Below are 72,089 nucleotides of genomic sequence, written 5' to 3'. Positions count from 1 at the left end.
ATGCAAGATCTGGGTAGTTGTCAAAACTGACATGCAAACTTCTACAACCACCAAATTCACCAAGAACTAACATGAAAATGATTAGAAGTAGCATGCAACCATAAATTTTGACATGCAGCTGATTAGAAGCAACATGCAACCATAAATTATGACATGCAAGATTTGGGTAGTTCTCAAAACTGAAATGCAAGATCTGGGTAGTTGTCAAAATTGACATGCAAACTTCTACAACCACCAAATTCACCAAGAACTAACATGAAAATGATTAGAAGTAGCATGCAACCATAAATTTTGACATGCAGCTGATTAGAAGCAACATGCAACCATAAATTATGACATGCAAGGATTTGGGTAGTTCTCAAAACTGAAATGCAAGATCTGGGTAGTTGTCAAAACTGACATGCAAACTTCTACAAACCCTCAAGCTAGCAAGATCATGGCTCTAATACCACTGAAATGTCCCTTTATTGTTTTTGTATGATATTTCACGCCTCTAATCAGATCTTTAAGATCAAACAACTAATATCACAAAAATCCACCAAATTTCCCAAGAAACCCCAAATCGAGTATGCTGAAAATAGTGCCAAAAGCTTCACAACTTCACAAATTATTAATAAATCTAAAAATGGACATTTTTACAGAAATTTCAGTAGCATAACAGCCTACAAAATGACATTTCCAGATCCGTATAGTCTTTACACAACAATTCACAAATGTAGGACAAAAACTATGCTCATCGAGCTCCCGAAATTAACACAAAAATGCCCGGAAACACCACAAAACACTAATAATCTATCTTAGAAGTTTAATCACGTCCAAATACATATATTCAGCTCTATTTTAACACCTTAAAGTCTGAAATACAGCAGCAACCCAAACTGATATGAAATACTCAACTAAAAACACCAAACTCATACAAAAAACACACCTGAAACCCACAAATCTGCACTGTTCAGCACAAAGGCAAACTCTGTATGAGCATGCACATGGAATGGCTTCAAAATCCCATCCTTAGCCTTCCTAAAAACTTGCAAAATCCCATTCTTGGGTCTCCCTAGAAACTTGCAAACTCCCGTTCTTGGGTCTCCTTCTCCACAGGTTTGGCAACCTCTGAAGAATAACAAAGAATGAGTAAAATCAAGTTCTGGAATCAGCCCAAAATGCCTCCAAACCCCTTAAAAGAGGGTATAACTGTAACTCACATCCAAGAGAGGTTAATGAAACATATTTTAATAATAATTTTCATTTATTAGTCCAACGGTTTCCAAAGATTAACTCCCTTTTTCCGAAACTTCACTTTCTTGGGCCTGCCTGCTTTAGCAAAGATTATTATTTTTTAATTATTTGAAAAGGGGACATGACACAGCTAAATACAACTTTGACAAATTATTTTAGAAATTTTGGTAACCCAACTTCAGAAGGTCATAACTATCAAACCGTTGCTCTAATTGGCTATTATAACCACTTTTCGAAAACACCAACTCCTGCTCTACAATCTTAAAATTGTGCTAGCACCCTTCCATCAAGTTTTCAGATCTCATCCGGGCACTCTAAGGCCTCTAACGGTGAGCCTGAAGATTTTTATGCAAATTTTTTTCCACTAAAAATTTGCAATAACTTCTCTAATACTTAACTTGAAGCAATGAGATTTTTATGGTAGGCTTATAATTCCAAAATGAACCTTCATGTAGAAAATGAGAACATTCCAAGCTCGTATGACAAACTTACCAAAAATACCAAGTTCCCATAAATGGTAACCACCTTGTCTACTAGGTCTTATTAAAATAGAAAAAGATTGAAATGAAAATATTTTTGGATAATGTAAGATTGTTGTTACACCCACTCTTGCATCATATATGCATTATTATATCATGCATTTTATCCTCTCCCTTTTTTCTTTTTCCTCTTCAGTTTCTAGGAATTCTAGATAGTTCTTAGAGGCTTGGTCTCTTTTTCAATCTCTCTCTAACATATGATAGTTTGGGAGGCCTAGTCCTTATTTTTCACCCTTCTTTTGACTACTAACAATATGGGAAGATCAATCTTGATCCCATAAGGATGCACATCCTTATGCCTAGATCACCTTTTAATTCTTCTTTTTGGGACATGGAATTCCCTTGAAGTTGAATCCCTCAATGGACTAATTAGTATGCCACACACACTTGCTAGACTATTCCACACCATCCCCTTTTTCAAAGACCTTTTCCCCTACTTATTTCCTTGTTCCTTTTTCCTTGTGTGGTTCACAATAAGGTACACAAACCTTATTGGGCAAGCAACTACACCCCTTTGTTTCATAGCACTTATCTCTCTTATTTTCACTCTAGATGTGACAAGACTCAAGTTTGTTAGGGGCTTGATGATTTCTTTCCTCTTTAGTCATAATAAGATTCTCTCTTTTTCTCTTGATCTACTTTACTGTGAGTTTAAGGAAACTCATACTCCTACTATAGTGGGGGCTTAATGTACTATCTTAAAATGGATGCACTTACCTTTTAAGTATGTTAAGCTCCCTCATCTTGATGATTCCCTCTTCAGATCGTGGATATGCTCATGCTCACTCTTCTTTTCCTCATTTTCCTCTTCTCTCTTCCATATTTCCACCTTATCTCTCTGGCACCTACCCTAACTCTTTATGGCACCTAGCACCTATACTCCTAGGCTAGATCAGCTCAGGTTAACCTAGTATGGACTAGATCAACCTAGTCCACTTAGGTCAACATAGTCTTGGACTAGGTCGACCCAATTTGACCTAGTCCCTAATAGCTTTATATCTCAAGGGTTGAAATTCCTCAAGGGTTTAATTACTTAATGATCATTATCCAATCGACTTATATTATTTTCCTACATAAAAACTCATATATAAGGAGACTTGGAGGCTTCATTTTCATATCATGCACAAAAATGCATCCTTATGCCTGAATCACCTTTCAATTCTTCTTTTAGGGACATGGAGTTACCTTGAAGTTGAATCCCTCAATGGACTAACTAGCATGCCACACACACTTGCTAGACTATTCCACACCATCCCCTTTTGTAGAGACCTTTTCCCCTAGTTCTTTCCTTGTTCCTTTTTCCTTGTGTGGTTCACAATAAGGTACACAAACCTTATAGGGAAAGCAACTACACCCCTTTGTTTTGTAGCACTTATCTCTCTTATTTTGACTCTATATGTGATAAGACTCAAGTCTATTAGGGGCTTGATGATTTCTTTCCTCTTTAGTCATAATAAGATTCACTCTTTTTCTCTTGATCTACTTTATCGTGAGTTTGCAAAAACTCATACTCTCGCTACAATGGGGTTTCAATGTACTATCTTAAAATGGACACACTTACCTTTTAAGTCTATTAAGCTCCCTCATCTTCATGATTCCCTCTTCAGACCATGGATATGCTCATGCTAGCTCTTCTTTTTCTCCTTTCCTCTTCTTTCTTCCATAATTCCACCTTATCTCTCTCGCATCTACCCTAACTCTCTATGGCAACTAGGACCTATCTTCCTAGACTAGGTTGACTCAAGTCGACCTACCAAGGACTAGATCAACTCAAGTCAACCTAGGATGAACTATATCAACCTAGTCCTCTTAGGTCAACATAGTCTTGGACTAGGTCAACCTAGTTTGACCTAGTCCTCGATAGGTTTATATCTTGGGTTGTGAAATTCCTCTAGGGTTTAATTACTTAATGATCATTATCCATTCATCCTATATTATTTTCCTGGACAAAAACACATATATAAGGAGACTTGGAGGCTTAATTTTCATATCATATACATTCAAGATCATTCATTCATCTGATCTCTTATCTCTAGGGAAAATTTCAGCCTTTGAAATTCAAAGAGTTCAAGCATTCAAGCATTTCAAGCAAGGAGATTCCTATCTAGCATTGGAGAATTCTTTGTGAGCATTTCCTCTTCAATATCGAGCATATTATTGGCCATCAAGGGAGGAGATCCACATTGAAGCAATCATCCTCTGCATTGATGCATATCCATATCCATGGCACCATGACAGAGTTATATAGATTCATTACAAAGTGTGGAGATATCTTACATTCCTAATTCAAGATCTACATTACATACACATAAGAAAGGTGAATCCTAACATTTATCTTGTTCTTTATAGTCCTTTACATTTACATTTCTCCTTTACAGTTAATTCCTTAACCTAGGGCTTGACCAAGGCAAGCCCTCATCAAATCCCAACCCTCAAACCTTTCTTTTCTATGTTGATTTACAAGTTGGGAGCAAAAAGAATTATAGATATGGAACCTACAGTTTGTAAGCTTTCTAGAGTTGTTAGTTGTGGACAACATCAACCTAGTTGTAAGATGTCCTTCCATGTCGACCTAGTCCTTCAATCTTGGATTCTAGGGATTTTTTTGGGTTTTGTTCCTTTCATTGTTTCATTCCAAGATCTGCAAACAAAAGTTCAAAAAAAAAAATTAGATCCAAAATTTATTGAGTAAAAATACATCTTCCTCTACCCATTTCAAGGTGAGTCTTTTACATCTCATTTCATTTTATATCTTTACCCTAGATTTGCATCTTAATTGGAATAATTGTACTCACATAGAATCTAGATTTATGTTTCCTAAGAAATTAGTTCAATTTTGCATTCACATTATCCTATTAGGGGCCTAAGAGAGAGCATTTCTTGGTATTGCATTCCTCTTTACAACCTGGATTAAGTATCAGAACCCTTCTTCCTTTGGGTTCTAGCTAATCTAATTTGGATCATAAGTGAAATCGTACTTGGAAATCCCCCTCTATCCCTCACACACACATATTTGAATGACTTAGTGCCCTATAAAGTGGAGGCCTACATCTTATTAAAGTGCTTCCATTTTACCTCTAAATAGACCAAAACTCTATTGTGTACATCTACTTGTACATCCTTAGCCATCACCTATTTTTTGGTTGATAGATTTGCAGATATGCTAGAAATTATTTACAATAAATCCTACTCAAATGGGTTATCTACTAGTCTTACCAAATGATCTTTTAGACCTAACTTAGATGATGGAAACCAAAAAAGTAAATTGCCTTTGTATTATGCTCAGGGTTCCTACATTCCCTGTTACCAAAGCCACTATCTAGGAACAAAGTAGCTCCACAACTTCTTGTATCCTTATTTTGGCAGGACTCTTCCATCATTAATGTGGCATCTATTATCTATTTTAGGCACATCTACCATTCTAGTTGTTTCATCATACATTTTAACTCACTAACTATAAGAAACAAAATTTGAAAGGAAAAATCAACTATTCCATCTTTATTATATCTGAAGATAAATTATAGCTAAATCTATTGCAACCTCACTTTCTAGACCTTTTCCTTTATTTGAGTAAATTACAATTTAAATAAGTTCTAGATTCCTTTTGAACACTAACATCCACAACAATACTTTGTTTCTAGATCCCTTCTCCTAAATGAAGTTCAATGATGTTTGGAATAGGGTGTGAGCTTTGACATTTTATTAAAATCCTAGTGTAGACTGGCATATCCTTTTGATCGATAACTTCCTCATGTCTCATGTATCCACCCATTTTATCTCCAATGATTTTCAATGTTGCTTGATCTATATATTCTAGAGGTATATCATGTAACCTAACCCACGCCAAGTTTTCATCAACTTTAGTTGTTCATGAATTCAAGTTAGACAACTAGTCTAGAACATTAAGACAACTTCCTTTAACCAAATAGGAGTCACTATTTAGTTTCCATTCCTTGTCTATAGTTGTTGCACATACAACAAAGTAAAATCTATTTGGTAGAGGTTTAAGTTGACAACCTTGCCCTAGGTTTTTGGTACACCAATCTTTGAGAATGTGATACATCGACCACAAACCACCCATTCAATGGAGAAAGCATAGTCTTTGGGATAGCTTATTGATTCAATTCATTCCCTATTTTTAATGGCTATGAGAGATATAAAAGATTGATTAATATGTGGGCTTATCAGTGACTTCTCTTATTGAGTTTTTGTTGGAAGATTGGAGAGATTGTTGGAAGATTGGTTGGAAGCATGAATGTTGATGATATGTTACATTCGTGACTGAGTTTGTCATTGATTTCAACATAGCATGTTTGATGTCTTCTATGGTATCTAACAGAAGAACAATGGAAAGATCAAGTTGGTACAGATAGCTGGTTGGGCATGATAATGACCCAAGGTTATGGGGGATACTTTTGAATATCTAGTATATGCAATTAACATTAGAAGCAAAAAGGATAAGCCTAGAAGAAGTTATGTAAGCTTTGGTAATGTCTGTTTTGAGATAGATTTTATAAAGGCATGTTCTGGTAAACTTGTTATATTTCTTAGAAAAGTTGATATCTTGAGGATCGAGGTTGAGGACATGAAGAAGATATGTTGAGGATGATGTGGCTAAGCTCACTTGTCATAATATAACGTGTACAAAAGTTATTCAACTTGCAAGGCAGAAGATTAAGGTTATCACTAAGTGTAACATGTTCTTAATGTAGTCCTATAATAATTAATTGAGAAGGACTAACAGTCAACTCAGGGAATTATTTTATGGACTTGGTATAAAGGAAGGATACTTTCCTTTATCATGAAGTGTGAATAAATAATTGAATGATCGATGATAAGAAACAAAGAGTGCAAAATGCGAAGTTGAGCAGAGTAGTATGGAAGTGAAGGAAACTTCATTGTCGAGGTTTTGTTGAGTCATCCAAGGTTTGGTATTTGGATCTGAGGTTCATGACCTAGTCTACAAGGTCTGACAATGATTGGTCTAGTTGATAAGACAGAGGAAAAAAGAAGATACTAGTAAATTACTTGTTTGAGTAGTGAGCTCTTCAGTAGTTGAAATTGAATGTTTGGGCAGTGGGCTCTTCTTGCATACATTATACCACAACTCCTAACAGGGTTGGCACAACTCCTATTAGGGTTTGAATCTCCTAATAGGGATTCAAAGTTTCCTAACAAGGACTAGTTGTATTAAATTTTGTAATAGACTCCTAATAGGGTCCATCCTCTAACAAGGAATATTTATATTAGTACATCATCTTGTGGCCATCATTCTCATCAGGGTTTTCCCTCTAATCAAGGGTTTCCCTAGTCAACATATCTAGTGTAATTATCCATGTGCGTCTTTTTGTGGTTGTTGTTTACTTTGGTTGAATAGTTAAGTTTGTTTAAAGAAGATAAGTGTTTTAATTGTTGGATAACTAATACACCCCCCCCAAAGTTATCTTGGTGGACTGTTGTTTTTAACAATTGGTGTCAGAGCATCAAGTCCTTAAAGAAGAAGTTTAACAACTTTGGGAGATCCATGGTGAACATGTTCATGAAATATAGTCCAAATTTTGATGGAACAAATTATGACAACTAAAAGGAAAAGATGAAGACACATTTGTTGTGTATGGATCCGAGATATTGGATCTTGACAAAATCAGAAAAGAAAATCGTTGAAGAAAAGGATTTGGAAATTTGTATCAAGGAAAAAAGAGATCTTTTCATGTGTGACATGAGAGCTAGAGAAGCACTATTGAATGCACTTCCTAAGATTGAGTACAATCAGGTAAAATCACTTGCTACTTCACATTTGATTTGGAAAGCTTTGGAAAATAGTTTTGAAGGTGATGCACATTCTAAGAAGTTGAGGCTACAAAGTTGGATTTGTGTGTTTCAAGATGCTAAAATGATAACAGATGAATTTGTAAGAACATATATAGGTAGGATATCATAAATTACTACAGGAATTAAAGCTAGAGGACGAAAAAAAGAAGATGATGAGGTTATATGGAAGATATTGAAGATTATAACACCACCATTCAAACCAACAATTCAGATGATATAGTTGTTGATATCATGTACCAAAGATTTTGCAACGGAGACTTTTCTTGGAAGACTTGAAGCAGTTGAGAATGAACTTAGACAGTCCGAAGAATTGACTAGAATAGAGACAACTTTTAGTGCCTTGAATATTAAACTCAACTTATCAAGGAGCACGAGTGCTTGAGGAGATTTTTCTAGCAGCAATAGATCTGAAGAAAACATAAAAATTGATGAAGTAGTAGCCCTTTTGGTAAGAAGAGAAAAAGGAGGTAAGAAAATCGTTAAATGTTGGACTTGTGATGAGTATGGTCATTATGCATCTAAGTATCCTAAAAGGGAGAATAAGTATAAGGGAAATCATAAGCCTTGAAAAGATAGAGGTTCTTTGTATGCAAATGAAGATTATGATTCTGATGAACAAGCATTACATGCAAGTGATGATGAAATTAGATTTGTGGCAATTAAGAAAGAAATTCCAGAGAAGGTATCTTTAGTATCACAGGTTGAGAAGAAATCTAATTGGATAATTAATAGTGGTTGTTCACATCATTTGACTGGTGACATGAACAAGTTTGTTGAATTCAAAAGTTAGGATGGAGGAATTGTCAAAGTTGGAAACAATGCAGCATGCCAAGTAAAAGGTATTGGATGTATAACTCTTGATGGTAAAACTAATACTAAGGATGTATAATTTTTTGATGGTTTAAAGCACAATCTTTTGAGTGTTAGACAACTAGTAGACAAAGCTTATCAGTTGTAGTTCACAAAAAAGACATGCATGATTAGAGATAAAGATGGAAAGGTAATTGGAACACAAACTAGATCTAGAGGTAATGTATTTCAATTGAATCCTACTGAAATGACATGTTTGGTTGCAACGATAGATGACAGTTGGTTATGACATAAGATATTTTGTCATATAAACTTTGATACTATTGCGAGGACTAGTAAAATGTTTGTTGTTAGAGATTTGTCGAAGATTGTAAAGCTTACTAATACAATGTGTAAGGAATGTGTTTTGGCAAAGCATAGCAGAACTTCTTTTCCCAACAAGAAGTTTACTACTACAACGAAGCTAGAAATTGTACACACAGATCTTAGTGTTCCTACAAAGACTAGAGGATTCTATGGTGAAAGGTATTTTATGATTCTAGTTGATGATTTTTCTAGAATGATGTGGGTTGCATCTCTTAGAGAGAAATCTAAGGCATTTGACAAGTTTAAGATATTAAAGAATAGAGTTGAGAATGAATTTGGTATGAAGATTAAATGTTTAAGATTAGATAGAGGAGTAGAATTTACTTTAAATGAGTTTAACATGTTTTGTGAAGAAAATGAAATTAAAAGATAACTATCAGCTCCGAGAACCCCTGAACAAAATGGCATTGTAGAAAGAAGGAACAAGTCTATTACAGAAGTTGCAAGAGCTATGTTAGCAGAGAATAATATATCCAAGACATTTTGGAGAGAAGCTATGAATACAACTGTTTACACCATGAACAGAGTGCAAGTTAAGAAGGACACAAATAAGACACCTAATGAACTGTGGTTTGGTCACTCACCTACAATTAAGTATTTCAGAATATTTGGAAGTAAGTGTTACATAAAGAGAGATGATGACATTGGTAAGTTTGATACTAGAAGTGATGAAGGTATGTTTCTTGGTTATTCATTGAAAAGAAAAGCTTATAGATGTTATAATTAGAGAACTAAGCCTATTATGGAAAGTGCAAATGTGAGAATTGATGAGAAGTTTAGAATAAAAGAGAGAATAGTTGATTACAATTCAGATGATGATGTTGTTACTAAGACAAGAAACGATGAGATATTTCTCGAGACTAACAATAATTTGCAGAATGAAGGAGAGCCAAGGTAGGAACAAAGCTCAGAACCTTCAATTGAGCCAAGAGTTGAGATAGCAACTCCTACTTCAACAAAGAATATGATAAAGAATCACCCATTCGAACAAATCATTGGAAGCAAATACAAAGGTTTGATGACAAGGAGTAGAGTGAATGAAGAACTATGCTTGATATTTAAAGTTGAGCCTAAGAATGCAGATGAAGCATGTAAAGATGATTACTCAAAACAAGCTATGAAAGAGGAATTGGACCAGATAGTAAAGAATGAGACATGGGAATCGATCCCTAGACAACAGATAAGAATGTAGTAGGAACCAAATGGGCATTTAGGAATAAAATGAATGAGCAAGAAGAAGTTGTAAGAAACAAAGCAAGACTAGTATGTAAAGGTTATCATAGAAAGAAGGAATAGACTATGACGAGACTTATGCTCTAGTGGCTAGAGTAGAAGCTGTAAGATTATTCTTAGCCTATGTAGCATAGAAGAAATTCAAAGTATATCAAATGAATATCAAGTCAACATTTTTGAATGAAGAACTTGAAGAAGAGGTATACATTGAATAGCCTAAACGATGTCCTTTGATAGATGACAAGGACATAGTATGCAATATGAGGAAAGCATTGCATGGATTGAAGCAAGCACCCAGAACCTAGTATGCAAGGTTGGACAAGCATTTGACAAAGCTCGGCTATAGAAAAGGTATGGCAGATAGTAATCTATATTGGAAAGAAAGTGGTGATGGTTTGATGATTTTGGTAATATTTGTTGATGACATTATATCTGGAGGAAATGATGAAGAAAGTAAGAAATTTGTAGAAGAGATGAAGAAAGAATTTTAAATGAGTATGATAGGAGAGATGAAATATTTCTTAGGATTGCAAATTGTATAGAATAAAGAAGGAATATTTATTTCTTAGACTAAGGTACTTAAAGGACTTACTGAAAAGGTTTGGTTTGGAAACATGGAAACCCATTGGAACACCTATGGTAACTAGACACAAGTTATCTACAAAGGACGAGACACCTACTATTGAGCAGAAGAAGTACAGATCTATGATTGGAGGATTGCAATATCTAACTCACACAAGGACAGATATAGCAAATGTAGTTGGAATTGTTGCAAGATTCTAGGCTGATCCTAGAGAAGTACATTATGCAACAATGAAAAGGATATTTAGATATCTAAAAGGAACATCTAGGTTTAGATTATGGTATGAAAAATCTAATGATTTTACTCTAAGTGCTTATACTGATGCAGATTGGGCAGGCAGTATGGATGATAGAAAGAGCACTAGTGGAGGAGCTTTCTTTCTTGAAGGCAGATTCATTTCTTGGTTAAGCAAGAAGCGAGATTGTACATCTCAAAGTACAGCAAAAGCAGAGTATGTTACAGTAGCAAATAATTGCAATCAAGTTATTTGGATGAAGCAGTTGCTAAAGGATATAAGGATAGAAATCAATGAACCTATTGTTATACATTATGACAACACAAGCACGATAATTATGTCTAAGAATCTAGTATTGCATTCAAGGGCTAAGCACATTTCTATTAAGTATCATACGTTGAGAGAAAAAGTTGCAGAAAAAGAAATCAGATTGGAGTATGTGAGCACAAAAGAGTAGATTGTAGATATATTCACTAAACCTCTTCCCAAAGAGACTTTTGAGTATTTGTGAGGTATATTTGGGGTTATGCCCCTTCCTACATCAGAGTAGAAGATGTAAGAGTGCATCAGTCCAGGGTAATAGAGCACCATTGTTTGTCTGGATTGGATGTTGATGCTTCCTGTATGAGGGAATATCTGTGATGGACAGATTCATTTAGGACTCTTATTGATATTGTTTTGAATAGTGTCTTTTGACACTCGAGCTAGTAAGTTGTTGCACAATTTGATACAGAAATGTTGGTTGTAGAAACCTTTGACATTGATGTCAATGGGGGAGAAGTTTAGCATGAAAAACTTTATACTAAATGGGGGAGAAGTATTGGATGAAAAAGAGGAGAAGTTTGGCATGAATTTGTAATAATAGTTTGGTATAGAGCACATTGAGGTATATCAATGGGGGAGTATGATTGATGAAGAGGATTTGAAGACTTACAATGTTTTATTGGTATTCTTGGAACTAGATGTTTTTCATCTATGTTGCCATCAATGTCAAAGGGGGAGATTGTTGGAAGATTGGAGAGATTATTACAGGAAGATTGGTTGGAAGCATGAATGTTGATCATATGTTACATTCATGACTGAGTTTGTTATTGATGTCAACATAGCATGTTTGATGTCTTATGTGGTATCTGACAAAAGAATAGCAGAAAGATCAAGTTGGTACAGATGACTAGTTGAGCATGATAATAACCTGAGGTTATGGGAGATACTTCTAAGTATCTAGTATATGTAGTTAATGTCAGAAGTAGAAAGGTTAAGTCTAAAACAAGTTATGCAAGTTTTGGTTATGTCTGTTCTAAGATAGAGTTTATAGAGGCATGTTCTGGTAAACTTGTTATATCTCTTAGCAGAGTTGATATCTTGAGGATTAAGGTTGAGGACATGAAGAAGACATGTTGAGGATGATGTGGCTAAGTTTACTCGTCATAATATTGTGTGTACATAAAGTTATTCAAGTTGCAAGGTAGGAGATTAAGGTTATCGCTAAGTGTAACATGTTCTTAATGTGGTCCTATAATAATTAATTGAAAAGGACTAACAACCGACTCATGGAATTTTTTTATGGACTAGGTATAAAGGAAGGATATTTTTCTTTATCATAAAGTGTGAATGAATAACTGAATGATCGATGATAAGCAACAAAGAGTGCAAAATGCGAAGTTGAGCAGAGTAGTGCCGAAGTGAAGGAAACTTCATTGTCGGGGTTTTGCTAAGTGATCTAAGGTTTGGTATTTGGATCTGAGGTTCATGACCTAGTCTATAAGGTCTAATAGTAATTGGTCTAGTTGACAAGACAAAGGAAAGAAGATGATACCAATAAATTACTTGTTTGAGTAGTGAGCTCTTCTTGTAATTGAAATTGCATGTTTGGGCAGTGGGCTCTTCTTGCATACATTATACCACAACTCCTAATAGGGTTGGAATCTCCTAACAAGGACTCAAAGTCTCCTAACAGGGACTCATTGTACTAAATGTTGTAATAGACTCCTAACAAGGTTCATCCTCTAACAAGAAATATTTATATTAGTACATCATCTTGTGGGCATCATTCCCACAGGGGTTTTCCCTCTGATCAAGGGTTTCCCTAGTCAATATATCTAGTGTAATTATCTATGTGCATCTTTGTGTGGTTGTTGTTTACTTTGGTTGAATGGTTAATTTTTTTAAAAGAAGATATAATTGTTGGATAATTGATTCACCACCCCCCCCCCCCCCTCAACTCTCAATTATCTTGGTGGATTATTGTTTCTAACAATTTTTTCATTCTACTTTGAGCATCAAAAAATTATTTTCTATCTTCCTAAACTCAAACTTGTCTATAATTTGTAACCCACTTTAACTAGCATGCTCAAATCTATGATTTCCATGCTTGTTAGCTCTATGACTCCAAAAAGGGTTTTGAGGACCATTTTTGTTTGACTAACTCCCGTGTTCTAGAGGAAAAAAAACTCCTCCCAAATTTGTTTGGTTACACCCAAGGCTTTTGTTGCATTCTCTTGTTATGAGGCCAATACATACTAACATTGCCATTGTAGTGAAACTCCATGTGATTTCAAAACCCTAGGGACTTCCTTCACTACACTTGGTCTGCCAAATTTTTACAAGATTATTATTTCTTTTGATTTCCTAACTTTCAAGTTGTTCTCAATCTCTACAAATCACCCAAGACATCTTAAACCTTGTAAACTATTAATGATTTCCAGATTTATTAAGGCCAATTGTGGTGTTGCTACTCTAAAGCCCAATGATATGAGATGGGGGTAAATTAAGTAATCCATAATTTAGATTTTGAAAAAGGGCATCCATGCATGGAACTTATTGGTTATGAATCCCCTAGCTTTTGTTGTGTTTCTACTGGAAATTTATTGGTGCATTTAATAACAAAATTTTGTACCTATGAAAGGACAAAGAAGACATCCCTTGAATTTAATAATGTGGTGATTATATTAATTACTATCTATTATCATTCATATGAGAAATTAGTGATTACAAATACACTATAATTAAATGTAACATATTCTAAATAATACAAATTAAATTATACATGTATAATTATATTTGTTATCAAATATGATACAATTATAGTAATGTATATAATTATAATTAAAAATATTAATTTATTATAATTGATAATGGTGAATAGTATATTTTATTTTAATATAACTATTTTATTAAATCCTAAATCATGAATTTTGATAATAATTTAAAATATTAGACAATGCACTTAAAGTTTTAAGTGTTTAGAATTTATTATAATATTTTGAAATATAATTCCATAGTATAGTATAGCATAGTATAAATGCAGTTTATATTTTATACTATTTTTAAATTATTTATAGTATTATTCAATTAGAGTTTTGAACTACATTATAGCTTTTACATTTTTATACTTAAAATAAATTACATAGTTAAACTATGCTAATAAGAATGGATAAAACATAATTAAACCATCACCGCATAGCAATGGTTACAATTATTATATTTGTCTTCGTGTTTATAACATTCAAATTAGTACTTAAATTTTTAATAAAGCTTTAGAGATAGTATTAGTATTAGGATAGGGTTAGTATTATGGATAAAATTAATGCATCCTGCATTATGTGTAGGATGTAAGGTTTTGGATCTAACACCAATCCTGACCATGATCATAATCTCAACCCTAAGCTTAACCATGTACTCAATCCCCTAACCTAATTCAAACATTAAACCGAACACTTGTTACCTATTTGGTGAGATTAGCGTTGTGCTTAGTTTTAGTGCAGCACTTCATTATCAAGGATCCCACTAGATTCTCTTGATGTGTACTATTCTTGTAAGTATCTATTTGGTTGGTGAGAGATCAATTACTTTTGTATAAACAAAATATTATAACAACCAAAGCCACCATCATTTGTGACAAGGTATGTTAATTGCCTAAAACATTAGATTAAGTGATGAATTGAGCAAACCATTAATGCGAAAATTTATTGGAGTCTTCTATTTTTTCTTATTTAATTTATATATATTTGTAATGCTCATTTATAATACACACACACACACACACATGTACACACACACACACACACACACACACACACATCTATATACATACATACATATAAATATAAATACACATATACATACATACATACATATGTATGTATGTATATTTACATGCATATATAGTTGATAGATAAACAACCTAAGTCTTGATACATGATAAAGTACATCGATACATTCAAATAATAAGATTTTGGTCCCAAGTTATATTTATCATCCTTCCTTTTAGGTTCTCCCTCATCCTTCCTTTCTTCTTTTGTTTGTGATCAGGATGTGTATATAATCCAAGCACTACATCTTGTACTTATGTTTAGGATAAAGCTCTAAAAAGTCACAAAACATGAATACATAAAGGACATAGAAACAAAATGTAAAGTGATAATATCATTTCCTTAAACAAAAATAAAATCTACATCTAAATCATTAGAAAAACATCTAATATAGTGAAGTAGTCATTCCCTACCTAAGGAAACATATTTTAAGCACTATGATTATTAGTTTGTTATAATGAAGGGTGTTTTGCCAATTTAGAAGCATACAAATACATAGTTAAACCTATATTACTCTATTGGTGTAAAATGGGGGTAAAAAGGCTCCCTGTCTTTTTGAATGTCCAACGAGTCCAAACTGGAAGATTCCCTAACCTCCAAATTCACCTCAAACTCATTTTCATGGGCTCAAACACCATTTTCCATAATGAATCTATCTATAAAACATATTGTCTTGGGATACAAGATGTAGGTAGTGGGTAAAAGCTATAGAAAGACCCTTGAATATTCCCTGAGATAATGAGATGTAAGCTATGGTTGAAATTCTTAAAAATCTAAGCCATCCCTAATTCAAATCGAGTCCCTATATTAAAGTTTTGACTTCTTATGTATGACCTTCTTCTGTACCTATATTTCCTAATTCATCGACTCTTTGATTTCCCTCCCCATGTATATGATTGATTGTGATCTTGTCAAAGGTTTTATATAATAAGATGGCTCTAGATAAAATTGAGTCTAGTCTCCAATTAATGAGGGATATTTTCCTTATATTATTTATTATAATTGCATAATATCCTTTAATCTCTACATTATTGAAAATAAGAGTTTTACACAGTTCTAGTCCTTCAACTAAAGCCATTAATTTTGTCCAATTATTAGTTTATATTCTTATTTAGCTTCTTAACTTTGGTATCTTTGTGCTTTCTGAGTTATGGATACTACAACCAATGCCTCCTCTCCCTAGATTCCCTCTTGAAGCTCCATCAAAATTGAGTTTAAACTAACCCTCCTTGGGTGGTTACTATTTTCACATCTCTCATTTTCTTTTTGAAGTTTATCCCCCTATTCCTATAAAGTGGGTTTTTTAGTGCTATCCATTTGCCTCTCATTTTCTCATCCCAATGAAACATTATAACCTCCTTTTGTTTATTCAAAACCTGACTATTGGTAAGTTCAATGATCTAAGCCTCAATTTTAATTAGAAGTTATTGTACATTCATATTCTTATCCTGAAAAATTCTTTGATTGCATTCCTTCCATATTTCCCATAGGACTATGGAATGTGTAGGTATCCATAAAGAGCTATAAATACTTTCCTTTCGAAAGAAGGGACAAGCATGAAGCATATCCTTTATAGTTCTTGGAAATGTTGATACCCACCCCAATTGTGAATATTGACTTGAACAAGGACAATGTAAAATAAGGTGGTTAATGGACTATTCCTTATTTTCACATAAAAGACATCTACTTGGGCCTTGGTACCCAATTTTCTTAAATCTTTTTGAGGTAAGGATCTCCCTATTTAAAACTAACCGTGTAAAAACTCCTAGATCTTAGGTAGACACAATTTATTTCAACACAATGTTGCAGGGAGGAAGTCCTTTTTGTTCTCATCTAGATAGACCTGAAAAATCTACACCCCTCCTTCAAGTTGTATTCCTCACTCTTGCTTCTTTCCTACATAAATTTTTCATTGCCAAAATTGAAAGTTACTTTCCTACTTGATAAGATTATTTTTAGATCTTCTACTTCCTTAGGTGGGAGATTCGTGTCCTTAAAATCCTTTCATTTCCAACCTTTTCCTTAATCTTCAAAGGTCATATAACCAATAACTATTTTCCCCCATCTAGCTTCAAGTGTCAACCTTAATTGGATAGTTTACCATCCTTCTCCAAAGTACCATATCCTCCCAAAGAATCTTCCTAGAAGAGAGATTCTTATCCCATCCCCATGTTCCATGATAGTCTGTCCTAGATGGAGGATTTATAATCCATCACGAGGTTCCAAATTCTTGATCCTCTAAGTGGTGGTTTCTTCCTGAACATGTTGATTGGATTGTTATTGCTTAGATATTCCTCTATTAGGATATTTTCCCACTTGAAGTGTGGATTCCTTTACATTTTCCATACTAGTTTAGCTCCTAAAGCTTTACCTTGGATTTTGATGTCCCTGATCCCTACACCTCCCTCATCTTTTGGTTTGGATACCTTGTCCCAAGCTAATAGGGAATTTTTTTCTTATCTCTTGTTCCCCACCAAAAGAAAGTCCTAAGAAGTCTATTGATTTCTTCCCTATTTTTTCAAATGAGATTAATACAAGATAATTAATAAATACTCAAAGAAGTGAAGCATCAAGACTTCTCGAGAGGTCACCCAACCCAGTACTACTCTAGTTTGAGTGCACTTAACTAAAGAGTTTCCTCTATGGTTAAACCTACTCTGCTTGTTGATGGAGGAATTGTCATTGATGTCAAAGGATGAACATATCATTAAGAGGTATGGATATAGAGTTGATAAAAAAGAATATAAGTATTTATGAGATTGTTTAAATTAAAGATTTTAACAATGATATTAAGAAGAAATGAGCAAAATGATATCATGCTTTAAAACAACAATCATTAGAGGCAAAAATCAAAAAACAAAGATCTAGACAAACTGTCATTTTGATATATTAATTGGACTCAAAGATAAAAGAGTCTTAACACTATCAATAACGAAGATTCAAACAATATTACCAAGGATGAAAAGTGAAGTCTTTAGTGAGTAACACAACAACATTCAAATGGAGTAAAGCTACAATAAGAAGATTAAAGAAAATGTGTTTATCATCAATACTATTGGATTGTGATAAGAGAGAATAAAACAATGTAGCTGATAAAATGATATGGATGTATCTATATGTGATGAACAAATTATAGTCACATGTTAGCAGTGATAAATTGGAAATGCATCAAGGATAGATGGAGAATCATGATGGTAAATTAGATTACATACTATACACGCAAATGGAAGACATGTTGTAGAAAAAGGGGCATTCCACACGCAATGAACAAGAATTTTTTTACTATGACCAATAACCTCTAATATGGATGTTTTTGTGATATTTTGGTATTGTTTATTATTAGAGAATTTTATATTTACAGACTTTCATTCATTTCCACATTTGAAGTTATTGTTTGGATAATAATTTTTAAATTGACAAAATTCTTATTATACGGATTCAGCCCCCTCCCCCGCCTGCTCTTAGTATAATCATGTGCTCTTCACTCACAGTCCCATTTGAAAAACCTTTGCCAAGTGTTGTGCCTTATGGGCCATTCATTAGAAAGCCCCTTAAGCCCATCAATTGACAAGTGGGATATTATGATGGGTATTAAAGAAGAAGATTTCTAACATTTCAGGGTTAATCCTTTGACCTAATGCAATGGTTTATTGATTTAAAATTATTTGATAGATTTTTTCGTCCTCTATGGTACTTTGTCCATAAAGCATAAGGTCATCAAAAAAATGTTGGTGGGTCATTCGATCCAAGTCCCTAGTGATCCTTATTCCTCTAGTAGTCTTCTCATATCTAGCTTTGTTTATTGATCTTCCTAATGCTTATGTCATTGAGATAAAAAGCAAAGGGGATATCGAACCCACTATTTAAGTCCCCTGCTAATTCCAAAAATGCCTTTAGGTGATTCATTTATGAGTATTGATAACTTAAGGTGATGCATTCAAAGATCAAATCTACCGATAATTTTGTGAACCCAAACGCTTCGAGGCATTTCCTCAAAAAGCTCCAATCCACTCTATCATTTGCCCTTTTAATATCTAGTTTAATCAACATATTAGGCTCTTTGTTGTTTTGAATGGTATGAATGACCTCTTTATTATTTACTAGTCTTAGTAAGTAATTTATAGAGAGCATTAAAAAGAGTTATGGGACAATAATCGTTAACAATCTCTTATTTTTTCTTTTCCAAGATAAGTGTGATAAAGGTATTATTCACATATTTGAGGAGTTTTCCTGAATTTCATACTCATTCTAAATCCTCAGTAACCTCCATCCTTGTGAAGTCCCAACATTTTTGAAAGAAACATACCAGAAACCCATATGGCCATAGAGATTTATCTAGATTCATTTACTTAAGGCCATACTTACTTCCTCGAAGGTAAATTTTTCCAAGAATGATTTATTTTTCTCTTTGAATATAAGCTTTGGAATGTTCTTATTAGGTTGATCAAGTATTTCCTTATTAATAAAATCATTTTGATTTAATTATTAAGTCATTCATTATCTCTAGTTTAATTAAGCTAAACTTTAGGCATTTAATAATTATTATTTTTATTAATTATTATTATGCAATAGAGGTTTTACCTTTTAGGGTTTTTGATCTCCTTTTATAAGGATGATCTCTCTTTGTAATCTTATTCACTCAATATATTTTTGTTCAATTCAATTGTAATGTATGCTTTATGGATTTGGGAATTCCAAACTTCATAGCTTTTGCTTCTCTTACTATGACACGTGTTTGTATGTTGGTGATTCTTGGGAGTTGTAGGGTTGAACTTTCATCAACTTCAACATTGTATCCGAGATCTGGATCTTCATGCTCTTGTTATGTTTGTAAGAGGTTCAACTTGGTTTTCAAATCAGTATTTTTTTCTTTTAGAGGGTTTCCATTTTTAGAAAAGTTTTGTATTGGATCTAGGGGGAACTATTTTTTAGAGAACTTTGAGCCCAAACAAACATCATCATTGAGATCATAGCACTTCAAAACCCCCATATCCATATAAAATTTGTTCAATTTGGACATAATTGTAGTATGAGACAAAAAACAATTTGCCCCCATATAGGGCACACAAAATGAGGCGATGAAGTTATTTATTTCTTTTTATTAAAAAAAAAATCAAAAAAATTGAAAATCAATAAAAATGCAATTGGCCATGGAGGTACGATTTTAGGAGAAAGGATGAAAGCTTTTAAAATAAAGCAAGTGCTTGATTTTTTAAAGGCTAAAAAGTGCTTTTTGAAAAAGTTGAAAAGTGCATGACCATTTCTGCACCTTGACAACACATTTCCTTTTCTACATCACTTGTCTTTCTTTTGATAAGGCATGTCCCTTTTTGGCCACACATGATATGCAACCTTTGCCAAGTTGGCACCATAAGACAAGAAGACCCTGTGCCACATCATCACTGCACATGTCAACACATAGTCACCTTGGGTCCACATGCCACATCATCAGGTTGTTCTTTTCTTTTAACATACATATGACCATCAAATTTAGTGCAGGGATGTGCTAATGTCATCACTGCATGAGCACTTTCATGCCCTATTGCTACTTTTTGACCTACTTGTGGTTTTTTGGTCGTAACTTACTCATATAGACTCTATTTTTCGCAAATGAGATATCCCTGAAAATATCTTTTTGAGACCGTCGTGATGGTGTAGGTTATTTGAACCTTTGATGTTGTTTATTTGCCCATTTATGCAGTCAAAGTTAGGTATTTTATTTTGCACTCCAGGAGACATATCTTGAGCATCCGATCTCTGATTCGAGAATTTTTTAATATCACTAGAAAGGTATTTCAAAGATCTTTCCAACTATGCTATTTATTTTTCTAGATTCTTCTCTAGGCACATTCTATTATTTTTTTGTATTTTTGCATTCTAGTGGATATCTTGGTTGTTTCAGGTTCGTAGATCAATTTTATTGTTTCAAATGATTCATCATGGGTTGTCTTACCTATTGTATTAGCCTTATGTCTCCTCTGGTCTTTGTAGACATCATTTGTATGCATTATTGAAAACACGCTAAGATGAAGTGCCATATTTTATCTATATTTTCATTTCAATTATTTTTCTTTGTTTTGCCTTCTAATTCAAGTAGGGTCATCTGAGGACACTAGCGTAGATTATTGTATTTTTGGAATTCATTATATATTGTGCCTTATTGTACATTACCTGATTTGATTAAAGTGCTATGGGGGATCAATGTTTTTCCTTATGTTGCTATCTTCCTTTGTCAGTGAATTTTCCTTCCATGATATTAGCCTCATGACATGTTTGAGATTGATCACCTTGGTACACACGTATGTATTCTTTTGTTCGTCTTGATTGAGGTTCCTTGACATGCAATTCTTTTGGTTCACTTTTCCACTTGCCTATCACCTCACACTTGTATGCATTGGGGGGGGTTCTCATATCAATTCTTATGCTTCCTTGGTTTGATGGAGTGAGCTATGTATTCATTATTTATTCCTATGTACTAGGTTGATGCAATGGTTGGGTGCCTATGCATTTGGGGGAGATGGATCATTTACCATATAGACACTCTTCTTTTCGCTCCTACTTTGGGTGCAAACTTCCATGTTTGATTGATCTGCTCTTTAGGATTTGGTGTTTTATGCCATCTATATCTCTGAGTTTAGTTGTTTGCCTTTGTGTGCCTCTTGATTCATGTAGTGTCTTCTAAGAGCACTCGTGTAGATTATTGTCTTCTCTACTTGGTCAAGTTCTATTTCAGTGGAGATTCTTCAAATTAGCAATTTCTTTTTGACATATCTTTACAACTTCTACATGCTTCAATGGTGTTCTTCATGATCATCTTTTGTTCTTATCTTCTGGGACATTCTTTAGTTTGGAGGCTTCTTCATTCCTTCAGTAGTTATTTCAACATTCTTTCCATCTCTTTTTGGAGTATGGATTTTCCCATGTGGTTTTCTCTATTTCTTCTCTTTATATAGATTTGGTTTTGCTTGGGTACCACATCTGGCTTTTGATGTTGGGACCCAAATCTACTTTCAGTAGTAGTTTCTAGGTTTTTAGCTACTCTGTAAGTTTATCTTAAGGAGGTGTGTTAGAGTAATAAAGTATTTCCCAATTAATTAAACCATTTTGATATTTAAATATTAAGTCATTCATTATCTCTAGTTTACTTAAGCTAAACTTTACACATCTAATAATTATTTCTTTTATTAATTATTACGACGCAACCTATATTTTACATTTTAGAGTTTTGGATCTCATTTTATAAGGGTGATCTCTCTTTTTAATCTTATTCACTCAATACATTGTTCTTTGATTCAATTGTAAAGTCTCCTCTATGGATTGAGGAATTCTAGCCTCCATAGCTTTTGCTTCTCTTTCTGTGACAGGTGTTTGCATGTAGGTGATTCTTGGGAGCTATGGGATTAAGCTTTCATTGACTTAAACAATTCTTAATGATGCTTTCTTGTGCCCCTAGGCTCTATTTAGCATTATTATTGAATATTTCTTTAAAGTAATTTATTGCCTCTTTTTGCAATATCATCGGGGTCCTCCATTTTTTCCCCATCCTTATTTTGAATGTAAGTGATTCTATTAGCTATTTTGTGTTTATTTGTACTATTGTAATCATAAATTTGTGTTTCTATCCCCTACATCTAGCCATGTTTCTCTTGATTTTTTTATCCAAAATAATTACTCTTTGGTTAAGATGCCTTCATAATCCTTCATTAGGCACTTCTCTCTTTCATATAAGGCCAAATTAATTATTTTCTCTATAGCCTCCTTGTTTAGGTTCTCCAATTCTTCCTTGTTTTCAAAGGTGTTCCCAAAGTGACTAGAATTCCATACCTTAAGCCTTTGTTTAATAATTTTTAGTTTGTTAACCACTTGGTAAAGTTTAGACCTAGATAACACAATTTCATTCCACCATTTTTCTATCATATTTATAAAGCCCTCGTCATAAAACCATATTTGTTCAAATTTGAAATGACAATTTTTTGGCTTTTTATCCTTTATGATGCATAATTCAGTTGGGTAGTGATCCAAACTTGAGATAAAGGGAAGTTCTACTATATCCCCATTTAAAAGAAATTTGTCCAGTTTCTCCATAATAATGTTGAATCCTTTTCTTCTATTGTTCCAAGTGTAGTTGCCTCTAGAAGTTACAATGTCTATTGGTCCATTTTTGTTAATTCATTCGTTAAAATCTACTACTGCTTTAGGGAGTTTCCGAGTCCCGCCCTATTGGAATACTTTAGAATAATGGGTGAATCAGTTATCCAAGGTCTAGATATATAAATAAAACTTATCACAGCTTAGTGAACCCATAAAACATTTATCATCATGCATGCATCCATTATATTATGCAATCACTTAATCTTGTAGGTTACTGTTAAATCAACTTGTAGAACTGTAAACATGAAACAAAATAGATTTAGCAACATACTTGACATAATGATTTACATGGAAACCCAATTTGGGAAAAACCACCAGTAACATGCTACTCTTTTTCACTCTTGTGAAGTGATGCCCTGTGAAAGGCCAACCCTGTTAGAGGTTACAATACACACAGTTAAATATGACCCTGTTAAAGGATTTCAATTACCCTATTAGGAGTGAGCCTTGTTAGAGGACTTTATACCATTCACTTGGAATGTCACTTGGTTAAAGGATTTACAAATGACTGTTAGGTCAACCTTAATCGAAAGGATTTTACCCTAGACTAATACAATTATTAGAGAGTAACAATAAGGCTTGATCTAATAACAACTTACAACTCTATTTGTAGATTATAAATCTCTATTCTAGTCCTCCATTCTGCTTGGCCTTCACAGATTTCAGCTCTGATAGCTTGTTCACCCTTCAAACATTCATACCCTTAAGCCTTCTTACTTAACATATCAATGCAGACTCTTCTCTTAGGTCACTCGATGAAGCAAAACCCTTGACTCCTTGTCTTCCTTAGGTTCTCGCACATGACAACCCTTGCTTATGACCAACCATTCTGATAAATAGGAAATTTAGATCTTTTGCCACTCATTCTCCATCATCCAATTTAGGGTTAGGATAGATTAGGTAGGATACAATGAATCTACCCCATATTTCATATCTCTTCTAAAAAATTCTCCTTCAATCCTTTTTTAATTCTCCTCAAAATGGTTTACCTTGAATTTTGTGCCACCAACTCATCAATTTTATCTTCCACCTAGTTCACACAATCCAAGAAAACAAACTTGTTAGCTCAGATCCATCAAATTTATGATCTTTCAAATAATGTAGCCACTCAACATTAACTTGCTTATGATGGTCGACACAAACTGCATTGCTCAGCATCCTTTATAAGATTACTCGGCATGAACTAAAGTTTACTAGTGCTCGACGTTAACTAATCTTTACTCAACATCCACTATTTTTCTCAACATACCACTAGAATAAACTTTTACTCAGCTCAAACTGATTTTCTGCTTGGCTTGCACTAACTTTCCTCGGCACCTACTACCCACTCGATTAAGCTTGGCAGACAAACTTTGTTTAACTTGTTCTTCTATACTTGCTTAGTGTAACCAACCTTTGTAACCTTAAGTAGATTATTAATACATCATGTTATCATTGTCTTACCTAATTCTTGTACTTCTTAACATAGCATAACTCAACCTTTTCTCTAGGTGCTATTGTTACATCTTTTGATCAAATCCTCTTCATCAATGAAATAAGTGATAGTACTTAAACAATATAAGCAGTTGTCTTACTAGCAAATAGTAAGTTTGACATCAGTGACAAAACAATGATCGAAACATATATTCATCATACTTATATCAATCTGTTCTCAATAGTCTCCTTCTTCAACAATCTTCCTCAATCAATTCTCAATAATCTCCCTCTTTGGCATTGATGGCAAACCAAACTGATCAATCAAACTAACTAGGTTAAAACAATAAGACCAAAAAAATGCCAAAAAAGAAAATAATTCCTTGTATTGAAATCTCTCCCTCTATCAATAACTTCCATCTTCTGAATAGGTTACAAAACTCCTTTGTGTGTCCCTATAACTTCACCCTGAATTTCCTCTTATATCTCCCTCTTAGTAGGTAGATGTCAGGATGTCTCCCTCTTTGTTAAGTCTCCAATCTCTTGTATATCTCCTGATCAATAACTATCTCCCCCATTTCCCCTGATCAACAATTATCTCCCTCTTTGATGACAATGCCAAAGACTTGTCATCTTAACATGTAGATATAAGCTTCTTCAGTTTCTTCCTCTATTACCTTACTTGTGACTGATTTGTAGTTTCAGCTCTTTGATTACTTTAGATAGCTCCTAAAGTAAGATCCACTACATCAATTTGTACCATATGAAAATGAGCTTGTTTGATGCAAGACACTCCTTTTGTTACTTAGATAGCCTTTGATAGGGGTATCACTCCTAGTTTGCCTCTTAGATACTCATGGGCATCCTTAGGTAATGCTTTTGTGAAGATATTAGCAATTTTTTCTTTTGTGTTAACGTATTTCATCTTCACCTCTTTATCTTGAACTAATTCTCTCAAGTAATGATACTTAATTGCAATGTGCTCAGTTTTTGTGTGCATCACATGATTCTTTGATATGTTTATAGCACTTGTATTATCACAATAAAGTGTCATTGGTTCTATGATCTCTTCCTTCATACCTTTGAGTAACTGTGTGATCCATACAATGTTTGTACAATTTACAATAGCAGTAACATATTCAGCTGCAGCAGTAGATTGTGAAGTGCAAATTTGTTTCTTGCTAGTACATGTGACCAACCTCTTGCCTAAGAAAAATGCTCCTCCACCAGTGCTTTTTCTGTCATCAATGTTTCTAGCCCAATCAACATCAATATAGGCTCTTAATTCAAATTTATCATTTTTCTTATAGTATAGACCATATTCCTCTATTCCTTTTAGATATGTCATTATTCTTTTTACAACCATCAAATGATTATCTTTGGGATTATTAGAGAATCTTGAAACTATCCCTACAGATAATGCAATATTAGGTCTGTTATGTACTATATATTGTAATTTGCCAATCATAGACCTGTATAATGTTTGATTCACCTCATCTGAATCATCATTCTTTGAAAATTTGTGTCCTGTTACCATAGGTGTACTTAGTGATTATCCTTCAGTCCAAAAGTTTTCAGCATTTCCTTGACATATTTTGACTGAATGATGTATACACCATATTTCATCTGATATACTTGTAAACCCACAAAGAACTTAATCTCTCTAAACATAAACATAGACATCTCAAATTCTTGCTTCATTTCATTTTCAAAAGCCTTACATTAAGCATCTTGACTTCCAAATATGATATCATCAACAAAAAAATTAGATAACAAAATACCTTTGCCTTTCTTTGTGTTCATGTACAGATTGTTGTTATCATCAGTTCTTTCAAATCCAATCTTCACAAGATAATTATGAAGTCTCTTATACCATGCTCTTGGTGCTTGTTTCAAACCATATAGAGCTTTGTGTAATATACATACCATGTTCTTATTGTTAACATCAATAAATCCTTCTAGCTATTCTATGTAGACTTCGTATTCCAATATGCCATTTAGAAATGTAGATTTAACATCCATTTGATAAACTTTGAAACCTTTGTATGCAAAGTAAGCAAGTTAAGTTCTTGATCCTTCCAATCTAGCAACAAAAGAAAATGTCTCTCCATGGTCAATTCCTTCTTCTTGTGCATATCCTTTGCAAACGAATCTTGCCTTGTTCCTCATGACTTCACCATTTTCATCTAGCTTGTTTTTGAATACCCACTTGGTGCCAATCACATTTTGTCTTCTGGTCTAAGAACTAGAGTCCACATTTTATTTTTCTCAATTTGTTCAATCTCCTCTTCCATGGCTTTGCTCTAGTCCACATCTTCTAAGGCATCTCTCACTAATTTAAGTTCTTTCATGCTTGATAAACATGTATCATTTCTCAATCTGTTTCTTGTCATTGGTCTAGCATGTTTAAACTAATAGCACATATAGGTAGCAATGTTCTTAAAACTTTGCTTAGTACAATATCATCATCTATTTTACTAGCAGCTCCTCTTATTGTTCATTAACAACTTCTTTTATCCTTACGACATATTGAGCAATATTTTCACCTTGTTTCATTCTCATATCATCAAACTTACCTCCAAGGCTTTCAACTTTGGCTCTTAGAACATTAGTGTCTCCTCCATAAATGGTGGTTAAGGCATCCCACATTTTCTTTGCACTATCAAGACCTTTGATATCATCAAATTCAGCATAACTTAGGGTAGAGGCAATCTCTAAGATTACTTGTTATGTTCTTTCTTCTTTTTCATATCCTTGGCAGTTGGGGCTCCAATAGGATCAACATGCTTGGTAGTAGTGGTAGATTGTGCATGATCTCCATGTCCTCCAAGGTGTAGCTTCATTAAACTTTTCAATGCAAGAAAGTTATCTCTATTGAGCTTGGGTACTTCTCTTTTTGACATCTTGATCTTTATGCTTCTAGTACCTTCAAACTAGCCTCTTAAGCAGATGGCTCTGATACCAATTGTTGGAATATTTTAGAATAACTGAGAGGGTGGGGGGGGGGGGGGGGGGGGGGGGGTGATTTAGTTATCCAAGGTTCAAATATATAAATAAAACTTTTCACAGCTTAATGAATCCATAAAACATTTATCATCATGCATGCATCCATTAGATTATGCAATCACTTAATCTTGTAGGTTACAGTTAAATCAACTTGCAGAAATGTAAACATGCAACATAATAGATTCGACAACATACTTGACACAGTGATTTACATAGAAACCTAATTTGGGAAAAACCACCAATAACATGCTATTTTTTTCACTCTTATGAAGTGATGTCCTATGAAAGGCCAACCCTGTTAAAGGATTTTAATCACCCTGTTAGGAGTGAGCATTATTAGAGGACTTTAGATAGTTCACTTGGAATATCACCTAGTTAAAGGATTTACAAATGACTATTAGGTCAACCTTAATCCAAATGATTTTACCCTAGACTGGTACAATTATTAGAGAGTAACAATAAGACTTGATTTGATAACAACTTATAGCTCCATTTGTAGATTATATATCTCTATTCTAGTCCTCCATTTTGCTTGGCCTTCACACATTTCAGCTTTGATAGCTTGTTTACCCTTCAAGCATTCATACCCTTAAGCCTTTTTGCTTAACATACCAATGCAAACTCTTCTCTTAGGTCACTTGATGAAGCAAAACCCTTGACTCCTTGTCTTCCTTAGGTTCTCACACATGACAACCCTTGCTTCTAACCAGTCATTCCTATAAATAGGAAATTTAGATATTTTGTCACTCATTCTCCATCATACAATTTAGGATTAGGACAAATTAGGTAGGATACAATGAATCTACCCCATATTTCATATCTCTTTTAGAAACTTCTCCTTTAATCCTCTTTGAATTCACCTCAAAATGGTTTACCTTGAATTTTATGCCACCAGCTCATCAATCTTATCTTCCACCTAGTTCATACAATCCAAAAAAACAAACTTGTTGGCTCAGATCCATCAAATTCATGATCTTTCAAATAATGCAGCCACTTGGCATTAAATTGCTTCTAATGCTCGACACATATTACGTTGCTCAACATCCTCTATAAAATTACTCGACACGAACTAAAGTTTACTAGTGCTCGACATCAACTAAACTTTACTTGACATCCACTGTTTTGCTCAACATACACTAGAATAGACTTTTACTTGGCTCAAACTAATTTTCTGCTCGACCTACACTGACTTTGCTCGGCACCTACTATCCACTTAGTCATGCTTGGCAGATAAACTTTGTTTAACTTGTTCTTCTATACTTGCTTAGTGTAACCAACCTTTGTAACCTTAAGTAGATTATGAATACATCATGTTATCACTGAGATTCTTGTACTCCTTAACATAGCATAACTCAACCTTTTCTCTAGGTGCTATTGTTACATCTTTTGATCAAATCCTCTTCATCAATCAAATAAGTGATAGTACTTAAATCATATAAGCAGTTGTCTTACCAACAAATAGTAGGTTTGACATCAGTGACAAAACAATGATTGAAACATATATATTGATCATACTTATATCAATATGTTCTCAATAGTCTCCTTCTTCAACAATCTTCCTCAGTCTATTCTCAACACACCCCATTTTTCTTATGCCTTCGTTATAGTATTGAAATCCCCTCTTGTGATCAAAATCTCTCCTTTATAAGCAATTAATTTTAATTCAATTTCTTTCCATACCCCGATCTTCTCCATATTTTGAATAGGGCCATACACATAAAAATTGTGAAGCTCAACTTCATTTGGCAGATTCCACAACTCTAATTTTCATGATCTTCTAAAGATGTTATAGTGAAGAACTTTAGTTCCAACATGAAATCTAACCTCCTAAGGATCTTTGGTGCCGGAGATGCTCGTATCTACCTAAATCATAGCTTCTTTTTCAAATTCTCAAAGATCATTCCTATCTAGCTTTGATTCTTGTAATAAAAAAAGATTTACTTTTTTTATTTTATATGCAACATTTTAAGACCCACTGCTTGTTAGGGGCATTTGAACCCCTAACATTCCAAGTTGGGACATTCATGGTGACTTGGAAAGGATCTTCCCTTTCCTTGTATTAAAGATATCATTTAATTTGGATTGACCATGGGCACATCCATCCCTCTTTCTCAATTCTTGTAAGGATTTTCTTCCCCTCTTTTTATTTGTTTTTGCACAATCAAGGTTATTCTTACTTGGCTGAGTCATGACTATCCACGTCTGTTGGTGATCTCATATTTCCCAATCTTCTAGTTCTACTAGTAGTTGTTCTACTTCCACTTTCCCCATCAGATCATCATCTTCCAAAATTTCCTTGATCAACAATTCCTTTTGCCTCAGTAGTTCTTCCTCATCATAAATTTTATCCATAAATTCATTCATTAGTTCATTAACTATAAACTCACATAAGTGCTCATAAATGATCCTACCTCTTCCTCCACTCTAGCTTGGCTATCAAGTTCCTAATTTAAAGGGCTTAATGGACATAATGTTTCCTCCTAGATATCTTTGTCATTGATTCCGCTATCTCCTCCGTAATCCTTTTCCTCTCTCCTTTAACTTGTTTCATTATTAAAGCCTCTTTCTTCATCATTAAGTACTATTGCTAAATCTTTCTGAGACTTATCCCTTTTGGAGTCCCCACCTCCTGCGTTTGTGGTTTCTACCCTCACATTTTTGCTAAGATCTTGCTTGGAATATTCCTTACCCCTTATTTTGTCAACAACTGTCTCTAACTTTGGTCAGGCTAAAAGATGGTCATTCATGATGAATCACGAAGCCTCCCCTCCAAGATATGTAGAGATATCAATTCTCACTAAAATTGAGGGGAGAGAGGGCACAACTTCTCTAATTTTCTCCTCATCCAAATCATTCCCTACATGGGGTTCCACTATGTTAAAGCTTCCCTTTTCCTTATTAAAGATTAATATGTGTGTTTGGAGGTGGATAAGGAAAATAAGGGCTTCGGTTCAGGATCAAAGAAGCCAATGCAGGGTTCTTTAGAAAAGATCCTTTTGTGAATCTTGGTTCTATCATGAGTGGCCTTCCCTTAATGTAGATCTTTAAAGGCCTAGGCTTACAAATGTTAGCATCCATACTAACTATGATAATTGGACTAGAGAAACTCAATTCAATTTCTACAAAATTGACATATTTACCTATCAATTTAAGAGTTCTATTGTTTGCAGTTAAATATGGAGATTAGACAAACTAACAACACAATCTATTATGAAGGAGCCTAGGTTATTTGGGTTAAAGAAAGGACGCTAGTCAAGGACTCTATAAGATTTCCCTTTGAAAACTAGGGCGTTCTTGAATAAAAAATATTTTTCATCCTAGAGCTACAATAATCAATATAAAGAAAATCATTTTCTAATATAGTTACTTCTAATTTCTTATAATAGGATTCTTTCAACCTTCTCACAATAAATTATACCTCTATACCTATTCATATCCATTTGGCATAGAGTCTGCACTTTTCATATTGAGACTGAGTATATTCCACTTCATAGCCTTGAAGATCTAGAGTTAGGATTTCCTCCTTGTTAGTCATCACTGGTCCATGAATGACCACTTCCTGTTGGCTTGCTCGAGCTTCCTTCCTAGCCAGTTCAACTATGGGATTTAATTTGAATTTAGGCAAGGGCAATCTCAGAATTGTTTCTCTTAGAGGAATGAAAGGATTAGAATCCAAACGATGTTTAGAAAGAGTTGATCTTGGTCTTCTTGTAGAGGGTGGTTTTAACCTATGTGAGTTCTTAGGATACATGCATGCATGCCTATACAACATCAAAAGCATTTTTAAAAAAAGTTACATTTTTGATGTAAAAGCCAGAATCCAAGCCCAAAAAAGTTAGTATTCATGCAAGAAGGAAGACCAAAACTTTGTAGTTGAGTGCGCTACAGCTAGAGTAGTACTCAGACAATGACCTCCCATTAAGTCTTGGTGTTTCACCTCTTTGAGCATCCCATTAAGTGTTAGGTGTTCTATTTATACTCATAAAAGATGGGTTCGTGAGAACAAGTACTCATGAAGCATAGATTAATGAATCAATAAATCAACAAATTTGAAATTTATGCATAATATAATTTTTATATATTACTCAACCATACTCAACTATATTTCACTATCTTTTGATAAAGTGCACCCTTGCACTTACTCGTGCAAATACTAATTATTATACAAAGATGATGATATACGAAATCAAGTATCCCCGAGACTATTTTTTGACCTTGTTAACCCTTGAAGTGTATTTTATTCCCCTATATTAACGAATATATCAAAATATATCCTCTTTAGTTACATTCAAAACCCTAAAAGATTGAAGCTCAGTAAACTCTTTATGTAGTAAGGTGGGCAAACGTAGTTTAGAACGCATCTTATAGCAGAGGCTTCGAATAGCTCATGGCCCCTGTAATGGACATTGATGTTAAAATGGAGAAGAAGAAGAAAAACAAGTCGAAAGATATAACTGAAGCGGAGGAGGTTATGGATTGCGCAGACGATTCGTCCAGGAAGGATAAAAAGAAGAAAAAAAAGGACGATGATTTAGCTTTGATTCAGCTAATTGCAAAATATCTGGATAAACGAAATCTTCACAATTCACTCTCTTCGTTACTCTCAGAAGCTCAATGCGTAAGCGTATTAAACATAAAATAAAATTTCACAATCTTTATTCTGTCAGTGAAGTGTTGTTTTTATTTAGTTGAACTTGGCCCCTTCGTGCCGCTTGATGTGATTACTTTTTCTCAGGATTAAAACAAGCTTTTGCCTAGCTAATCTCGCACAGGACTATGTTTTGAAAACGCGATTCTATTATAAAAATAGGGAAATAGTATATAGGTAATGTGCTCTTAAACACAGGAAATCTTTATGCTAAGAAGCCCCTTTTAAGAGGCATCTCGTCCATTCAACCAGGGCATTGCATCTGGATAAAATGCTGCTATCAATAGTGGGTTGGATCACCATCATGGTAACTACACCAAGCCTATTACTAAAACATGGGCCAAGGATTCTTTGGCCTCACAGCAGATAATTTAAGTTAAACAAACCATAAAACTCTAGTTTTCTTTTCTTTCGTCCAGTTACTTGGTGATTGTTCTCGAATTTTAGAGGGTATCGATTCAACTTTTGTGGCCAGTAAAAGTATGTTCTGTTATAATTGAGTTAATGTCTCAGGGGTTTAAGTTTACATTATTCACACAGCATCATAAGAGGTGCCAATGTTATTGTTGTTCACAGACAGGTGTTCTGAGCTTCCTTTGCATCCGACATTTGTTGAATTTTGAGACGATAATACATTTCGGGAGTAGCCTTCTAACAGAACACTAAAATATCCATGCTTCATGCCAAATTTAGATTTGAAAAAATTACAAATATTATATGTAAAAAAAGGAACAATTCTAATCTAGTCAGTTGGCAACAAGAGGATCATAACAGAAGCTTTGTGCCTGACTATCAATTGTAGTATCGTCACTTGGAATCTGTATGGCATACGGGAGTTATTTCCATTTTTCATTGGACGAGCTTCTCAGTCACAACAAGAAGTCTTTTTGTTCTGCTCCTCAGTCCTACATTACACACACTGTTTTTGCTTCTATGTGTCAACTGTTCCGCCGCAATTTCAAAACCAAAATTCAATCTTGCAGTCATATTTATGTACTTCAAAAAATTGTTTCGTTTCTCTGCTTTGATTCTTGCATTATTATGAGTATGCTATAGGCATGGGCAAAATTCTTTTGCTTTTCCCGTGACTTCTTTGAAGTTAACGGACATTCAATCTTGGGTGGTCGTTTGTGTACCCGGACAATAATCAAGTTTGATGGGCAGTATCTTTCGGCATTCCTTTCTTTAATTTTTTTTGTCTTCTACAGGTTATCTCTTCATTCATTTTTAAAACTTTGAGCCATATGCATGTGCCATTCATTCCATTCTCTAGCTCCTGCTTTTCTTTGTTAGAAACAATCTGTGGGGCATCTCTCTCTCTCTCTCTCTCTCTCTCTCTCTCTGTCTCTCTCTGTCTCCATATATAAGGATTGTACAGTTCCCACCGCCATATATATAATTTGAAGATATATGTATATGCAAGTATGTATATCTGTGTATGTATGGGAAAACCCTAACATGTCACATAATGCAGTTCCGGCCACTGTTCTTATGCCTCTCAGAATAAAAGTTTGAATCAGCTGAATTCATTCATAACAATCTTGATTTTATTGCTTGGGATCACCAGTAAATATGATTTCAAGTTTGGCCAATTGTAAAACAAATCTCACTACCTTGTTCTGTTGCTGGACCGTTATCCTATTCCTTAGTACTTATTACCTTAGTTCACTTTCCAAATTTCTAATGCTTGTTTCTTTTTTCTTTTTAGCTACCACTTTGTGTCAGACTATTACAAATAAGTTAAAAACATCCATGATTGTGGGGGTATGGCTTGAAATGGCTTTACAAATCAATCATTGTCACTATCTAACACCTTCGTCTGAATGCAATACTTTATCTCTTTGTATTTGCAAAACCAGTAACGGAAGGGAAAACTTTCTCCCATTATTAGGGCATGAGGTATCTTGAAATTTCCATTTTCAATTCTACTGTCATTGTTCCTGATGTTGTCAAAGTAACTTCCTGGACGAGCAATAATATTATAATTAGTTCTCTACTCTGACTTGGAAATGCTAGTTGTTTGATACATTCTCTTTTGGTCATGATTATCCAAGTCACCACCAATAGGTGCCGATCAATATCTTTATTAGATTTCCAGGAGCTGCCTTAATATTTCCTTTTATAGTAGTGTTAAAGATGACCATGTTTACTGTATCCTTATATCCATCAATTCCTTGAATTCATAAAGGATAATGTATTATATGCTGTTAATTTATTACCTCCACCAAGTGCTTTAAAATCTGTGATTTGGTTTATTTGCCCTAAATTTCATGAATGTCTTGGTTCTTTGTAAGGCTACTTTATTACTAAGTCTATTTTTGTCGTAGTGCTGAATCAGTTATATTTATCATCAGTGTGCATTACATTATCCTTACGTAGCAGATAATGATGCCAATATTTGACAGCTTGAATTGTGGTATGCATTTTCTGTCAAATTTTGTATTGCTTGCTGTTGCTTCGGATAAGTTCTTTGAGAGTAATGTGCTATCCGTTGGCCTTGCTGCATATGAACTGCTGCTGACACATAAGTCAAATCATCTCTATCAATATTAAATAGCATCTACAGTTTCAAGAAGCCCAAAATTGATGATGTACAATTATTCTGCTTCAGCATTGATGAGGCAGTCTTTACTGTGTGTGTCCAATGAAACCTTTCACCTCCTTTAGGCAAGCTTTTGATGGCTTTGCAATTTCTAAAAATTGTTCACGAACCTGCAAGAATAGTAAGCCAATCAAATGAAACCAAGAACCTTCACCAGATTACTATGTATTCACTTAGTTCTGGTTGCTCCAATCTTCACATAAGCAATCTTCAGCTCTGTCACTCCTATGAAAAACCGCAGATAAATTATCATTAGCAACTGTTGTGTAAACTCAAATAATTTCCAGTTAACTTACGACCCTTAAAAACTTAATGGGAAAATTCAAAAATTGTTGTGTATTATCATTTCAGAATTGTTTGTAACCATCCTTTGGTTCCCTTTACCAAAACTATAGAGATAAAACATTATTGGAGTGATTAAATTTGATTCACATGGAATGTTCTGTGCAAACTGGTGGTAATTGATTTCTGTTTCAAATTGAGTGATATTCTATTATAAGGTTTTGTTTTGCAAACAGATTTGGAAAGTTATCAAATTTACAGTTCACTGTGTTTTAAAGGAGTCCTCAAGGAAAATATCGCAATCTCAAAATGCTACAGCAAGGGCCAAAATTTTAATGCACAAAATGTTGTTGGAAATTACAATTGGAACAATTGTTATGTTGTCATTGATGTCAAACCTTACTGGTAAAACATTTGCTAACAGTGTAGAGTGCCATATCAGTTGATTGATGAAGAGGATCTGAAAAGAGAGATAACTAGATGAAGTAGTGAAGTTGTTGAGTAAAGAGGAGTAAGTATGTTGGAATTAGAATGGGCACTTGATTAGGTAGTATTTGACAAGATAATGTGTTGTTTAATCATTATATGAAATAAAGAAGTCAGTTGATTTGAAGTGTGGAAGAGATGTTTGATGAAAGACAAGAAGTTGAGTGAAATGCTAAGCTTGACTGAGTGATTGTTTTAAATGAAGGAGATGAAGTAGAAGATTAAGGAACTTAAGAGATAGTTGAGTAGAATAGTATTAGCTGAGTGATAGTTGTGGTCGAACAGGATGAAGGAAAATGTAGGCGACCGAATGATAGTGAAGACTGAGCGAGCCGGTGTAAGCCAAGCGAGGCAAAACACTAGCGACCGAGCTACACAGTGATGACCGAGTGGCGACATTTTGATAGTTTGAGAAAGAATCAAGACTTGAGGCTGACATAGTTGAATTTTCGAATTGGTCAAAATGCATGAAAGATAAGGATTGATGAGATGGCATATTTAATGCACAAATTGTGTTTGTTAAGCGATCTATCGTGAAGATTCAAAGAGAAGTTTTGGGAAGTTTGAAGAAAGAAGGATAAAACAATCGACAGATTTGATGAATTTGATCAAACCCTAAGATCTACGACAATGTTTAAGCAACAAAAGATCAAAACTACCTATTTAAGGAGGGACAAGAAATGTTTTATTGTTGGTTGGTTTGTTGTTGATTGGAAAATTTGTAAAGGACAAGTGAAGAACATAGTAGCATAGGAGAAGTGTGATTGCTTGAAGAGTTACCAAGCAGATTAGAGATGGAGAATGTGATGAAGTCCAATCAATGAACCAACTTGAGTTGAATGGAGATTTGAATATTGCAAAGTGAGTTGTGTTTTATTAGATTAACCTAACTATTACTTTCTAACCATTGTGGCAGTCAAAATACTTTAGTCAAGGTTGACCTAAAAGTCATATTGTAAATCCTTCAATCAAGGTGACATTCTAATGGAATGATCTAAAGACCTTTAACTAGGCCACTACTAACAGGGTGATTGAAATCCTTTCACAGGGTAATACCTAATAGTGTGTTTTTGTAACCTTTATTATGGTTGGCTCTTAACCAAGCTCACTTCAGAAGAGTGAAAAAATGCTAGCATGTTACTTGGTAGTTTTTCCCAAATTGGGTTTCCACGTTAAATCTTGGTGACATATATATGTGTGAATGCTATTTTGTGATGCATGTTATTTACTGTTGTTTATTTTTGTTAGTCGGCATATACCGAACAAAGGGTTAGTAATGAGATAAATAAGTTAAGTTGCTAATGAGTTGCTATATTGGCCAAGTGAATTTATGAGTTTAAATAAGTTGTTTGAAGTTATTAAAAGTGAATTGGTACATCTGGACATGAGAATAATCGAATCACTCCCCCTCACAATTATTCTAATCATTCTAACAAATGTATATGAAAAATTCAGACTTGAATGGAATTACAATCCAAAGGCTTACTTATGATCACAATGTTAGGTGATATGTGTGAATTATAGTCTCAATCCAGTAGTAGTCCTGTTCGAAACATTTTCACGTCCACTGCTATTATTACCTAGTATATTTCAATATGGAAAACCTTTATAGCTCAATAAATGAAGAGTCCATGGAATATTCCAGTTTGGAGGCTTCTTCAGGCTGTCTATTGTCTTGTTAAAGATTAGTGTGGCTAACTTATGTATATCTATCAACGAAGAAACAATAGAGTATCTTTTTCGAAGTTTGAGAATGTATGTCTCCCAATGTCTCGCTATCTCTTATCATGTTTCATTTTTAACTAAGTTGCTTGCCAACGAATAGAAATTGTATGTTGCTTGGCAAAATTTTCTTAATATCCATTGCACTTTTCCCAAAGAACTGTTCCAAATAAGTTAAATTAAAAGTGAGACAAATCCACAAGGTAAAAGTTTCAAACAACAATGGTCTTGCTTCCTTCATCTATTACATTTGCAAGAGTTGTTTAATTTGGAGCGATCTTACAGTTTGCACATTAAGTGTTAAATTAGCAACTTGAATCATACTGATGAATTGGGATTTTCCATTTCAAGGAAAGAGGCCCATTGCCAGATTTCAAGGAATCTACAATAATTTAATGACCTAGAGAAGCATCTATTATGTTTTAATTGGGGGAATCTATTTTCTTTGTAAGCTATCGAAAGATTGAAAGTCCAGATGTTTCTGTAGTGTGTGCTCTTTTTTGTTAGCATTTTCAATGATACTTGTGCTCTCTATAGCTTCTTACATACTTGGTGTGCTCTTAATCTATCATTTTGCAATATAATTAAAATGTTGCTTGCAAAAGCATTAAGAAGATTAACTTCTAAACAATCCCAGAGAGCTTAAAACCTAATGACGGTATCCTCTCTCTCTGGCTCTCTCGAGCGGTGAAAGATAAAGATGCAACTTAGGGAAAATGTTTGAGTTGGATACCTCAACTTCACTTTACATATTATCCGTTGATGTTCCTGAAGGTTGAAGAACCCTCATGCATGAGTCTAAAGTGAGTTGAATTTAAGGTACCAAATATAACGGCATTACAATGATAAATAATGCTTAAAGTTTGCTTGTTTCTTGCTATCAGATGGGAGCTTGACATAATGCCCTTATATGCTATTTGAATAAATGATCATTCCCACTATATAACTTTTCAATATAGAGGATAAGCCATCTATATATAATGTATGTCAGAGTGAAAAAAATGGTTAAAACAAAATGCAGGTGAAATGACATAGTGGTTGAACTATTCATAAGCATTCAAAGAACAACCAAAATATTAAATTCTTTTTTTATAAGATCATTATTTTGATGTGCTAGTTATTTTAGCATCTTATATTGGGAGCATAGAAATGGGTAGCATTAAAATAATGATGCAAAAATTTCACAGAGAATAAGATTAGGCATTGAAATTGTATATGGATAACTTTCTTTTTTCTTGGCATGGAGGCCCTGTGGGTGGGATGAATGAATGAAAGATCTTATTAACGTCCATGAGGCCATAGCAGTCTACGGGACCATCTAGAACAGCACCCAAAAAGAACACCATGCCTTTAGAAACTTCCTCTTTAAGTCTATTCTTTGACAATGAATGTTGACGAGGAGTTTTGTTGACCTGTCTAGCTGTGTTTCCTCAAAAAGGTACCTAAGTTGCCCGTTTCTAAAATATCGCCATAGCTGGTGCGGATGTTATTGTATGCTAGGCATTCCATGATAAAATGTCGCTTTGTCTCCACCACTCCTGTGTTACAAAATAAACATATTCTCTCTTCCCACTCTTCTTTTGGTATCATCCATCTACCGGTTTCACACCTCAGCTGATGAGAGCTTGTTCTAAGTTGTGCTATGATCATTTTGGCTTTCTAGCTGATATTTGCTCCTATGCATGCTTTCTCCTCATAGTCTCTTTTTGGATTAATTTTTTTGCTATATAGTCTCTTTTGCGTCCTTTTTGTTTTGACAATACGAGTCTTGAATTTTTCTTTCGCAAACTTCCTTATTCCATCAATGTTATCTGGGCATTCATGCAAACTAATATTCCATTTTTCCATCCATTTGACATTTTGCTTCATCCACTTGTTCTTTCTTCTGTCAAGTCTTCCCTCTATTATCAATTTAGCCCAACGATGTTTTCCATGCTTTGAGTTTTCTTTAAATAGCATAATAACCGAACCGTAGCTGAGGCCTCTAGAGGGAGCATGCCCGTTTCCGCCAAGAAGATCTCATAGGGAACTGTTGTTTTAATGTTGAGATTACTGGTGATTAGGTGCTTTTGGATTTTTTCTACCTGTCTCCACTTCTGATCTGACATGCTGCTGGCCCAGGTCTCACATCCATAAAGGGTCACCGGGGTGACCAACAAGCCGAAGACCATCTTTTTGGTTTTCCAGTCCCATAATTCTTCATGACAACCTATGCTTTTGAACAGTCTTGATGTGCTTAGCTGCCTGGGTGGAAATGTCAGGAGAGTGGGTGAAATTGTTCAGCATACTATGCTTAAGTGAATCATTTTAATCTAATGTTCTCATAGCAAGGACAGTAAAGCATTGCATGTTTTTCTTTCTGAACTTCTCCGCCATGGTCCCATAACATACATGGACCCCAATCTATTATGTAATAATTGAATTCATCTATAGAGCCATTAATTCTTTGTGTATAAGATTTCTTTGTTTACTTTGGGATTGATTGAAATCATGATGGTAATTAGGCTGCAAAAACATCAAGCTAATGAGATGACAATCCTAGTGAATTTCTTTTCTACAACGTATATGCATTTTACAATCAACCAAACACAATTAAGGATATTGTTTCAAATAAGATAAGAATGCTGAATGAGTAAATAAAGTGTTTCATTGGTTAAGTTTTTTTTCATCACCATTTGTTAGTTGCTGATAGACTTGTATTTTGCCATGTAATGATTTTTCTGTACAAGTGATAATCTCATACACATGCTAGAGACCAGTTTTTAAATAATTCATTATATCAATGAAATCTATTTCCTATAGATATCATCTGTTATCATTTTGATTTGCTCACAAATACATAACTTTCTCTTTCTTATCCTTCGTATCTGAGTTTAAACATGGCATCTATATTGAAATAGATTAGTTGATTTAGATTCTAGGTAATTGGTCATGACTTTTCACATTTATATTTTTGCAGAGCATCTTTGCATTGATAGCGAAGCAAACAAATGTATGAAAATACTTGACATGTATGTTCTCTTCTTTGTGCTGATTTTTTATTCTATTACAGAAAAGCTCTTGGAAGACACAAGCAATGGATCTAGAAGACATTTTCAATCAATACATGATTCAAGATAGGTGAGTGCATTTGTATTGTTGTTGCAAATGATAGCTTGTTTTCATTTATGGATCTCTTTCCCAATAAATTTTAGTGCAATTTGGAGCACAATATCAATGATGTTTCAATTCATTTCTATGATATTTGATATCTCCATCCCATTTAGACATGGCAAATGATTTAACACACATCATGGGTACATGACAAAACTGTATCTTTATCATACCATTTAAACTGCTTTTTTGTTTCCTTGTTGATCACATGTAATGTAATTTGCATCCTAAAAAGTGTCCCATTCTACATCTCATTCAATGCCATAGTCACTAAAAATTGCATCCTAGTGCTTCACCTTTGCGAGCATCACTTAGATCTAATAAGTGCTAAGTTTCCATTCATTCTCATGAGAGATGGGTTCATGTGAACCACTACTCATGAAACAGGGGTCAATAAGTTTGACTCAAAAAACTGCACTGTTGAATTCTAATAGCAATATCACAATTTGATTTGCTGTGGAAAATATCTCCCACTTATCAATTGATGAGCTTAAGGGGCTTTCTAATGAATGTTTCATAGGACACAACACTTGGTGAAGGTTTTGCAAATGGGGTCAATTGATGAGCTTACAGGGCTTTCTAATGGATGGTTCATAAGATACAACACTTGTTGAATGTTTTGCAAATGGGGTTGCTATCTTAGTAGGTTTAACCATGGAGGAAACTCCCTAGTTGAGCTGGAGTAGTATTGGGATGGCTGACCTCCTGGTAAGTCCCAGTGCTTCACCTCTGTGTTCATCAATTAGGTCCAATGAGTGCCAAGTGTTCCATTCATTCTCATGAGAGATGGGTTAGTTTGAACCACTACTCATGAAATAGGGGTCAATGAGATTGACTAAAAAACTACACAGTTGAATCTTGATAGCAACATCACAATTTTTTTTAATAGAGACAACTAATAATTTATTAGTTTTTAATGGAATAAATGAATGCAGTTTATTGCAAGATGTATATAAAATAGTGAAGAACATTTTTTTTTTGTTAATTTCATGGTTATACATCTGGTTAAGTTTGCATTTAAAAAATGTACTAAAAGGTATCTACTTACATTTTGATAGTTGTGGCACTTTTTGAAATATTTGAACTAAGCATGGTCTTTCATTGAACTAGTAACATTCTTTTTCTTTAGTCAAATATAGAATAGCATGGCCCTTTTCTAATTGTATATAGCATACTCGATTACCGTAAATTGTGGGCTTTTAAGTAGCCTATGTTTATTCTATGGGACCCATGGTTAATAGCATTACAATGGTTGACAATATAGGTAATAGCATTACAATGGTTGACAATATAGTAGACAAATTATGACTTAACCCACGTGAGCTGTGCCATTGTAGAGTCTAATCTGACATCGTATATTTTACTGGTAAGCTGTTAATAATTCAATACACCAATCTTTGAAGTTTTTAACTAGTTATTATTGAATACATTGTATACAAATATAATCCTTGTTGAATACTCGTATACCTCCAAGGTTTCAAGACTTATTTAAGGCTTTCTTGGCTTTAAGGCATTGGAACTACCCTTCATAGATCATAAATTGAATTCATAGACTGTGAGCATGGCAAACCATAGATAATGATAATAAGTGAATAAATATAAAATCTCATTTGAGATTTAAATACAAACTTAAAATAGCTAAATTTACCATTATTTTATTTTCTTTGAATTTTTTTGTTTTCAACAGAATACTTTTTGTTTAGATTCTAGAATGTCAAGTAAAGAAAAACATTGTCTATATCTTGTGGGATTATTGTGGATGTGTTTCAGGTTCGAACGGGATCATACAAAACAAATGCCATCAAATGTAAAATTGGTATTTACCAAGACATTTCAGGGCACTTTGACTTGAGGGTGAGGATTTATTTCTTCACATATTGGGGAAAGTTGTTGAACATTGTTTGAATGAGCTAGACAATATGAAGCTGTTAGGGACCAATAAGTGCCTTATTTGATCTCTTATACTTTAGCAATAAGGGCAACCTAGAATCAACATAGAGAGGCAGATACAAACATGTCTTCTAGAGATGTGACAACAAAATATGTATAGTTTTCTTGCAAGAGACAGCACGTTAATAACCCAAACCCAATTGTTCAATGTATAGGGCTGAGATTCAGTTGAGGTAGTGATTGTTTATCTCATTTATTCTAAGAATGCCATTTACACACACTTGTCTAGTAGGAAATAGTCCAAGTTATCACTAAGGGACTACTTGTTAACAACCACTAGCATGAAAATCCTTAAACTACTGTTATTGTCAAGAAAAAGCTCAACTAGAAGAACAAATTGCATCAATGAAAATAATATTATTTGCAGAAAGATGCACCCGTTGTGATGGATGGTTGACAAATGCCAGAAGTTGTCCACTTCTTAATATCATAGTGACATGTAGTAGAAGCACTTATTTTTTGATGGCAATAGATTGTCTAAGGTGAGAAAACAATGTTAAATTTCCTTTAGTACTGCTCTGTGATGCCATAGAGGAGGCGGGGGCATCTCATGTAATCTGAGTTTTTACACATGCTGCCGAACAACAAGAAGGATGTTGGTACAAAAAAAGTGCAAGCATATATTTTGAACACAACATATTGTGCATTCATTGAATAATGTGTTCAAAGATATTGGTTTTCAATGGATTTCAGATCTCACTGAAGAGAGCAGAAATATAGCTATTCGTATGCAATTATCACCACACACAAGCCATTAATCAAACAATTGTCAAGGTGAAACTCCTCAAACGCATTGATACATGGTTCGCTTCTTTTTTTTTAATACTTTTTGATTATCTTTATGCAGTCAAAGAAGCTTTGTGTACCACAATAACCAGCGATGCATGCCTAGTTCGGTTACTATCCTCACTAGATATTGTAGTTGAGATGAGAGATATGGTCCCTTATATCTGTTTTTGAGCTGATGATAAATTTCTTGTTCACTTTATTCAGTCCATATGTGAAGTGGTCGTATTTGCAGATTTCAACAAATTTTGTTTGGGAGAAACTTATGAAGAAATAAATTCTGTGTGAAGTAAGAAAATAACAGATGTTAGAGAGCTTTATATCTTTAGATAGAAGTAAAGGTAAATGGAAAAGAAAACAAACTTAAAAGACCTCTTCATTGTGTTGCCTATGCCATTAAATCCTAAATGGTTTGATAACAAAGTTACCAAGAAGAGGTCTCTCTACAAGGATAGAGAGGAGATGAAGGGGTTTTGGGTTGCAGTAAAAAATATTTATGACCAAGGTGAGAATGTTTGAATTTTTGAAATTTGAATTGTCCAGGCAGTGGAATGAGTTTTCACGTTGGCAAAGTGATTTCTATGGAAGCCTTGTGCATGCAAATGAACATTCTATAGAGTGGTGGTGAAACCATGGAAATGAAACATCTGAACTGCTCTCACAAGTATTGTGAAAAGAAATGGAGCATCTTTCACTGAAGACGAACTGATTAGTGCCGAGAAAATTGAGAACCTACTCTACATTAGTAGCTTACTTTGCCTTTTCTCATATGTACACCTGTGACAAGCTAGAGTTGTCATTGCACCAAAAGATCAACCTGTCAATGCCCGATACAACCACTAGACTTATACAACACATGAGTCGATTAAGCCATGTCATGAATCTTGCAAGGGAATGTTGGCGGTTAGTCCAACAATCCCCCCCTCAGCATTACCCAAGGAGATTCGACCCCTGTGACCAAGCTCTGATGCCATTCGTTACAAGCTAGATTTGCCGTTGCACCAAAAGATCGACCTATCAATGCCCGATACAACTACTAGACTTATAGAACACAGGAGCCGATTAAGCCATGTCATGAATCTTGAAGGGGAACATTGGCGGTTAGTCCAACAACACCATGGGTACAAGGAGGGTTCTTTGGTAGAATGTCACCAGATTCTACCTGTTGACACAGCTACAGCTTCGGAGGATGCAGTGGTTGATGTAGGTGGCCTCAATGATTTACACCTAGTTCTATTGCATAGAGAGGATTTGGAGCTAGTGTATGATGAGTAGTTCAAGAGCATCACAGTTGAGCACCTGGAAATTGAAGACATAATTGATGTGGTAGTAGAACTATATCCAGCGAATTACTGGTTAACAGAACTTGGAACAAAATCGTATGAGCAAATTAAGACACGAGCTGAGAGCTTCAAACTTGAAGCAAGTTTGGAAGTTGAGATCCTATTCCAATGCTTTTGAAAATTGAAGCAACGTCTGATGCATGTGAATCGCTATCATTATCTGCGATTGGCATGAAGATAGAAGAGGAACAATCCATTGTCAAATAAATTATCCTATGTCTTAGATTTTTAAATTAGCTTTTTGGGTTGCCTATGGATGTGTCCCTTGAAAATCACTTTGATTTCTAGGCCTCCACCAATGGCAACATTTAGCAGATTAGGAGTGGTTTTCTAGAACAACATTGGTCTTCCTAACAATTCCATGACTTGCCACATCCGGGGTCACCTACAAGAACATTCATATTCCTACAAACAACACATTTGGTGCAAGTTTTTTTGGAGTAAACTGTTTTAAGTATTTATGTTAATTGGATTTTAAATATTTTTCTTTCATTCTTTTGTCCCGTTTTCTTTTTATATTCAAAACTAACCCTTACTACACATTCTGGACAACGTGCATTATAAGCTGAATTAGTTCCTACAATATTCACCTTTATCATCCCAATGATAAATCACACAGTGGGATGGAAATGGTTGATGTTAAATGTACTTATGGTCTACTCCAAGAAACTTGCATATATTTAGGAACTGTGAATATCTAATGATGTCAACTTACTTTTTTCCCTTTGGGCTAGATGCACTCTTCCATTCTGTTTGGGCCTATCAATACCAAAATAAAGAGGAGATGTCATTGTCTTTGTTTCCTTGACTAAAATCTATCATGTGATGGACAAGTTAATCATCAAGCAGATGTAATTGTTAGATATTTTATCCATGAATTGTTGCTTTGAGATATCTGATAAACAAACACCAGCACCTCTTTAAGAAGATCCAGCTGGAACACCAGTCTTAGACAAACTAGCACACAAACAGATCCAACCCATCTTAGACTTGGGCACCATTAAAGATGCGGAGATGGTGTAAGGATTTGTAGAGGAATAGTATGATGGAAGGAAGATCCAAGTTGGGGCAGTTGCTGATACCCAAGTTATTGTTTCATTTTGAATGCTAGCAACTTAAATATATGAGTTGCAAGTTATGATAAATTTGGACCCTTACAACTAACAGATAATACAATAACCTGTTCAGAAGATGAATAATGAGATGGTAAAGTTCAACTTGCCTAATCAGGACATTTGGGAGGTTATTATGAGCTCCTTTCTCATTCTAGCCACTTAACTGGAACAGTGATCATTTAAGGAGAGTGCAACATGTATTGCTGGTAGACACTATAAATTTGGGTGTGCTTGATCAATTTGTTGTTGATATAACAGAGTTTTCCTAGTGATATTGGTATTGCCATTGAAGAGATCATTTTAAAATTCAAACAGAAACTGATGAGGTGTTTCTTCTAATTAGAGTCATTTACAATCACTTGGTGCTCATTGGAGTTATTGAGGTGAACTGACAATCATAATTGACCTCTAATGCTAAGTTTTATTCCTGTGTGTTTAGTTGTTCACTTTTTCTTTATTCCATCACTTCTTGAATAAAAGCCTGCTGCTCTGCATAGGTGGAGGCAAGGATACTGGTTATACTGTTGAGGGAACCCAATGGAGAGTATTTACTATTTACACATACTCTTGTAAACTATTTGAATTATCCTTTTTCTTCTGGATTAATAATGCAGTCATTGCAACGTGGTAGTGAAAAAGATATATCTGAGCTTTGCTCTTTAGTATTGATTGAAACATTTGGTGTCACATTTGATTGCCATTTTGAGTTCATGGTTACGGCAAGTGTTTAATCCTGAATTTGGAAGTCTATCGATGGCAGAATTTATCAGTGATCTCGTCTGTTCCGTTTATCTGAAAATAGATTTTTGAAATTCTTCAATGTGTTTTTCGTTTTTGAAATTTATGTCTAAATATCTTTGTATTCAGCCTTTTTATTGAAGCTGACATATTCAATCCTAAGATGCAATATGTTTGCTGATGTTTTAGATTATATGGTTTTACTGAAAGTTGTGATAATGTAAGCAATTCTATTGGCCAAAAATCAAATATTGTACCATAAATATATTTATTTACATAATATTACACTGCCTATGTTAGCCCTATACCATTTTATAATTATTCTCATTATTATTTAGTATTTTTTTACAATAATAACTGAACCTTTGAGACCTGTGTAAACAACTGATCAACATCTCAACCAAAGTTAAGTGATAGTACTTTTTTTTAATCTTATTATTAAATAATCTTACCATTGAAGCTTATGGAATCCCGGATTTTATTTCAAGGTTTAACCACCATCTTTTTAAATTCATAATATTGTGCAATTTCAACTGATTTTCATGACAATTTCCTGTAATGTGATTTTCCCTAGCTACAGTTTAAACTTTTTTGATGTGTGGATTATGTTGTATTGTTTATCTGATGCTTGTTATATACTATGAATGTTCCTTAGTTTGTTGTGGGTCTGGCATATGTTTCCTTCAATTCTTCTTTATTATCTACTGAATTACTTTATGTGATGTCCAATGTATTTAGAAGCCACTGATCTTTGGCTATTTCATGAACAATTTTCAGTATTGTCCTTATTTGCCATTTTGTTATTTTCAATTGTGTGCTTAATTGAATGTTCAATAATTAATTACGAGTTTCAGAATTTTCAACACATATCTTAATGCATCTCAAGCAAATACTTGTACATCTGACGTTGCCTAGTTTTTGGATGTGAAGTGATTTAGACATCCATTAATTGAATATATGTTTATTTTCTCAGTGGCAAGCAACTGGAAAAAGCAAACAATTATAGACTCTATCCTGCTTTTCAGAGATTAGAACTCTTCTCTGACATCTATTAATGTGAGAATTCCTTGTCAGAGTGTTTTCCCCTTGACCATTGAGTCTCAAATGAGGTATCCTTGTACTGGTTGAATTCTGTATTTTGGTCATTTCACTATCAATTTTGAACGAGTAAGGTCCTTCTATGTTCAGTGGTTTTGGTCTGCAAATCTGGTCTGCAAATCTGGGCTCCAACAGAGAAACTAAAATTGCAATTTATGGTTGTAGTTAAGAAGTTTGTGGTTCGTGGAATTTACCTTTATTGGCTTCTACTATCCCAGTGATTGTTGTACAATTTTAGGTCATGACAATTGACCCAATTGATGTAAAAATTTGCATTTTATTTGTTGCATGCAAATCTGCATTGATGTAGTAATTCATTGTTCATGGTTGTTTTGGGTCTGTGCCATTCGCAGTGAAAAACTGGAGAGGCTTAATGTAGAGGAAAGAAATGTGGAGCAAGAAAATAATTGCTTGTCAATTAATGATCAAAACAACAATGCTCAGAGCGAACTTGCAAAAAGCAAAGATAAAAAGCGTAAAGCACCTGGAAAAGACATTGACCCAGATTTAGAGAAGAAACCAAGAAAAACAGACTTGGTGAAGCTTGAAAAATATTTGCAGGAACCAGTGGAAGTAACAAATGAGGCGAAGAACAAAAAGAAAAAGAAGAATACTGAGTATAAGGATTTGATTGATAATGATGAACATAAAAAAAGTAGTCATAAAGAAGATAGAAGCTCAATCAAAGATAATACTTCACAGGAAACACCAGAAGTATTAAAAAAGGGGGATAAGAAGAAGAAAAAAAATTCTACGGACAAGGATTTAGTGATTGACAATGAAAAGGAAACAAACACTAATATAGCAAATGGAAACTCAATCAAAGAGAAAAGCAAGCCTTCAAAAAGTTCTCAAAAAAATAAAGAGTCTGGGAAGCTTGACAAATCTTTTCAGGAAGCATTAAATGTGACAAAGGAGGAGGAAAAAAAGAAGAGTTCTGAGGATAAGGATTTGGTAGGTAACAATGAGCAGAGAACAAGTAATGATATAGATAAAAATAAAATAAAAGATGACAGCAAGCCATCCATTTTTTTATATAAACTGAAAATTTTCTCATAACTGGATGAATCACTGCAGGATTCACTAGAAGTGCCAAAGCAGAAGAGGAAGAAGGAGCAGGTTGAGGTTGAGGACTCTGGAGATGATGCCAACCAAAATGGTTCTAAGAAGAAAAAGAAAGACAATAAAAGATGTAAGAAGAAACTCCTATCACCTAGTTCAAATGCAACAAGTGAAGCAGCAACCAATAGCAACTTGAATGAGTTGGCAGGGGACACTAATAAACCATTATTTGATATCACACCTGGACAGAAAGGGGTTAAAGAAGATGAAAGGGAAGCAAACATTGCATTGAACTCAAAGCAAAAGTCTGGGGAGGTAATATCCATGAGCTGTGTAGTTTTACTGTCTTAAATAAGGACTGTTTTTCACATGCTCTATTATTGATAAACTCATTTGAATTTGGTCTCTGTATCTACATGTGTTGTACTTACATATGAAACTATAGCTGTAGGAAAATGGTTTATATGCTCTATTATTATGACACTTCCTTTTCATTCCTCAATTTGCATAGATTTAGCTATTCCTACAGTACAGTATGCTTTATTGATTATGTTTTTCCTCTAAACATACAGCTTGTCTATATTCTTCTGCTTATTCTATCAGGATATTCCTTAACAAGGTTGTGTGTTTTTCTTGCAAATTCCTATTTCTGTTCTAACCCATAACTCAGCAAGGGTTTGGTTTGCGGGTTGGGAAAACTCTTTTTATGGGGATCTTGATTCAGTTTGTTCATCCATATATATATATATATATATAAATATCAGACAATTGGGATGAATGTTTGGAGCTCTTGCAGTATATGGTTGACCTTGCGAGTCATACTAAAAAATAAAAACATGATCCTATCAAATTGATTGACATGTTAATCGTTAATGGCTATTTTGTTAATTGATAGAATCACCAAACTCAGCATACTGGCCCCTCATTGGGACCCAGTTCCAACTGGATCATGACCTGGGGGGCTGGTTGGAAGGACCCTGTAACAAGTTTTGTGAAATCACTTGCATCTTCTCTTTGCACTATTAGCAAAGTTGTCCAACATACACGATCCAGCTGTTCTTAACTTTGTAATGGATTGTGACAATTTATTTGTTTTTATTATTCTGTTTATTGAATGCAACGTCTTTCCTCGAGCGAAGAAGTCCTTTCATTTTCAACATCTATATCCTATATTTCTACTTTTTCTAGTGATATGGACTTTACATTGTAAATGTATTATTTACAAATGAGATCTAATTTGATTGCTGATGGTTGAATTTGGATCTCAACTCATGTTTGGTTCTTTCCTTGCAGTACTTCATCTCCATGTGTAAATTACAACATTTTTTTTCCAGTTTATAGGGAATTTTATTATCTATCTAATTTATTTATCTCTGGCATCCAATCCAAATTCATCAAAGAATATGAGTAGTATTATCAATTGGGAGGGAATAATGAAACATTTTAATCACGTCTTAGACTCAAGTGGACATGTTTGATAGCAACCTTTATTGTGCTTACTACAAACATCTGGTTCATAAATGTAACTTATTGCTAGCATTCTGAGTCTGAAGTATTTATTTTCTCTACATGCCACTTTGTATATGTTCTCCCTACTTCAGACTAAGCTTGAGTCATTTTTACTCGAGTCAGGAACTTACATCAGCGTAGATTTGATGTGATTAGGTCTCACCATCCAATTTGCTGTGGGTTCAAGGGTAGTTACTATTTCTGGTTCCAAGAATTGGGATGTCTCACCATCTTTTTGTATAAATATCAATTATTTCTCTAATCTATTTCTCAAAGCTATCTGATACTCATCATCCCTAAATTGGATAAATCCATCTGCTCATTGGATGCTCAATATGTATACAACATTCCCATAATGCATGGATAAATGAACCTACATTATAGATGTATGCAACACACACACACACAGAGACATGACACCATACCATTGTTAGAAAGGAAATTCCATCAAGATCATTGGGAGGGAGGGAGGGGGCGGGGCTTGGGGCGGGTGAAGGGGGGTGGTGAATCAGTTATGCAATTAAAACAACTCTCAATAGCCTTACTAATTTTGAAACATGTAATAATAGATGCAACAACCATAGAAGGATAATCATACACAATAACACCAGATTTGTTAACTAGGGAAACCCTTGCCCACAAGATGATGTACTAATATAAATGTTCCTTGTGCAAGGATGGACCCTACTGGGAGTCAATGAAATACAATTAGTGCATATGAGTTCCTGTTAGGAGACTTTGAATCCCTGTTAAGAGATTTCAACCCTGTTAGGAGTTGAAAGGAAGGCAGATGGACCCCCTGTCCAAACAACTTTAGTACTATCTTCACTGAATAATACAAGTGTACATTAACAACTGTCCAATAACAACTTATCTTGCCAATTACGGCTCCTTGTAAGCGCATTGTGCCTCAATTGCACCAATCTCTACTTTGATCCAAAAGAAATTCGCATTTAAGCTTGCACCATACATCACATTACTACAATAATAAATAGCTTCTATTAGCTCTATTTAGTATCTAATGGCTATTTGCTGTAATCTTCGGTAAATATTAGAATGTTTCTAATATGCAGTTTTTTGTTTCTAGAATAAAAAATTTCTATTCTTTGCGATTGTTTCTTAAGGAAACATCATTTAGTCTCTTGAATAAATTGATCTCTTGATCACTGTAAATAACAAGCAAATATGTTCCAACTACTTCGTAATATGGGTATTAGAGCCAATGCTCTAAATTTTTTTGAAAATAATTATAATTTCTTGGTTGATATTATTTGCATTTTCGAAATTATTTACATGCATATTTGCTTCCAACTCTCTATATAATCCAACTAGGGTTATCGTTTTGAGAGAACTTAAGTTGCTGACTTTTGGTTTGGTTCTGCAACCCATTTTTGTCCAGATTCGTTTTTTTTTTTGCACATTTGTGCCATTTTTTGTGGTTTTTTTGCAGCAGTGCCGTTTTTATTCAAAACCCTAATTTTCTATACCAGATCCAATCTTTTTAAAGAAAAATTCTTGGTGGGTTTTTTTGAGATCTCAATTAGGTTATCTGTTTTTTCTGGGTGCCTCGATTCTCGAGCCAACCACTCTAGAAAACGTTAACATTTTTTTTCTAGATTTTTCGAGCTCTCTTCTGGGTCACCCTTCAAATTTTTTGGGTCCCTACTTTTTGAGGGTTGCATGTACTTGTTTACCATGCAAAGTCTCATGTTTTGCCTCCCTTAAAAATTTTGGTGGGTTTTCATATTTTTGTCCCTCAAAAAAATTCTGATGGGTTTTCATATAATTTTTTCCCTAAAAAAAATTTCTTATGGGTTTCTTAGTCTCAATAAATTCTCTTAAAAATTTTCGATTCTCTAATTTGCAAAGTTTTGTGAGATTCTTTATTGGGTTTGTAATTTTTTCCTCAGAGATTATCTATTGGGTTTTTCCCTTTTTCCTAAAAATTGAAGCTTTGTATTGTTAGGTTTTGATTGTTTTTCACCTCAAAAATCATGTCAGGTTTTGATTATTTTTCTCATCAAAAATCATGTTGGGTTTTGATTGATTTTTCACCTCAAAAATCATATTGGGTTTTGATTGATTTTTCACCGCAAAAATCGTGTTCAGTTTTTTTGATTTTCTCCTAAAAATCATGGCTTTTGCAGTTTGTTTTGGAGCATTATGCTCATCTACTCCAGATTTAGAAGTCTCCTAGAAGAAAAACATTCAATGCAACTACTGCCACCAAGTTTGGGCACATGAAGGCTGAATGTCGGAAGCGCTTAGCTGCCCTATCTAAGCAATTTGGTTTCACAGCCCATAGCAAATAGTGCAGAGCACCTTGAGTAGACGGAATCAACCTTTTACGCTTTTTGATAGCTTTGTGCTCTAGATAGATTAAGGGAGGGTATAACGATAATAGATAGTTTCTATTATCTTTGTTTAGTATTTAATGGTTATCTATTGTAATCTTCTATAAATATTGAAATGTTTCTAATATTTAGTTTTCTGTTTCTAGAATAGAAAGTTTGTATTCTTTACGATTGTTTAAGGAACATTGTTCGATCTCTTGTATAAATTGATCTCTTGATCAATTTTAATAACAAGCAAATATTTTCCAATTACTTCTTAATACACATCATATTATCCACACTGGATACCTATCCACAAGGAAATGACCTTTCCTTTATACCAAGTCCTATAACAAATTATTGAGTCCACCTTGAGGCTTTCCCAATTTACAATAATAATATAGGACCGACTTAAGATATTACATTACACGCTACATTACATCATTACATCTTTTTCACAATTACAGGTAATCTATTCGACTCACACTCTTCATAACTTTATACTCGCTAATCATCTAATTATGCGTGTTTGACCAAAGCATCTTCATCATGTCTTCAACCTTTGTGTCAGCTCGCTCAACCAGATTCCATCTCTATTAGGAGATAAAATCCAAACATTAGTACTTGCTTCCTAGAAATGTTGTGTGAAAGTTGCCTTCACCAAATTCTTCATAACTCTGTCTAGTCTTTATATTTTTGTACGCGCTATTAACTGTAGCATCTAGACATACTCTAAAATATAATCCCAAGTGCACATAAGCTGATCTTCAATCCTCAAACCACGCAAAGCCAAACTTTGTCTACTACTCTTCCAGTCTTTACATAATAACTGGTATGTTGACATCAATGACAAACAGTGTCACGAGCAACACACAACCGCTGAATATGTCTCCTACATTGCTAATATACCCCCCCCATAGGAATATCATCAACATTCATGCTAACAATCTCCCCTTTTGGCATTGATGGTGACATAGATGAAAAGCATCTAAGTTCCATGAATACCAAATATGTCTCTTTTGCATTTGCTCCCCCATTATGTTGTCCATAAATGTCACCATACAACAACTGATATGCACAAGGAAGGTGTTAATCTCCCCCATGCATCAACATCTTTTCAAACCCTCTTCATCAATCAACATGAACCTCTCCTTCAGGAACATCTCTCCTCCAAAGGATAATCTCTCATAGAATGTTTTTCATGTACATAGCTGTCCCCAAACATGCATAACAAAAGCTGTTTTTCATGTGTTACTCTCCCCCATTGACATCAATGACAAAGGCATCATTATGTCATTTCTCTAAGTATGATCTGCAATAAGCTCAAGTGTCCAAAGACATTGTTAAATACTAGTATCAAGAGTCCTTCATGATTCAGCTCAAACACAGATAGACCCCCATAGGAGAAGCATCAAGCATTCAATCCAAATAAAGAGATAGTGCTGTGCTACCATTGGATTGATGCAATCTTTGCATCAAGTACTCAAAAGTAGGTTGGGGCATAACCCCAAACACACCTCTCAAGTGCTCAAATATGTCCTTAACCAAAGATTTTGTAAATATGTCTGCTATTTGCTCCTTTGTGCTAACATACTCCAATATGATCTCTTTCTCATCAACTTTCTCTCTCAAAAAGTGATAATAGATATATGTTTTGTCTTTGAATGTAAAATTCAGTTCTTTGACATGCTCATTGTACTTGTGTTATCACAATGTATGATAATAGGCTCTATAAGCTCAACCCCAATGTCTTTGCTTTGTCCAAATAATTTGATTACAACTGTTTTCTTCTGCTACATACTCTGCTTTTGTCGTACTATGCGAGATACAATCTTGTTTCTTGCTTAGCCAAGAAACTAATCTTCCTCCCAAAAAGAATGCTCCATCACTAGTGCTTTTCTTGTCATCTACACTTCTTGCCCAATCCGCATCGGTGTACACAGAGTAAACTCATTTGATTTGTCATACCATAACCCATAATCCATAATCAGATGCGCCTTGTCTGATCTGTACTTTGTTTGTAGTGTATACTGCTGTATTTATTGCTTCTCTCCAAAAGATTTTTGATACATTGTTTTTAAGCATCATTGCTCTTGCTGCCTTAGTTATTGATGTATTTCTCCTTTCTGCTATCACAAAAATTGTTAAACTCATTTGAAGTAAACTCCTCTATCAGATCTCAAGCATTTTATCCTTAAACCAGATTCATTCTGTGCTTTACTCTTAAATATCTTGAATTTCTCAAAAGCTTTAGATTTTTCTCTAAGAAATGCTACCCACATCATTCTAGTTAAATCGTCAATAAGAATTATAAAATATTTTTTATAATAGAATGCTCTAGTCTTTGTAGGACTACTCAAATCTATGTGCACAATCTCCAATTTCGCTGAAATGGTAAATTTTTTGCTTAGAGATTAAATTTTTTTTCTGTTTTGCCTACACATTCTTTACACACCATGTTAGTAGGTTTCACAAGTGTAGGCAAATATCCAACTGCAAATGTAGTATTCACCTTCACAATGATATCGAAATCGATATAACAAAATCTCTTATACCATAACCAACTATCATCCACCTTCGCAATTAAACATGTCATCTCAATAAAATCCAACCGAAATACATTACCTCTTGTCCTTGTATCAACACCAATCAGCTTACCATCTTTGTCTTTGATAATGCAAGTCTTCTTTGTAAACTAAAATTGATATCCCTTGTCAACTAGCTGTCCAACACTCAAAAGATTATTTTTCAAACCATCCACAAAGTAAACATCATCAGCGTTAGTCTTTCTAGCTGTCCAACACTCAAAAGATTATGTTTCAAACCATCCACAAAGTAAACATCATCAGTGTTAGTCTTTCTATCATGTGTAATCGATCCTTTTCCTTTTATATGATAGGCTGCATTATTTCCACTCTAACTACTCCATCATGGCTATTGGATTCAACAAACTTATTCATAGCTCCAGTTATGTGATGAGAACGACCACTATCTATAGTGTAATTAGATTTCCGCTTTTCAACTTGTGATACTAGTACTTTTTCTTCTCTAACTTTTTTTTCAAGGTTTTCTTCCTTAAAAGCTAGAAATCCTATTTCATCATCCTCATTATCACTTTCAGTCAAGGAGTCTAGCATTTTGACATTAAGTTCACCACTCTTACCAACATAAAAGCAATCCTTAGCTACTCTTGATTTATAAGTCTTTCTAGGCATGATCTTCTTTACTCTTTTAGGACATTTAGAAGAGTAATGACCAAGTTAATTACAAGTGCAAAGTTTTTTGTTACCTTTAGGTTCTCTCTTCATAAGTAGGGCAAGTTCTTCTTCAATCTTCTTGTCTTCATCTTCTTTTGTTTGGCTGCTACTGGCATAATCTCCACTTGTACTTGCACATCTTGTCAACATAGGTTTGTCTCTTAGCATGCTGAAAATAGTTTCCACTCTAGGCAATTCTCCACTTTGTCTCATCCACATTTCGGCTGATTGTAATCCCCCAAGAAGTCTCTCCTGTAAAATTAGTCGTGCAGGGAATAACTTGTTCAATTATTTGTGTTGTCTATTTGTATATAGATGTCAAAGTCTTCAATATCTTCCATACACCATCTTCTAATTTCTCTCCTCCACAAGTCTTAATTCCTGTAACAATATATGATTTTCTTCCAAAATAACTTCTTATAGATTCATCTTCCAGCATCTTAGCATCTTGAAATAAACATATCCAATTCTGTAATCTAACCTTCTGAGCATGTGATGCAAACCATTCCAAATTTCATGAGCAAGTCTTAAATATTTTTCGTAACCAAATTCAGCTGATAACTTGCTTCCCTAGCAAGCATATTAAACATGAATGTATCTTTTCCTGTTGATTCACAATCCTCAAGATCTGTTTTTTCAATCATAGCCTTGTTATTTTTAGTAATCAACCAATATTCCAGACCCAGGCATAGCAGACGTGTCTTCATCTCTTTCCAATTGTCATAGTTAACTCCATCAAATTTCAGACTTTCTTTTTCTGAAATGACTTGCCATAGATCTAATTAAGTTGCTAAGCTTTTTCTTGAAGGACCTGATGCTCTGATTCCGATTGTTAGAAAGTAAAGTCCACCAAGATAATTGATGGGGAGGGTGGCAATTAGTTATGCAATTAAAACAACTTTCAATATCCTTATTAATTCTGAAACATGTAAATAGTAGATGCAACAACCATAGAAAGATAACCATACACAATAACACCAGATTTGTTAACTAGGGAAACCCTTGATGAAAGGGAAAATCTCGATGGGAATGATGCCAACAAGATGATGTACTAATATAAATGTTCCTTGTGAAAGGATGGACCCTGTTAGGAGTGTATGAAATACAATAAGTACATATGAGTTCTTTTTAGGAGACTTTGAATTCCTATTAGGAGATTCCAACCCTGTTTGGAGTTTTCCAACCCTTTTTAGAGTTTTCCAACCCTTTTAGGAGTTGAAAGGAAGACAGATGGACCCACCATCCAAACAACTTCAGTACTATTCTCACTGAATAATACAAGTGTACATCAACAACTACCCAACCACAGCTTATCTTGCCAATTACAATCCCTTGTAAGCTCACCGTGCCTCAACTGCACCAATCTCTGGGCTGATCCAAAAATAATATAGGACCAATGTAAAATATTGCATTACACATTACATTACAACATTCAATCTTTTTCACAATTACAAGTAATTTGTTGGCTCATAGTCTTCATAACTTTATACTTGATAAGTAGGAGATGATTTCCACAGCTAGTCAAATTGTGATATGAATATCAGGATTTAACTGTGTGATTTTTGAGTCAAACTCGATGACCCATGTTTCATGAGTAGTGATTCAACATGAATCCATCTCTCATGAGAATAAATGGAACACTTAGCACTCATTGGATCTAGGTGATGCTCACAGGGGTGAAGCACCGGGACTTCCCGGGAGGTCACCCATCCCAGTACTACTCCAGCCTGAGCGCGCTTAACTACAGAGTTTCCTCCACAGTTAAACCCAAAGCTTGCAACCCCATTTGCAAAACCTTCACCAAGTGTTGTGCCTTATGAACCATTCATTAGGAAGCCCCTTAAGCTCATCAATTGATAAGTAGGAGATGATTTCCACAGCTAGTCAAATTGTGATATGAATATCAGGATTTAACTGTGTGATTTTTGAGTCAAACTCGATGACCCATGTTTCATGAGTAGTGATTCAACATGAATCCATCTCTCATGAGAATAAATGGAACACTGATAAGTAGGAGATGATTTCCACAGCTAGTCAAATTGTGATATGAATATCAGGATTTAACTGTGTGATTTTTGAGTCAAACTCGATGACCCATGTTTCATGAGTAGTGATTCAACATGAATCCATCTCTCATGAGAATAAATGGAACACTTAGCACTCATTGGATCTAGGTGATGAGCTTAAGGGGCTTCCTAATGAATGGTTCATAAGGCACAACACTTGGTGAAGGTTTTGCAAATGGGGTTGCAAGCTTTGGGTTTAACTGTGGAGGAAACTCTGTAGTTAAGCGCGCTCAGGCTGGAGTAGTACTGGGATGGGTGACCTCCCGGGAAGTCCCGGTGCTTCACCCCTGTGAGCATCACCTAGATCCAATGAGTGCTAAGTGTTCCATTTATTCTCATGAGAGATGGATTCATGTTGAATCACTACTCATGAAACATGGGTCATCGAGTTTGACTCAAAAATCACACAGTTAAATCCTGATATTCATATCACAATTTGACTAGCTGTGGAAATCATCTCCTACTTATCAATTGATGAGCTTAAGGGGCTTCCTAATGAATGGTTCATAAGGCACAACACTTGGTGAAGGTTTTGCAAATGGGGTTGCAAGCTTTGGGTTTAACTGTGGAGGAAACTCTGTAGTTAAGCGCGCTCAGGCTGGAGTAGTACTGGGATGGGTGACCTCCCGGGAAGTCCCGGTGCTTCACCCCTGTGAGCATCACCTAGATCCAATGAGTGCTAAGTGTTCCATTTATTCTCATGAGAGATGGATTCATGTTGAATCACTACTCATGAAACATGGGTCATCGAGTTTGACTCAAAAATCACACAGTTAAATCCTGATATTCATATCACAATTTGACTAGCTGTGGAAATCATCTCCTACTTATCAATTGATGAGCTTAAGGGGCTTCCTAATGAATGGTTCATAAGGCACAACACTTGGTGAAGGTTTTGCAAATGGGGTTGCAAGCTTTGGGTTTAATTGTGGAGGAAACTCTGTAGTTAAGCGCGCTCAGGCTGGAGTAGTACTGGGATGGGTGACCTCCCGGGAAGTCTCGGTGCTTCACCCCTGTGAGCATCACCTAGATCCAATGAGTGCTAAGTGTTCCATTTATTCTCATGAGAGATGGATTCATGTTGAATCACTACTCATGAAACATGGGTCATCGAGTTTGACTCAAAAATCACACAGTTAAATCCTGATATTCATATCACAATTTGACTAGCTGTGGAAATCATCTCCTACTTATCAATTGATGAGCTTAAGGGGCTTCCTAATGAATGGTTCATAAGGCACAACACTTGGTGAAGGTTTTGCAAATGGGGTTGCAAGCTTTGGGTTTAACTGTGGAGGAAACTCTGTAGTTAAGCGCGCTCAGGCTGGAGTAGTACTGGGATGGGTGACCTCCCGGGAAGTCCCGGTGCTTCACCCCTGTGAGCATCACCTAGATCCAATGAGTGCTAAGTGTTCCATTTATTCTCATGAGAGATGGATTCATGTTGAATCACTACTCATGAAACATGGGTCATCGAGTTTGACTCAAAAATCACACAGTTAAATCCTGATATTCATATCACAACTTTATACTTGCTGATCATTTCAATATTCGTATTTGATTGAAGCATCTTCATCATGTCGTCAACCTCTGTCTCAACTCGCTCAAATGGATTCCATATCTATTAGGAGATAAAATCCAAACATTAGTACTCGCTTTCCAGAAATGCTGTTTGAAAGCCGCCTGCACCAAATTCTTCATATCTAGTCTTCATATTTCCGTACACCCTCTTAACTGTAGCATCTAGACATACTCTAAAACATAATTCCAAGTGCGCATAAGCTGATCCTCAATCCTCGAACCTCACGAAGCCAAACTCAGTCCTCTACTCTGCCAATCTTCACAAAATAACCAATATGTTGACATCAATAACACAGAGTCATAAATGCAACACACAATCACTGAATCATGTCTCAGCACTACTAATAGATGGACCCACCATCCAAACAACTTCAGTACTATTCTCACTGAATAATACAAGTGTACATCAACAACTGCCCAACCACAACTTATCTTGCCAATTACAATCCCTTGTAAGCTCACCGTGCCTCAACTGCACCAATCTCTGGGCTGATCCAAAAATTTTTTGCATTCAAGCTTGCACAATACATCACATATCATATTATTTGCACTGGATACCTATCCACAAGGAAATGACCTTTCCTTTATACCAATTCCTAAAACAAGTTATTGAGTCGGCCTTGAGGCTTTCCCAATTTACAATAATAATATATGACCAATGTAAAATATTACATTACACGTTACATTACACGTTACATTACAACATTCAATCTTTTTCACAATTACAAGTAATTTGTTGGCTCATAGTCTTCATAACTTTATACTCACTGATCATTTCAATATTCGTATTTGATTGAAGCATCTTCATCATGTCGTCAACCTCTGTCTCAACTCGCTCAAATGGATTCCATATCTATTAGGCGATAAAATCCAAACATTAGTACTTGCTTTCCAGAAATGCTGTTTGAAAGCCACCTGCACCAAATTCTTCATATCCAGTCTTCATATTTCCGTACACCTTCTTAACTATAGCATCTAGACATACTCTAAAACATAATTCCAAGTGCGCATAAGCTGATCCTCAATCCTCAAACCTCACGAAGCCAAACTCAGTCCTCTACTCTGCCAATCTTCACAAAATAACCAATATGTTGACATCAATAACACAGTCATAAATGCAACACACAATCACTGAATCATGTCTCAGCACTACTAATAAACACCACACCACACGTCCCTCCCCACCCCCCCCCATAGGAATATCATCAGCATTCATGCTAATAAGTTAACAACCATTGGATGCCACTTCTAGTTTAAGGTTTATGCAAAATATTCAAAAATTGCCTTGCAAAACAGAGAAGAGAATTCTACAGAGAAGAGTTCTTTGTCAGTGCCATGCCATGCTGATGCTACTGCTGAACTTAACTGCAACTTCAACACAGAATAAGGCTGTTACTGGATATACTCCTGTGCTGAGAGGACACTGCAGTATACCGCTGTGATGCTAAGGAGAACACCTTTAGAGCAACATGGGTAAACCTCTTTACCTCTTTTTTTTTCTGAGGAAGATGCTCTCCACCAAGCCAAGATATTCACAACATATCATGTCGACCATTTGTGAACCTAAAGAAATATGACCCTGAATTGCTGCTCCCTTTTGTGCTATGAAATCTTGTCAGAATTTTCAAGGTGTAGCCCAGTGTACAGAGAAAACTTCATTTGCAATCTGCCAACCTTCTTGATCCAAAAATCATTCAAAGTGGTTGATACTATGTTACATACAAAAATATTCCAAGCCTCAAAGAAGTTAACTGGATGGTAATCTTAAGAAAATTCCCAGCAGGCTTTATTTCCTATATAACTGTATCCTCCCCATGCTGGTCTCTCAGCTGCATAGAAACCAAAATGTTGCTGTGCCGTGTTGATGTCAATGCTGCTCTTGAGTACACCTGGACACAGACCAATGCAGGTGTTGGGTACTGCTCTTTACTTATTGCTGTGCAGCTGAATGGAGAACACATTCAGAGCAAGTTGTGTAAAGCTATAACAAGTGGCACAGAACTTCCACTTTCATTCTTATAGTTCCACACTATTTAGCATTTACATTTGGTACAAGGTGATGTGATCTGACACAGAACTGGCGTAAAGCTCTAACAAGTGACACAGAACTTCCACCTTCATTTCTTTCAGTTCATCTCTATTTTGCATTTACATTTGGTACAACGATGATCTTGATACTTCTTACAGTTTGTGTTTTGGCATTTCTCAACAACTGAATCATCATGAAGCAATTTTTTGATCAAATTTTATGATCCAGACAGTGGTATATTTGCCATGGCATGAGCAAAAGGTGAGCAGGCTCTGCATATAGTCTGGCATATGTCAGCAACTGGGATCATTTTTGCTCTATTAAGCAGACTTTGAACAAGGCAAAGTAGGTACAAGGTGATGAGTTGGTAAACTTTACAACTCTAACAAGTGATTCAGATCTTCCACCTATTTTCTTTCAGTTTCCCCCTATTTAGCACTTTCATTTGTTACAAGGTGATGACCTTGATATTTCCTACAGTTTGTGTTTTGGCATTTCTCAACAACTGAATCATCATGAAGTAATTTATTTGATCAAATTTTATGATCCAGACAATGGTATGGTTGCCATGGCATGAGCAAGAGGTGAGTAGGCTCTGCATATAGTCTGGCATATATTAGCGACTGATCATTGTGTGATACTTTATTGAGCAGACTTAGAACAAGGCAAACTAGGAGAGTTCCAGTGGCATATGCATTTCTATTCACTTAGGAAATTGCCATTACATTTTACTAGTCATATCTTCATATTAGGGAGAGATTAGTAGGTATGCTAAACTGATTGTTTTATTTGAAGTTTTTTTAATAGGTTCTTCCATTTATAGAATTAGTATCAATTGCTTTCATGAGCCTCTGCATTGACTTGTAGTTGTCATTGTAAACATGTTGATGTGTCTTCTCTGCATACATGTTTCTAGCTCTTTACCTGGATGTACCTTTACTGTTATTAGTAATCACCTGGCCTGGTGTTCATATCTCCTAGTTTTGAACCTCCAAATATGTCTAGTCACTTTATTGCCTCCAAATTGTGTCTGTTTGAACAATTTTTTTCTTGATGTATGTTTATGAGCTCAAGTTTGTTCCTTGTTTTTTTTTTGCAGCCAACATCTGCAAAAGCCTTCCAGAGGGTGAAAGTGCAAGAAGTAAGCCATTTCTATGCATCCATCGGTTTTGTTGTCTGATTCAGATTCTTTAGAATGACGTTCAATTGAAATTTATCTTAACATTTTACCGGCTGAAAACTTCACTACTAAACATCAAGGATATGGTCTATGGAAGGAGGTTCTACTTTTGCATGTAATTCTTGTAGGGATGTGTGGAGTCAACTGTTTTGATTATACAAACTTTGTGTTGGCAGGTAGAGTTTGTAGATCCCAGGCTTCAAGATAACTCTTACTGGGCAAAGGTTTGCAATTTGAACTGTAAACTAGTTTCTGTTTCTGTTTGTAATGACAATTCCTTAATATTGTGTGATTGCTTTTCGGTAGAAGATATTGATTTTCATTGCTGGGTCTTTGCAGAGTGGTGCTGAGATTGGCTATGGTGCAAAAGCAGAACAGGTTCTTGGACAAGTTAGGGGAAAGTAAGTTCATTCCAAGCTAGATTATTGATCTGAGTCACTAGTTGATGTTTTCTTCTGAGTTACCGATTTAAGTTCAGGTTTGACGGTCCACTTGTGTGTGTGTTATAATTAAATGTCAATCATCAAATGTTAAAAGATAAACTAAAAATGATTTATATTAGATATGCCGCACAAAGGAAATTGATACAAATGATTAGTTGCCCTTCATCAAGAGCATAAAAATTATCAGCTGGTTCATTAGAACCCCAACTAGTGCCAATGCCACTCCCTCTAACTACACTATGCTAAGTTGAGTGTCTCAGCCTCCTTTGCCTCATCTTTGTACAAGATTGAGGAAAATCATGCAAGAACAGTATATAAAGTGTGATTGGAGGTTGGAATGTACATACACGCGCTCCAGTGCTGTTTTTTCTGCCAGTCAACCTCACTTAAATGGTTAAAGAGCATGTACTTCAGTTTCACTTTGCTAAAATGCATAAAATATTAAGGATTGTTATGCAACAAAAGTATACAGGGTGGGACACTCCAGTGCTACAGATATCCTTTTTGTTGTCTTCTTATACTTGATCATGTGAGAACATGCATAGGTTGCAATATACATGCACCGACTCCTAGACCTTTTTCCTTGCCAATTGCCCGCAGTTTATTGAGTGAATAAAAGAGTATGTACTTTGGTTTGCTTTGCTAAAGTGAAATCACAACCTATTGAGATTCAAGTTAAAACCAAGACAATTTCGCATTATAGTTTCCAAGGAGAAGTAAGAGAGCAAAAGCAATAATTAATGTACCTGTGATAGAACTTTGATGGGAATAAGCTACAGACAAATAGATCCTTGGCCATGGAGGTATGACCACAAAGATTACAGTTCTCTGAGATTTAAAATGAAATCAATAGAACATTGAACTTTATAGCAGCCATAGAAAGATAAACGTGTTCAATTTTCTAACATACCTGTGACAAAATTCTAGTGATCTCGATCCTTGATTCCTTGGCCATGAAGGTACCACCGACACATATGGGCATCTTCTTTAAACCTTTCTCAGAGTACTAATGCCGATCTGTTGAAGTTGTGAAATTCCCACACTTGCCCACAACTATGTGCTTTTCCTTTGGATTAGGGAAGAGTCCAGTTAATATTGCCCTTATACCTACCATTAACTTCAATGTCTCTGTATGGTGACACTCTCTTGGAAAAATAAAGCATTTTTATGCTTCAAGACTTGGGTCAAAGAAGATGTTAGGAGATGCAATGAGTAGCCTTGTGTTCCACCTTTAGATTACATTATCTTGCATCTACTTGAAAAATGTTTGAAAGAGGTCTTGTTACTTTAGCCACTGTTCTGCCTCTATTTTTTGCCATCTACGGCATAATGAAGCTTAACACATGCTCCACCAGTCTTGGACGTATGTTATTAACCATTTGACCCTCCCTATTAGTCTAACTCTGTGCACTCCTAAGCCAATTACCATGGTATAAATTCTTTTATGCCTACCTTTACAAGTTCTCTCAAGAGGATTGTGCAAGGTGAATTGAATTTCACCAACCTAGTATTATTTTATAACTTCGACTTATATACCTTTTAGGTTCTTCATTTATCTTTGACACCATTTCCTGCTAGTATGGTGATTTTATGAGGTCTAAAGGAAACCAATGGCATAAATTCAATGTCACATTCACAACATTGCTCCTTATCACATTCTCAATGTTATTTCTAATAAATGTCAGAGGAAATGGATGTGTGACAGACACAACTGGAGCTCTTGAGGATGACCTTGTAGGTGGCCTGCACAACCCTTTTCTTGGCTGAAGGATGAGACTTTGATATGGGTCTCTCAGTTGCTCTATTTTCTTCTTTCTGCTCTTAGATATAACCTGAATATTTCCTCATTGGCATCCCATTTTTGGTTAGCCCACCACAAGTTCTGATTACTTGGCTAGCAATCACACACAAGTGGGATTTTCACTCGACTGCAGGAGCTCCCAAACTTTTAAGGCACTTACTATACTACTAGATATTATCATTGCCTTGAGAAAAATTATCACGTGTCACCAAGTGGTGAAAAATGGTCAATTATGAAAAGTTGTAGCCAATTTTTGGTCGGTAGAGATGGAACTCTGAATTGTTCTGGATTATAAATGTATCTACATGTTTTTAAATAAACAAAAATCAGGATTTTGTTTTTGTAAGCCTGCCTATTTGTTGAAAAAATTCATGGGAGACGCAAACATAATGAATTCTTTTCTGTAAAGCTCTTGTGGATATTGGAAAGAATAAATAAAATAAAACCATATAATGAATGAAGATTTAATGATGCAAGCATCTTGATCTTCCTAGCAGCTGAGGTGTAGGACAATCAAGAGAATGTTCTTGATCAGAGCTAACTTTCAACCCTGAGCAATGAGAAGAAATGGATTATTCAGTTGGGAATAAGAGGGTGGAACATATTTTTGCATCTGTGTTTTCTAGTGATTTAGAAGTTACCTTTTAGGGTTACGGTTAATTTTTAATTTTTTGTCTATCATAAAAACATTCTCTATGTTTTAGTGGGCAGTTACCCTGGGTTCTGCCTGGCTCAAATCATCAATCATGCTCGGGCCAAACCAACAGGCTTGGTTAGAACCTTGTCCAAGCTAGGCCGAACCTGATCCAGGATCCATCCCTAGTGTAAGCCAGTTAGGATATGAGAAGGGTTTTGGCAAATCCTGGTAATAGAGTTCTTTTAATGTGTTAAAAGTTAAAACTAGTATAGTTTTTTAATGATTAGAAGGTAATAGTTTCAATGCCCTGAATTCACTTTCATGCAAACCTATATGAATGTTTTAAACCTATATTTACAATTACTTAAGCATGAGGGTTGCTTTTGAAAACATGCATGGTTGTTTGTGTTTCAGGGATTTTCGACATGAAAAAACAAAAAAGAAGCGAGGGAGTTACAAGGGAGGCATGATTGACTTGCAGTCTCATTCAATAAAGTTCAGTTACTCTGATGAGGAGTAGCATATTGTGTTTATGCAGTCATAATTCCTAATGTGACATGAAGTTGAGTAATTAATAATTGAAGGTCATCTGACTACAATCTTAAGAGGTTATAGGCTTCTAGATCCCATGAGCAGTCAGTCAACAGAGATGAGAACACTAGGGGAAATCTGCAAAGTTTATTTGCATGAATATTCATGAGAGGAGGTTGAAAGAGCGGTACTGGAATATATGATTAAGGCACAATAAGTTGTAAAACAATTGCCTTTTTTCTGGTCACAGCAGATAAAAAAGTATGTGGGAAATTTGAAGGATCACGATCATTGGAAAAAAAGAACAAATTCTGCTTTTCCAGGGGCTTAATTATCTAGATCTTTTCTAGATACCTTTCATTCTTGAGATTTATGACTACACATTTGATCCTCCCAAAAGCTTTGAAAATACTGAAGATGTCACTGATGAGAATGGTATCAGTTTTTTCCTTATATTGATGAATAACCGAGTATGATCAAGTATATCAAACTGAAGTATTTTAATGCTTCACTCAAATTTTGAATGACCTTGAGCCTATTTGAGTGAGTGGTTAATATCTGGGGATAATATAGTTCTTCATTTTTCTCATTGTGTAGATCTCAATAGTCTAGTCCACAGAAAAAAAAATCTATTTTGTTTTGCAGTTTGATTGCATTTTCCAATGGTAGATCTTTTGGATGCCGGATGACCAAAATTATTGGCACACGATATATTTGTAAAAGGATTGAAACTAACTAGATTATCAGATAAAAAAATCCAATATATTCAGACTGGTAAGCACATTGCTATAAAAAAACCAAATAAATAAACGTGTCTTTTTCTTTTGATTTTTAACGAATACAGATCAAGAACACTAGTGGACTAGTGGACATCTTTTGATTTTCTTTTGCTAACGTATTGTGCTAAGTATAGTTTTTTCCTGATCCCATCTTGATATTGTATTGCAGTCCAAATATGAATGTCAAATGAGGCACTAACTTAAGTTTTCATCATATGCATATCTATTCTTGCCTAACATCCCTTATATTGATATTTTTTTGTGATTGCATATATAAAACTATACTTTATGAAAGGACATGGTGAACCTACCTGGACAAATCTAACTTCAATCCTTGTTGTGTACCCAAATTGAAAAGCCCCTTGTATCTTTTATGTGTACCCAAATTGAAAAGCCCCTTGTATCTTTTATGCTTCCCATTGTTGTAATATTCATCTTTGGTTATAGTGGTGTTAATCATAGGCTTGTTCTTTAGTTTCAATTCAAACATGAAGCACATAAAGAAGCTAGTCCACCACTAAACGAGCTAGTAACAAACCGATACCATCAAATTATGTAGAGAAAAGGATAGAAGAGAAATAAAAACAACTTATAGCTTTATTTTTATAAGCACTGCAGCTTGTAATAATTTTTGGTACAATCGAGAATAATATTAATGATCAGAAATCAGTCATAGTTTTCTAGGTTCTATTTTGATGAATAAGGAAATATATGTACTTTTAGTGTTATCTGACTGGAAAGTCTCGCTTGATAAGTATTATCAGTATAAGCCCATGCCAGAGCAAGTCCGGGTTGGTTGATTTACTTGCACCAAGATATATTGGTGAGTAGATAAATTGACAAGAAAAAATTTGGACTATGAAAAGACGTTTAAAAAGAAGGAAGATTATCCTTTGAGTTAGTTAAGTACAGTGATGTTAGCGTTGCTCAATCTAATGATTGATATAACAAAAAGTAGAAGTTGGTGGTGCATTAATCTCCAAGCTAAGATTTGCATTGGAGACATTGATGACACATGAGACTATTGTTAGTGAACAAATTTTCTTTCTCACAAATGGGATATGAAAATTAAATGACGAGAAAAACTATCACCCCAATTGAGTTCTCTTGGTAGAACTCTATGTTTTGAGGCACAACTCCCTTCTTAAATGATAAACAATAACTTCTTTTATTTCAAAAGAATCGAATAAGGTGTGATATTTTTACCAGAAATAACGAAGGCAATGAAAACACTTTTCCATATCCATTTAAAAGTATTGCATAATTATTGATTTTTCATTGTTAAGCCAAAACACTCATCAAATGAAAGGTTTGTATCTTAAGCAAAAGATATTGATTCAATTGAATAAGATTAATTCAGAACCATTTGCAGAATAAAGCATACAATCATCTATCACAACCAAGAAATCATTCCTTAAGAAACAAATCCAGATTACCCAAAACCATATGATCTTAAGTGACAAATGATGTATTGCAAGAACCAGAAAGAGGCTTTTGTTTCTATTCTTTCATTCAAATAAATGGCACCACAAAATGGTTCAGTCCCCAACTTGCTTTAACAACTTAAGTTCTTATAATATATTAAAAGTTTTACAATATATAGCCATGCCAAGCTTACAAAGCAATTATAAAACTAACTCCTGACAGAGTTGATAAAGTTAATTTAGAACAAAAAGAAACTAAATTAGATAACTAGAAAATTAATTGGCCGAAGCTTTAGTTCTAAGCTAAACACTTGTGGCATTGATTGGATTGGTTGATTGTGCTTGTCCAATAGGGGCATTGCCCCCTACATCTTTCCATTCTTTGTAGGTAAATTCAAAGTCAACAATCTCTTTTTGTTGCGGGATTCCCAATTGTTCTGTCCTCAGCTACCAGATAGTGATAACTTGATGAGCATGTTACAACTTTTTTTATTTTGCATTGCCAGGTGATCATTGCTCATTATGATCATTGAATTAGTTTGGGCGATGGCAGTGAAATTCACAGCATAAACTTCCTTGGTGTCCTTCAGAGCTAACAAGCTGCCACAATTTCTTTCAGATTCTTATTAGGTTGATCTTTATTGCATAGGATTTCGACGTCAATGCATTTCACATCATTGTCCAGAATCTGCTTCAGAAAATCTAGCGCTTTAACAAGTTCTAAACATTCATGAAGGCAATGTTCAATAACCATGTTCCTCCATTCTAGGTTGGTTCTTGAAACATACAAGATGTCTGTATCTATGCTAGAGTTCTTTTTATCTTAAAACTTATCCATCTTGTACTCCTGCACTTCATGATGTGAGCTATAACATCATCCCATTTCCCCTTTTCTTTGGTCTAGGCGTAAAGCTTTGATTTCAAATTGATCATCATTTGTTCAGCTTTTATCTTTGTTTCAGCTAAGCAGGCAATGTAGCTAATTGCGTTGGAAACATAGATTCAAGCCATTCATCAAATGCCTAGGAGACTGATCTATCCCTTTTCACTTGATTGATAAATTGCTGGTTAGTTGGGGAAGTCACGTCAACCATGGAGATGGCTTGGTGTTGACATTCCTCTTCAACATTTTGTAAGGTGTTAATGTATTCTGCCAGTAGACATATAGATTGTTTCAATTCTTTCTTCTCCTTCCAATCCTTCCAAGTGCGGCTGGTGACCTTAGGATGTCCGACATCTAGGGTTTTCACATCTACAACTCTAGAGGTTTGTCCGAGAACCTTTTCTCTATAGTGTAATCTTGGGGTGTGATGTTATCCAGGGTTTTATCTTCAGAAGGTTTATACACATTGGCAACCTAGTCATGTGTCTGCTCATCAACCTCTCGTATGGTTTCTGTCTTTGGCTTTTTGGCTTTAGGCATTTTCCGAAACACTTCCCAACCATACCCTCCACTGAGATGCTTACTGGCAATATACATCTTTTCTTATTTATTGACAAGTCAAACCAATTCAGCGCAGTAGTAGTACCCTTGGACGAAGGAGTTTGTAAACAGAGGAGGTAGTGCTAGTAATCATTGAACTTGGAGCATTGACATCACCTATTGTCTTTTGACCACCCTGATCCACAACTTCTTGTATTCCTTCTCCAAAAGATTCAACAACAACTTCAACTTCAATTGGGTCCGCAATAGTATCTTCCACAATAGCCCTTTGGGATTTTTCTTTCTTGTCGCGAGAGCGGGTTCGCCTTACTGAACTTGACCTGAATTGAACTTTAAATTTTGGGTTCAATTTTAGCTTCAAGGTTCAAAATACCTACAGGGGAAAAGGTGACACCTTTATTAGCATTACGAATAGGTGTAGGTGAATTAGAGCTGATGATGTGAAGATTGCCCCAAATCTCTCACTTAGACTTCCTTTTCTCTTTTAGCCAAATTTTAGTTCTTTCAATGACTAGGTCTTTCTTGGCCCATAGTCATTTTCCTTAGGTGAATCCCAATCTATTTTTGGAAAGGGAAAAACTTTGACTTGAGCTATATAGAAAGGGTCGACCACTTTTTCGTCTTTATCTTCTTTCACACCTGTTATGCTCATATGGAGTTTATACTCTTCTATCTGTTTCAAAGTAAGCCTAGACCACCATCTCTTCCTTACCTCATAATCATCTTCACAGTTTGAAGGATGCAACTCAAACATGGGTTGAGCAAAATCTTTACTATTAAAGTTAAAATGGGCAATATAGGCTTCTAGATTCATTATTTTTTATTCGTGTCCTAGGTCAACAACATCTTGGATAGTTTTGCACAGGCAATGACCGAGTTCTATGGGGAAAGTAGAACTGGAAGCCCTCCTAACCTCACAACTTTCGTCAACTTTTGCTATCTGTCTACAGACTTTGATCAGAACATAATGATCTAAACAATACCTAGGCAACTTAAGGGGGCTCCCTTCAAATCCAACAACTCATGTATGTAAATTTAGAAAACTGGGTAAAGAAACTTATACCATAGATGGATATGAATTGTGCTGCCTCTTTAGTCAATCTCTTATGTTCTTTTCCTTGTAATTCAAACACTAATTTAGCAAGGAAAGCATCCTGCACCCTCTCAAAATTACCTTGTTTCTTTTCTTTCTATAAGGAAGGGAAATACTCATATATGGGCTTGCATTTTACCCACAAGGCATGGGGCAGTCCAACCCATTCTTTGCAACACGCCAAGATGTTTAACAAGCATGAACTCATGTGAAATCCAGAAATTTCGAATACTTGGGAAAGCTCATCATGCAATTGGTTTGCTATGATTTCTGCCTAGTCAATACGCTTCCCGTCACTTAGGATGGCTTGAACAAAGAAATACATCCAATTTTCCCAGTTCCTTTGACCCTGTTTAGAAGGGTAATTACATTTTTTATTTTAGGTATCATATTTCTCTTGTTAGGGGATGAGGAATGTGGGAACTCCCTTTCTTTGGCTTGAGTAACCAATTTTTGGCAATGACATTATTGAAAATGTTTGGGTCTGATGCAAACTTGGTGTTTGAAAGCTCAATAGTCCAAGCTTCATATTCTTCGTGTGCTAGAATCCTTAAGCCACCCATGATTGTGACCTTGTTCACATACACCAAAACTTCACCTAGGTATGTTCTAATACACCTTTGGGTGGCATCATACCCATCTCTGCATTCTAAAACAAGCTTCGGGCAAAGAACTGGTTCTGGGAATCCTGCAGCCTGCAACAATTCACTCTTTGCTACCTTTTTTGCGATGGACCTAGGTTTTGGCTTTGAAAATCTAGTCAGTAGCTTGCTAATTTCCTTGTTAGCTAGGAACGTGTCTTTTAGTTCTGGTAGAAAACTGGTAATGGAAGTGGTAGGCTTTTCCTTACGTAACTTTGGGTGAGACCTGACCATCAGAGACAAACAACTAAAATAAATCCTTTTTTAAACTAGTAAGAACAAACATAAATGAAAAGGTCTAAGAGGGCTATTCCACTTAAAGCAAGAATTTTAATAGTAACTAACGAGGAAATTGAAATAAAGGACTCACCGAGAAGGAGAAAAGACAATGCACTTTCGCAAACAATCTATGTTGCAGACTGCTTACGACTCCACATAAAGTATGATTGGCTTACCTCATTCAACAGTTAGCATAATGAAACATAAAGGCAGACTAAAACATCCTTAAACAGGTAATTGCATCATGATTCAATATGGAAAGTACCAATTTGATAGGAGCATTTAATCATTAATGAGTGAATTTGCTCTCGCACGTAACAAATCTCTTCACCACCCTTCATACCAATTATTCATTACAAAGTGTCACTTCAACCTTTTCGAAAAGATTTCAGCAAATTTTAGTACTACCACTTGTCGCCTTATGTGAATACCTTGGGCTAATGAAATGAACTCTTGAACCATTTTGAGGTTCAAAGTTTCAAGTTCAAAGCCGATAATTATAGGAATTCTAGTGTATTAAATCAACATTGACATAAGAAAGCAAAACATGATTAACAAACTATAAACTTGAACGAATGATTA

General features: G+C 34.9%; 1 protein-coding gene across 1 annotated transcript; it reads left to right on the top strand.

The window, feature by feature from the left end:
• The first annotated feature begins 31,847 nt into the window (after positions 1-31,847).
• Positions 31,848-66,436, top strand: LOC149529563 (uncharacterized). Its single transcript, XM_089808774.1, has 8 exons — positions 31,848-32,113; positions 40,288-40,355; positions 47,772-48,372; positions 48,496-48,795; positions 62,355-62,396; positions 62,612-62,659; positions 62,775-62,836; positions 65,731-66,436. The coding sequence occupies exons 1-8, from the start codon at positions 31,883-31,885 to the stop codon at positions 65,834-65,836; spliced, it is 1,458 nt and encodes a 485-aa protein (XP_089664900.1). The 5' UTR covers positions 31,848-31,882; the 3' UTR covers positions 65,837-66,436.
• The last annotated feature ends 5,653 nt before the right edge of the window (positions 66,437-72,089 follow it).

Source organism: Cupressus sempervirens, chromosome 11, assembly GCF_028749045.1.
Source record: "Cupressus sempervirens isolate cs-2001-9-10 chromosome 11, ASM2874904v1, whole genome shotgun sequence".
NCBI lineage: Eukaryota > Viridiplantae > Streptophyta > Pinopsida > Cupressales > Cupressaceae > Cupressus > Cupressus sempervirens.
This window is presented reverse-complemented; position numbering and strand designations above follow the sequence as displayed.

Bases quoted from the DNA above. Each gene is read 5' to 3' on its own strand.
- LOC149529563 (XM_089808774.1), top strand. From the start codon at position 31,883: ATGGCCCCTGTAATGGACATTGATGTTAAAATGGAGAAGAAGAAGAAA. The intron at 32,114-40,287 runs GTAAGCGTATTA...ATTCTATTACAG, and splicing joins TACTCTCAGAAGCTCAATGC to AAAAGCTCTTGGAAGACACA. The intron at 48,796-62,354 runs GTAATATCCATG...TTTTTTTTGCAG, and splicing joins CAAAGCAAAAGTCTGGGGAG to CCAACATCTGCAAAAGCCTT.